This window comes from Cupressus sempervirens, chromosome 11 (assembly GCF_028749045.1).
Source record: "Cupressus sempervirens isolate cs-2001-9-10 chromosome 11, ASM2874904v1, whole genome shotgun sequence".
Lineage (NCBI taxonomy): Eukaryota > Viridiplantae > Streptophyta > Pinopsida > Cupressales > Cupressaceae > Cupressus > Cupressus sempervirens.
Genome location: NC_143128.1, coordinates 296142583 through 296214671, shown reverse-complemented (window position 1 = coordinate 296214671; position 72089 = coordinate 296142583). Strand labels below are relative to the sequence as shown.

Below are 72089 nucleotides of genomic sequence, written 5' to 3'. Positions count from 1 at the left end.
GGCATTAGTGACAAAAACACTTATCAATCATGTTGGTTCCCAAAATCATAGATTGGAAATCCAAGAGCCTGCCACTTCTTCGATAGGACTTCTCAATCAGTTCTAGCCAATGAATAGGAATACTTCTTGATTCTCCTACACTTTAGGCTCTGCTGCACCTAGGTGGGTACCTTCTCCTCAAACCTTATCACTTGGTTCAGAGCTTTTCTAAAATGAATTTAAGCTTTGGAGTTCTTTGACTAGCAAGGTCCTTGAACTCGATGAAATTGAAATTGGATGCTGAGTGTGAATTGAATGAATTGTATAAGGTTTTAATAACTGATTTGATGCTTGTAGAAGGAATATATAGATTTTTTGACTTCAATAATAGAAAGGCCAGTGCCTCTGCACATCCAGGCAATAGAGTCAACTTTAGTGAATTTTCACGTACAACTTTATAATGTTTTACACAATTTACTACCAACAATTAAATAATCAAGATGCAACAAATCAAAAATATATATGTGACCATAAATTAGTCCAGATTGAACTTTAACTCCTTTGGTAGGGAGACAAACTAGACACATATATGGAAACAATTAAATATTTCACAATATTTGTGATGATCAAGCCTAAGATGCTAAATGACCATGTCCACTTATCCGATCTTTAAATTGTATACAAAATTCCAAAAAGTAATTACAAAGGACGATTCATCTGTAGTTTTAAATCTCCATGCCATTTAAAAATAAACATTAGACACATTATTTTATTATAAAAATAAAATAATAGAATTCATATTACAAAGCCATATTGAGCCCTTATTCCTCCATACAAGTAGTTATTAAATTCTTCTTTAGAATATATGAATGTTTTCAAATATGTCTTCTTGTATTTATTTCTGAATCTCTTTTTATATCTTATAACTTAAAAGGATATGACTTTTCGAAAAGTCTATATCCTATTAAAAAAAAAAAGCACCTCCTTTTAATCCATAATCGAACCTATTCATAATTAAATCACCGATGGGTTAATTGTGTATTTCCAAAACTTTTAATAGCTTCAGAGTATTGTTTCATTATTAAAATGAAGGCTCTTCAACCATCATCTATCTTATTCTTGCATCCTATCCGCCATTGTGTATTTAGTTTTCTGGCTCTGAATACACTCATTTCTCCTAATCAATTTGATGTGAGGTATGACTTTTGGCTTCAGTCCCTCCCTTCAAATTCATCCTTCCATAATCTAAAACTCATTTTTGACTTTTATGGCACATGGTAGCTTTGGATACGCACATGATATTCGATTGTTTTAGGTATCTAACAATGCATATTCCAATCAAATTTTTGCCCCTACTTCTGTGAATTTGTGAATATCACCATCACACCTAGAGATGTGTATGTCCTTGATGTTTATTTCATTCCTTACTCCTTTGTTGTGAATCATCAATACTTGTTTTTGTATGTGCATATACTTATCACAGTCTTCAAAATTGCTTCAGATTAATTATTGATAAACCAATGGCACTTAATCTACACATTTGAAGCATGTGTGGCAACAACAATGAATTACTCATGTCCTACTGCAATAATCATTGTCCCAACCAAGTGAAGGACAAATTTTTCATGAACAATATAATTTTCAAATAATAAAAGACATAATGTTCATTGTAGAATTTTGTGAGATAAAGATTGCTGCTCAAAACTTCATCTGATTCACTTCTATAATTTGCCATCCTTTATGTAAAGGTAATGAGATTGTTTAGTCATTTTGCAGAGTGGAGTTCATAAACAAGCACACAAATGACTAATTGCAAAAGTACATACACACGCCCAATTCATTATCCATCATATGATTTTTCTGTCACATTGTGTTTTATCTGTATATCAAACTGAAGATGATTTCTTTCTAGCCAATTTAAAGAACTCATAATTTTATTGCTTGTTGGTAATCTTGAATAAGGTCAAACCATTCATAAATTCTTTACAACTCTTGTTTTTTTTTTATAACAACATAAATAGAGGCTCTAAATTTTGCGAAAATTTAGAGTTCCATCAGTGGCTCTCTCTAGGGATGTATGATCTTTATGAGCATAGTGAGATTCTAGCTATCTCTAGAGGAGCAGAATGAGCATCCATGCTTAAAATGATGCAAGGTGAAATTAAGTGGCCCTAGCCCCCCCAAAAATGAATGCTAATTTTGATTATGTAACTCCCTACTCCTTTTGACTATATGCTTTCCCTTCATCATTTCAGTCTATTGCCCAAACAAAAAACTAGTAAGAGGTGTGCCATCCTCATGAAGAATATTCATTGGATCCATTTCATCAATGAAATCTTTGGTATTCATCTTACTTGCCTTTGAGAGATCATGAGGCACAATGTGGTCTTTGCTGAATAGATCCCTATAGTCATGTATTTGATCAATTGTAGAAAAATCTTCTTCAATGCCCTTCTCTACACAATCTTCCCCTTCAAATATTTTTTCTCTTCACAACAAGGCTTTGAGAATAGCTTGTCTTCTAGAAATACATTTTCTCTTTCACCAAGAGTTTGATCAGCTAGGATACTTTGGAAATTTTGAGCACCATGCTTCAATGCAATCTCCTCTTCACACATATCTGATTTTGTATCTCCTTTACATATTTGAAACAACCCCTCATAGGATATTTGCTAAATACACCTCCTCATTCATATCTTGAGTTTCATCATCTTCAAAGTTGTCATCAGGCCTTCTATCTTTATCATGGTGCTGATGGATTTGGCTATGTGGAAAATCTTCCTCAAATAAAGGATTCAAGAACACAAAAAATTCAGACCTATCTTCTATTGCTTCTTATTTAAACAATGGGTTCAAGAATATAGAGAATTCAGCCATACTATCATGAGAGCTTTCATCCGGATCAAAAAATGTGTCATAAAAAAGACTAATGTCTTCATCAGCATTATCTTCTAAAGTTTCCTCTTGTTCATACACCATATGATGTTCTACTTCAACCTCAATATATGATTCCTCAGAATGATCATCTCTTTCATCCAATACCTCATGAGTGTGTACTGATCAATCATCTTGCTCACCATGGTGATTTGAGAAAACATTTGGACCATTTCTTTCAACATGTTTATGATATTCTAGATCTAACAAAGCTGAAATCTCCTCCACACTAAGAGAATTCTCTTCCTCATTATCAAATTCACTGTCATCTATCGGCATATCAGTATCGTCATGGGTTGATTCTCCTTCAGAAAGTTCAAAATTTTCATCTCTATTTGAATCTGAAACTTCATTTCACTCTTATATTACTTCAGTCTCACATTCATTTTCCTATGCAGCTAGTTCATTAGCCATGAGTTTGAGAAAGTTAAGAAACTAATGATCATACAAGAGACCTAGTTCTCACATTCTATTGAGAAGAGCACATGATGGAGGTATGTATTCTGAAGGTATTTCTTGATAAGCATTAAACATCCTCATAAAGAATTGTGTTGCAGATTCATCTTCTTGCTTTTCTAATTTCAAAAATGCATCCAAAGGAGATATATAACTAGGACTTTCATCCAATATTTGGAAGAGAAGCATCAAATCAGGATCTTTTGGCAAGATTCCTAACTCACAAAACTTTCTTATCAATTCCTTGCATGAAAGCATGACATTTGGAGGTACTTCCCAAAAAATATCAACCATCCTTATAAATAAGTGTGCCGATGTCTCACCTTCATACTTTTCTAAATTGAAAAACATGTCCAAGGGGTGTATGTCTACTTCCTCCATGGTGTAACATAGACCCACCTTCTAATCATAGTGCATATTCTCCATAGCACACAATCAAACCACTTCCTTCTAAGTCTTCTCCCTCAGTAGAGCTACCAACTGAAAATTGTATTGAATAAAGTCACCACCTCTTTCGAGGAATGTATTAATTTGTTGATCTTATAGGTTCTTACTTCCAATAGAGTATGCTTCTAAATAAACTAATATATATCCTTTCTAATTTTGTTCTTACAAAATCTAAAACATTAGGTAATTACACAACATTTCTTGCGAGAAACTCTCCATAGTAGAGTTGCCAATCTATTGGTAGACTTGGATGAGGTGAGTAAAAGTTCTCAAAATCTTTTGTAAATAAAAGTAGGTAAACTTCCAAACTATCTAATGGATAGTTCCCCAATAGAGTCACCAATCTGTTGGTTCCCAAAATCGTAGATTGGAAATACAAGAGCTTGCCACTTCTCTGATAGGACTTCTCAATCAGTTCTAGCCAATGAATGGGAATATTTCTCAATTCCCCTGCACTTTAGGCTCCACTACATCTAGGCCGGTAGACCTTCTCCTCGAACCTAATCACTTGGTTCAGAGCTTTTCTGAAGCAAATTTAAGCTTTGGAGTTCTCTGACTAGCAAGGTCCTTGAACTCGATGAAACTAAAACTGGATGCTGAGTGTGAATTGAGTGAATTGTATAAGGTTTTAATAATAGATTTGATGCTTCTAGAAGGAATATATAGAATTGATGACTTCAATAATAGAAAAGTTAGTGCTTCTTCTCATCCAAGCAATAGAGTCAACTTTAGTAAATTTTCATGTACAACTTTATAATATTTTACATAGTTTACTACCAACAATTAAATAATCAAGATGCAACAGATGAAATATATATGCAATCTTAAATTAGTCTAGATTGAAATTTAACTCGTCTGGTAGGGAGAAAAAATGGACACAAATATGGAAACAATTAAATATTTCATAATATCCATGATGATCAAGTCTAAGATGCTAAATGACCATGTCCACTTATCCGATCTTTAAATTGTATACAAATTTCCAAAAAATAATTACAAAGGATGATTCATCTACAGTTTTAAATCTCCATGCCATTTAAAAATAAACATAAGACACGTTATTTTATTATAACAATAAAATAATAGAATCCATATTACAAAGCCATATTGAGCCCTTATTCCTCCATACAAGTAGATATTAAATACTTCTTCAGAATATATGAATGTTTTTTAATATGCTTTCTTGTATTTATTTTTGAATCTCTTTTTATATCTTATAACTTAAAAGGATATGAATTTTTGAAAGGCCTATATCCTATTAAAAAATAAAAAAGCTCCTCCTTTTAATTCATAATCACACCTATTCATAATTTAATCATCAATGGGTTAATTGTGTATTTTAGAAACTTTCAATATCTTCATGGGTATGTGCAGGATCATGGTGTGCCAAAAAGTGGCGATGTGAAAAAAGTGGAGTTTGAAAATGTCTAAAAGTGTTTCAAAATCTTCTTTGACTTTTTTCCACCCATCTTAATACCAAGGCTAAAAAGTTAGGACCAAGCCTTTTCAGGTATCTGATCAGTATATAGATATCCAATTTCATATCGGATACCCAATATAATATCGAGTATCTAATATGAAATTAGATACCCAAAACTTGTAGCATAGATTTAAAAAAAAACTTGAGAGCTCTTTTTACATTGCATTTTTTGTGGTTTGAGTGTCGAGGTCGATTCAAGTATCAGATTTTGGAACGGGTATCAGATAAGGTAAATTTTTTTAATGGTTTGAATGAATATTATTATAAATTAGTTATTTTAAATTGAATTTTTTAAAAATTAGGTTCTTTGTGATGGAAATTGTTGAAATTTAGGTTGTTTTTAATAGAAATTATGTTTTGCAAATTAATAGGTATGACTGACCCAAATGATGATACTAAGGTAGGAAACAATGTTCCTTGTAACCCTCCACCAAACGATCCTGTACCCCCTCAAAACCATCCACCAAATGATCCCCTACCCCCTCAAACCCTCCTTGAATTGAAGATTTGATATTTGAAAATCTCGTCGAATTAAGGGTTTTGCAAACCACATATAACACTATACCCACATTGGCTCCCATATTATCCATGTTAAACACCATAGTGGATAATATTGAAACACTTACCAATGAACAAAATGCTACTCATCACTGTTGTGACCAAATGCATGCCATTTTTGATGTTGGTTTGGACTATGATGAGGTTGTGGCCCTAAATATAACTAAAGATGATATAGTTAGCCTTTTTGTGGATCCAAAAGCTAGTAAACAAGTAGAACACACAAAGGACAAACTATCAATTAAATGGTGCAAAAATGAGGCTATGCATGTGAACTTTTGGGATCATTGGTGGATGGTTTTTGACATCCATCCACACAAAAATTTAGAGGTGTAATTTTATTTCATTAGAAAATTGTATGTCGAATTTGTGTTGGGCCTCAAGGTGAACTATTGGAGCATGAGGCCTAACATGGGTGTAAGAGGCAGAGCTCCTTAGGATAGACCCTTTGCCTAGTAGAAGAAAGTTGACACTTTTGTCCCCCATACTAATGTCTCCCCCCTCCTCTAGTGTAGCATCCTGATATCATTGCAGAAGCTATCTCTCATACTATTAGAGTCATCCATAGATTGAGTAGCCTACTAATATCCCAGGCTAGGTCAGTGTTGCCTCCTCATGTTGATGATGCTAGCATGAGTTCATCATCAGTGAGCTCATTACATGTTTGTGTGCCCCATACTTGCATAACATGAAAGAATATTTGGTTGGGTCCCATAGGTGATCTTTCTAAGTATCAGTTTGTATTTTAAGAGGATACACTAGATGCCTATATGGAGGCTACACACCTTGACATGAGAGAGAAGGAGCATGTAGAGGCATGGAATCCTTCTGTGTTGATATATGTATACATTTTTTTGTTACACCATATGTGATTTAAAGTTAATCTTTATAATAGAGTAATTTTAATTTTAAACCCATACTGACATATACATGCATGTGATCTTCATTCATGTTTAGTTGATGACTGAGGAGGAGCTCAGGCAGGTTGATAATGTCACACTTTCAGCTATTTCATTTGGCCTTGAGATATCTACGGTATATTATGTTGTGTTCTCATTGTTTTTTCTATTTGATATTGGAGCATATATGGTTTATAATCTTTCTTTTATCTTGCAGTTATCACCCGTCAGTGGGGGGTAGAGTGCAGTAGATGAGGCACAACCCATTCATAAGGGAAAGGTAATTAGGTGCTTTTAAAGTGATTAAATATCGATGCATTCTTGTAAAATTTTTGTGGTAATGAAATTTAATTACATTCTTTATTGTATAGGGCATAGCTACTGGTGATGAGTTTAGGTAGATTCCACATCACAGATGCTTTGGGGTTTTCATTCGTAGTGAGAGTCCCATCGTATGTATAAGTACCATTTATTTTTTATTTTCCTTATTTTCATAATAATTTCAAAACTGATTTCCATGATATTAACAACTAGTATTTTGTATCTCATAGGAAACACCTAGTGCATAGGAGATTGGATGCTAGAGTTTTGTATCTTTGCTAATGCAGCCATTATATCCAGAGAAGGAGTCGAGATAGGTAAGTTGTAGTTTGAATTCTTGATTATATGTTATAAATTTAGGATGCTATGAATTATGATGTTATATTTTAATTTGTAGATTCATCTAACAAACATACTTGAACATACACAGGCCACAATCAATGAGGTTCAAGCATTGTCGAGGACATATGAGGACTCCTGATCGGTGCAAGAGGTTGATAAGAGAGGTATTTAAGATGAAAGTTTAATACTATAAATATTCATTAAAAAAATTTGATCATTATGCATTTGAGTAATTCAATGTTAGATACATAGAATCATATAAATTTAGTAGTCTAACTTTGGGTTTTCCTTTCTTGTCTATGTAGGAGGCATTAGATCCACCTTGTGCAGCAAAGAGGCTGCATTTTGATCATCCACTAGTAGCATAGGATAGTATAGTTTTCATAGGATGCATCATGAGACATTTTGAGATGGCATATGCCACATTGTATATAGAAACATTGATATTATACACATTCTGATGCCATGATCAGCCACATTTTGTATATGGATCTTTGTATTTTGATATATATTTGCATAATTTGTCTATGGATACATGAACTTTGATGTGTGTGTGTGTGTGTGTGTGTGTGTGTGTGTGTAATTTGTCTATGGATACATGTATTTTGATATATATTTTTGTCATTTATGTGCACAATGATATACATATTAATTTAGTATAGTATTGTTCAATTTATCGTTGATCATGTGTATTATTTATGTTTATGGAATATCATTCATTTTGATCATGTTAGTGAATAACATTCTAAAAACCTTTATTATCAAATTTTGATGCAATGTTTAATTTGAAATGCTATCATATATGTTTAATTGTGAAATAATCTCTGCAATCCCTTAAGATGTCACTATGGTTCACCCGCCCAAACACACTTAGAGCACCTTGGAAATGAGATAGGTTATTGTAGGCCTTAGCATGACCATCTCGTAGCATTCAATGTTTCATCAATAGCTCTCACAAGCTCTAAGTTATGACCCTCAAAAGATCAACCTCAAAATACACTTAGAGCACCTTGGAGACTCTTCGATACGAGGTGGCTGCGAATGATGGTGGCTCTCTATGGATGGAACAAGGGTGTCACTAGGGTTCATCCACCCATCTAAAGCTAATGGCATTGATGATTCAATTCCAAGATCAATAGTTTCAAAGTAACATTGTGATGCACCTATGAACTAAGGCACTCTGCAAGTTTTGGAATTGAGCAAGATCGTTGTGTCAAATCCAAATGAAATGTGATCTCTCAAAAATGAGATAGGTTATTTTAGTCCTCAGCATGAATGTCCTATAATATTCAATTTTTCATTGATAGCCCTCATGAGCTCTGAGTTATGATTCTTAGAAGATTGACCTTGACACGCACTTAGAGCACCTTGGAGACTCTTCGTTACGAGGTGGCCATAAATGATGGAGGCTCTTCATGACCAAAAAAAGAGTCTCACTAGAGTTTACTCACCCATATAAAGCTAATGTTGTTGACAATTCGATTCCAAGATCAATGATTTCAAAGTTACGCCGTGATGCACCTATGAACTGAGGCACACTATGAGTTTTGGCATCAAGTGAGATTGTTGTGCTGAATCCAAATGGAATGTGATCTCCAAAAAATGAGATAGGTTATTTTAGGCCTTGGCATGACTATCCTATAGCATTCAAAATTTCATTGATAGCCCTGACAAGCTCTAAGTTACGACCCTCAAAAATTTGACCTTGAAACACACTTAGAGCACCTTAGGGACTCCTTGGTATGGGGTGGCCTTGAACCATGGAGGCTCTCTATAGATGGAAAAATGGTTTCAATAGGGTTCATCCACCCATCTAGAGCTAATGGCAATGATAATTCAATTCCAACATCAATGGTTTCAAAGTTACATTGTGATGCACCTATGAACTGAGGTACACTGCGAGTTTTGGCATCAAGTGGGATTGCTGTGCTAAATCCAAATAGAATGTGATCTCTCAAATATGAGATAGGTTATTTTATTCCTCAGCATGATCATCCTTTAGTATTCAACATTTCATCAATAGCTCTCACGAGCTACGAGTTATGACCCTCGGAAGATCGACCTCAAAACACACTTAAAGCACCTTGGGGACTCCTCAATACATGGTGGTTGTGAATGATGGAGGCTCTTTGTGACTAGAACAAGGGTGTCATTATGGTTCACCAACCCATTCAAAGCTAATGGCACTGTTGATTCGATTCCAAGATCAACGGTTTCAAAGTTACGCTATGATGCACCTATGAATTGAGGCACACTGCGAGTTTTGGCATCGAGTGAGATCACTGTACCAAATCCAAAAAAATGTGATCTCTCAAAAATGAGATAGGTTTTTTAATTCCTTGACATGACCATCCTATAGCATTTGACATTTCATATATAGCCCTCATGAGCTCTGAGTTACGACCCTTGGAAGATCGACCTCAAAATGCACTTAGAGCACCTCAGGGACTCCTCAGTACGGGGTGGTCGTGAATGATGAATTCTCTCCATGAAAAAAACAAGGATTTCAGTAGGGTTCACCCACCCATCTAGAGCTAATGACATTGACAATTTGATTCCAAGATTAGTGGTTTCAAAGTTACACTGTGATGCATCTATGAACTGAGGCACATTGCGAATTTTGGCATCGAGCGAGATCGTTGTGCCGAATCAAAATGGAATGTGATATCTCAAAACTGAGATAGATTATTTTATTCATCAGCATGAGCATCCTATAGCATTTTAAATTTCATCAATAGCCCTCACGAGCTCCAAGTTACAACCCTCAGAAGATCAACCTTAAAGCACACTTAGAGCACCTTGAGGACTCCTCGGTATGGGGTGGCTGCAAGCGATGGAGGCTCTCTGTGGCCAGAGAGAAGGTGTCACTAGGGTTCACCCACCCATCCAGAGCTAATGGTGCTGATGATTCAATGCTAAGATCAACGGTTTCAAAGTTACGCTGTGATGCACCTATGAACTGAGGCACACTGTGAGTTTTGGCATTGAGTGAGATCACTGTGCTGAATCCAAACAGAATGTGATCTCTCAAAAATGAGAAAGGTTGTTTTAGGCCCTAGCATGGCCATCCTATAGCATTCAAAATTTCATTGATAGCCCTCACGAGGTCTGAGTTATGACCCTCAAAAGATTGACCTTAAAATGCACTTAGAGCACCTTGGGGACTCCTCTGTATGGGGTGATCGTGAACGATGGAGACTCTCTTCAGCTAGAAAAAGGGTGTGTCTAGGGTTCACCTACCAATCTAGAGCTAATGGCGCTAATGATTCAATTCCAAGATCAATGGTTTTAAAGTTACGCTATAATGCACCTATAAACTGAGGCATACTACAAGTTTTGGCATCGAGTGAGATCACTGTGCCGAATCCAAAAGGAATATGATCTCTTGAAAATGAGATAGGTTATTTTATTCCTTGGCATGAACATCTTGTATCATTCAACATTTCATCAATAGCTCTCATGAGCTCTAAGTTACAACCCTCAAAAGATCAACCTCAAAATATACTTAGAGCACCTTGGGGACTCCTCGATATGGGGTGGTTGTGAACACTAGAGGCTCTCTGTGACTAGAAAAAGGGTGTCACTAGGGTTAGTATTAAGTAAACAAATTATTTTTTACCTCTCTCAAGTTTTTGGCTTTGGGAACAGTGCAAGTTTGGTGTTAGTATGTATTAAAATCATCATTTTTTAGGTCCCTCCACATAAATTGCATTGAGTAAATCATCTTTATTTCTTACATTAAATCAACAAGTTTATATTTACAATATCTCAATTGTTTCATCATTATTGCATCAATACACAACTATCAAAAATAGTAGTGTAAAAAATCGTAGTGTCAAAAAAAGTAGTGTAAAAAATCATAGTGTCAAAAATAGAATAGATTTTTCTTCATTCTACTCCTTATTTAGTTTTTTATCTTCATGCATGCCTACTCTTCATGATGTACCTATATTTCAATATCATAAAATATATTAGTAACTTATTGTATTAAACAAGATAATCATTGGTTCACTAAATCATTATGAACAAAATAACATAAGAAGTAAATATGCCTAGCCGAGTGTTCTAGTAGGGTCCTCTCTCTGTTTTAGGGTCTCCAATAGGGTTTCATGATTAACATTAGTAATAGTAAAAAGTTCTTTTACTTTTGGTCTTCCTTCATGCTTCAACAATTTCAGATTTGTTGCTATAATAAGATGCAAATATATGAGAATTGTTTTGTGCTTTTGATAGTCTTTGAATGTAGGAATTCCATTCCTTCTAAGCATGTATGTCCACAACCATGTTCTGGAAAAAACCACTGAACTAGTAGGATATGTGAATCCATCATCATTTGTGATCAGTTGTGCAAGCTTTTGTTTACCTCTTACACAATGTGCTAATCGATAATCTAATTTTTCATCATTCCATTGTGGTGCAACCAATTCAAAGACATGTCCTGGCTGAAGAAGATCTGATAGATGGTTATGCTCAAGTGAACTTTACATGTCATCATTTCTGATAGAGGGTTTGGTAGACAATGTAGTAAGATAATGTGGAGCCAATGTGTCCACCCACTTATTTGACTCACAGTGATCCCAATCACACTAAAAATAACTAGGACAAAAGCAAGCTAGTTGCCATGTCCAAATGGTCCATGGACTAGAATCATAGCTCCAGAATGAATATATTTTTGATGAGTCTCTCGCTATAACACAATTTGATCTATCACCTATGGACCCTTTCTCAACCAACCAAAAGAACCTATGTACTACTGAATCAAGAGTCCCCCTATGATGATGCTAAACTACACCAATAAATAATGCTATGAGCATCAAGAAGCTCTGCTCCTGAAATCTTCAATTGCTCCTTAACTAGTGTTCTCTTCACACATGCCTTTGCTCCATCATGTTCCCCTTTCCCATGGCCAGACTCAATAAAACATCAACTATGAGGCGCCCCCCTCTCTATGTGCATCCTACACAACTAATAAAACATGTAAGCATTCTTAGATTGAACTGTGCAATTATTTGACCAAATGATATGTCTATCCATAGCAATGCCATGCTCTTGTAAGAAATCAAAATAATTCTTGAAACAATGTTTCACAAACTCGTGAGAGTGAGATCTATCATCACTCATATAAAAATGGTACTCTCTAATAATCTTCCGATTATCTTCCACACTATCAGGAGCATGTCTATATGTTATGTGGACAAAAATAAAAATATGAATGGAGTTGTAATACTAATCTTTTGTCTCATTTTGAGGCTACAATGTGTAGTTCTTAGCAAATTCAACAACTGATATAATACTGCCAATGAGAAAAGTCTCTTTGCACATTCTAAATTGTTGATCCAACCATTGAGACCTGTGACTATGTCTTGCATACATGTGAAAAAGATTTGTCTTGAAATCTGAAATAAAACTAGCCACACTGATTTCTTTTGCAACCAATTCACATCTAGAACCCTCACCCCCACTCTTCAGTGTGTATTTCACTATTTCATATACCATTTTTTTTACTATTGTTTTCCCAAGATCTTGTTCACACCCCTCATGGAAACATGTGTCAAACTTGGATAAGTCACCACATTTTGAATGCTTCTCATTTAAGCAAGCATTTCTATAAAAGAAACAACCATCAAATCTACGACATAAAAATTGATCTAACAAGTCTCTTGATGATTTGGAGCCCACTAGCACCACAATTCTCCAACATTTCTTTACTATGCAAAGTAGAACGAATGGAGTGTAATAGTTCATGGTGGATAAAAAACTTGACATGATATTTGCAACAACATGTATTCCAAATTTTAAGTGGCACATAATAAAATGGCTTCAAAGATTCAAAAGCCTTTGTGATTATATGCAATCTTGGATGACTCTATCTAAATTCTTTGAACAACATAGTTTGACTTACCCCCAAATAATGTTTAGGATGTGGCGTGCTATCTTTGATGCCAATTCTCAACTTTAACATGTCTTTAGCATTGGGTGATACTCTTGAGTTGGAGTGCCAAAATTGTGTAATTTCTTCCTTCACATCATCAAATAGCTTATTATCAAAATGTGGAAGTCTCTCACGAAAATCCCATGTTTCATCTTGAAGAGGATCATCAATTCTCTCTCATCTACTAAGTGCTCTTCTCAAAGTAGTACGATTTAGGTTCAAGTCAATACAAGTTTGTCTCATATATCTATCTACCCTTTCTCAAATGATGACTTACCAAAGAGGTTGCAGTAACCCTTCGAGCAACTCTCTTATCCTTCTCCAAGGTATTTTTCCCAATGCTATTGAAAGCACTAAAAAGATTCTTTACAATAATGACATTTCTTTCCAAATTTTTATTAACATGAATCGTCAATTCAAAAAGCATAGGTCTCATCTTTTGCATCTTTAATAAGTACATAAAAAGTTTAGATTGCTCCACCACTGTCTTGTTGTAAAAAAACATCTTATATAGTCTTGAAGCCCATAATTGAATGGTTCTTTGTGATTTTTTCCCTGCCAAATTGGTAATAATCATTTCATCAATTTCAATTATGCATTTTGGTGTTCTAGAACCTTCATGTCAATTATAATTAGGAGATTTGTAATGTGCTTGTGCATTGTCATTTTCGACATGGTCAATCATGCAATTTTTGTTATGAACTGGTAAATTTTCATTCTCTAAATTTTCAATCCCAGCATTATCATTATCAAATGGTACATTTTCATTCCCAACTATACATATTCATTATCTGACTCTATGGTTTCACCTTCAGTCAATACATCATCAACTTGACTCACATTTAACATACCAAGTCTCTTCCTTCGATGATTTACCTTGTCCCTTTCCCTATATGTTGTAATGTCTTCATTCGATACCTTCCTTTTGTGCTTAGCTTTTCGATGACTACTGCTCCCCATTCAGAAAACAATATTGGACACCTAATCATACATTATAGAACCTTTCTCAATTGTGTGGGCCCCAAGAGATCATTTTTTCTCCAAATCTGTGAAAATGGCCCCCAAAAAGTGTAATTGTTAGGTCTGTAGTGACAGAATATTTTGAAAAAAGTATGCCAATATTTTGGGTACCTGATCCCATATCAAGTATCTAATCTGGATATGGGATCAAGTATCCAAAATGGACACCTAAATTTTGGAGGGAAATCAAAATTTGGAAAGTGTGGGCAATGTGAACAAATTTGTAGAAATGTCATTATTGTTGTTATGATTATTATTATTATTATTATTATTATTATGATTTTTAATATTATTATTTATATTATTATTGATATTATTATTATTATTATGACCTATAAATATAATATATTAATATATATGATTATTATATTATATTATTATGATTTTTTCTATTATTATTAAATACAATACAGTAATATATATATAATATTAATATTATTATTATCATGACAACATATGTCCCTAAGGGCCCTAGGACCCCTAGGGACTGATTTGGTTGATTCAAATGCATCAAAAGGGGTCATACTTTAATCTATGACCCCTTTCGATGCATTTTGTGACAACATATGTCCCCAGGGGCCCTAGGACCCCTAGGGACTGATTTGGTTGGTTCGAATGAGTCGAAAGGGGTTAGAGGTTAACTTATGACCCCTTTTGATGTATTTTATGACAACATATGTCCCTAAGAGCCAAACCCTAGGGACCAATTTGGTTGGTTCGAATGCATCGAAAGGGGTCATAGGTCCTTTCAACGCATTTTGTGACAAAATATGTCCCTAAGGACCTATTTGGTTGTTCAAATGCATCGAAGGGGTCAGAGGTTAACCTATGACTCCTTTTGACACATTTCATGACAACATATGTCCCTAGGGGTCCTAGAACCCCTAAGGACCAATTTGGTTAGCTTGAATGCATCGAAAAGGGTCATAGGTTAACCTATGACCTCTTTTGATGTATTTCATTACAACATATGTCCCTAGGGGCACTAGGACCCCTAGGGACAATTTGGTTGGTTCGAATGTGTCAAAAGCCCTTTTGACGCATTTCATGACTGATTTGGTTGCTTTGAATGTGTCAAAAGGGGTCATACATTAACCTATGACCCCTTTCGATGCATTTCATGACAACATATGTCCCTAGGGGCCCTAGGACTACTAAGGATTGATTTGGTTGGTTCAAATACGTTGAAAGGACCTATGATCCCTTTTGACACATTTCTTGACAAAATATGTCCGTAGGGGTCCTAGGACCCTTAGGACTAATTTACTTGGTTCAAATGCATCGAAAGGGGCCATAGGTTAACCTATTACCCCTTTCGATGCATCTCGAGGCAACATATGTCCCTAGGGGTCCTAAGACCCCTAGGGACCAATTTGGTTGGTTCAAATGCATCAAAAGGGGTAATAGGTTAACCTATGACCCCTTTAGATGCATTTTGTGACATGTCCCTAGGGGACTTAGCACCACTAGGGATCAATTTGGTTGGTTCAAATGCATTAGCATTCGAAAGGGGTCATACGTCAACCTATGACCCCTTTCGATGAATTTTGTGACAACATATGACCCTAGGGGCCCTAGGAGCCTTAGGGACTAATTTGGTTGGTTCGAATGAGTTGAAAGGGGTTAGAGGTTAACTTATGACCCCTTATGACGCATTTCATGACAACATATGTCCCTAGGGGCCCTAGGACCTCTAGGGATCAATTTGGTTGGTTGAAATGCATTGAAAGGGGTTAGAGGTTAACTTATGACCCCTTTTAACACATTTCATGACCACATATGTCCCTAGGGGCCCTAAGACCCCTAAGGACCAATTTGGTTGGTTCGAATGTGTCAAAAGGAGTCAAAGGTTATCCTATGACCACTTTTGATGCATTTCATGACAACATATATCCCTAGGGGCCCTAGGACCCCTAAGGACCAATTTGGTTGGTTTGAATGTGTCGAAAAGGGTCAGAGGTTAACCTATGACACATTACATGATAACATGTGTCCCTAGGGGCCCTAGGACCCCTAGGGACTAATTTGGTTGGTTCAAATGTGTTGAAAGGGGTTATATGTTAACCTATGACCCCTTTTGATACATTTTTTGATAACATATGTCCCTAGGGGCCCTAACCTATGACCCCTTTTGACACATTTCATGACAACATATGTCCCTAGGGGACCTAGGACCCTTAAGGATGGATTTAGTTGGTTTGAATGTGTCCCTTTTGATGCATTTTGTAACAACATATATCCCTTAGGACCCTAGGGCCCCTAGGGACTGATTTTTTTTAATGCATTTCATGACAACATATATCCCTAGTAGCCCTAGGACCCCTAGGGACCGATTGGTTGGTTGAAATGTGTCGAAAGGGGTCATACATTAACCTATGAACTTTTTTGATGCATTTCGTGACAACATATGTCCTTTGGGGCCCTAGGACCCCTAAGGACCAATTTAGTTGGTTTGAATGCATCAAAAGGGGTCAGAGATTAACCTATGATCCTTTTGATGCATTTCATGACAACATATGTCCCTAGGGGCCCTAGGACCCTTAGTGACCAATTTGGTTGGTTCAAATGCATTAAAATGGGTCATAGGTTAACCTATGACCCCTTTTGATATATATCATGATGATATATGTCCTTAGGGGCCCTAGGACCCCTAGGGACTGATTTGGTTGGTTCAAATGCGTCAAAAGGAGTTAGAAGTTAACCTATGACCCCTTTCGACACATTTTGTGATGACATATGTCCCTAGGGGCCCTAGGACCCCTAGGGATAGATTTGATCAGTTTGAATGTGTCAAAAGGAGTCAGAGGTTAAACTATGACCCCTTTCAATGCATTTGATGACAACATATGTCCCTAGGGGCCTAGGGACCAATTTGGTTGTTTCAAATGTGTCAAAAGAGGTCATACATTAACCTATGACCGCTTTCAATGCATTTCATGACAAAAAATGTTCCTAGGGGCCCTAGGACCCCTAGGGACCAATTTGGTTAGTTTAAATGCATCAAAAGGGGTCATACATAAATCTATGACCCCTTTCGATGCAATTAATTACAACATATGTGCCTATGGGACCTAGGACCCTTATGGACCAATTTGGTTGGTTTGAATGTGTTGAAAGGGGTGATACGTTAACCTATGACCCCTTTTGATGCAATTCATGACAACATATGTCCCTAGGGGCCTTAGGACCCCTAGCGACTGATTTGGTTAGTTTTAATGCGTTGAAATAGGTCATACATTAACCTATGACCCCTTTCAACGCAATTTGTGACAACATGTCCCTAGGGGCCCTAGGACCTTAGGGATTGGGTTGGTTGGTTTGAATGCATCAAATGGGGTCATATGTTAACCTATAACCCCTTTCGACGCATTTCGTGACAACATAAGTCCCTAAGACCCCTAAGGACCAATTTGGTTGGTTCAAATGTATCAAAAGGGGTCAAACGTTAACCTATGACCCCTTTTGACGTATTTTGTGACAACATATGTCCCTAGGGACCTTAGAATTCCTAGAGACCGATTTGTTTGGTTCAAATGCATCGAAAGGGGTCATAGGTTAACCTATGATCCCTTTTGATGCATTTCATGATAACATATATCCTTAGGGGCCCTAGGACCCCTAAGGACCAATTTGGTTAGTTTGAATGCATTGGAAGGGGTCATATGTTAACCTAGGGACCGATTTGGTTGGTTTGAATGCATTGAAAGGGGTCATATGTTAACCTAGGGACCGATTTGGTTGGTTCGAATGCGTCAAAAGGGGTCATATTTTAACCTATGACCCCTTTCGCGACATTTTGTGACAACATATGTGCCTAGGGGCTCTAGGACCCCTAGGGACTGATTTTGTTGGTTCAAATATGTTGAAAGGGGTCAGAGGTTAACCTATGACCCCTTTCAATGCATTTCATGACAACATATGTCCTTAGGGCCCCTAGGACCCCTAGGGACTAATTTGGTTGGTTTGAATGTGTCGAAAGGGGTCATAGGTTAACCTATGACCCCTTTCAATGCACTTCATGATAACATATGTCCCTAGGGGGCCTAGAACCCCTAGGGACCCATTTGGTTGGTTTGAATGCATTAAAAGGGGTCATACATTAACCTATGACCCCTTTTGACTTATTTCATGACAATATTATATTTAATAATAATAATCATATATATTACTATATTATATCTAGTTATAATAATAATAATATTTATTACTATATTATATTTAATAATAATAATCATAATAATCATAATAATTACTATATATCATAATAATAATAATATAATATTACAATATATAATAATAATAATAATCATAATCATATATAATAATAATAGTTTATACTAATAATAATCATATTCATATATAATAATAATAATAGTTAATAATAATAATAATCATAATCATATATAATAATAGTTAATAAAAATAATGCCCATACCACCCAAATTTTGGTTTCCCTCCAAAATTTGGGTGGTTTCCCTCCAAAATTAAAATTTCCAAGGCCGCCACTTTTTGGGTACCCGATTTCATATCGGTTACCCAATCACGCTTGGTATTTACCAAACCTATTTGGTCAACTCAAAAAACGTGTTTCGGAAAGGTTTCACTAACATTCAGACTTCGAGTAGCCATTTGACAATATTATTTTCATCGAAATTCAATGAAACAAAAAGGGGTTTTTATAACACTCTCAAGATTCCATCGATATAATTGTTGTCAAATTTTGAGTTCAATAAGTATTTATAATTTAAATTAAGATGTCTGTAAAGTGTTGATTGACATATTGATTGAAAAATAACTATAACTTTCAAATGGTGTAACATTTTTGAAATCCAAAAATTGCGTCACATTTTATGGTTGGCCTTATATAAGGAAAATAATAATAATAATAATTTGGTAAAGTTTTCAATTAGTGATGGTGGTCAGACATAGGAGTTTTTTAATTTTGGAAAAGTTATAGTAGAAAATTCATATTTAATTATTTATTTGGAATAAAAATACCCAAAAATATGTGTTACATCCGAGCATGAGTCAACTTTTTATATCTATAATTATATTAAAAAATATTATCATTTGATTTTGATTAAGGTGGTCAGATGTACACCTACTTTTTATTTTTTCCATGAAATTTTTGTAGTATTGCATTAAAATCCAAAATTTTGACCAATCAAATAATTTTTTTTCTCCAGATAAGGCCTAGTAGTTTAGAAACTGCATTCAATTTCCTAGAGATTATTTTCTTACAACTTTTTGATATAAAGTCCAGAACCACTTCAAAATTATGTGTCAAGTTGACATAACCCTGATTTGTAGGTTTTTCACTGCCACTTAAGGCCATAGTTTGGTTGACCATGATCCTGCACATACCCTCATAGAATTTTTGCTTTATTAAAATGAAGGCTCTCAAAACATCATCTATCTTTTTTTTGTATCCTATCTGCCATTGTGTATTTAGTTTTCTGGCTCTGAATACACTCATTTCTCCTAATCTATTTGACATGAGGTATGACTTTTGGCTTTGGTCCCTCCCTTCAAATTCATGCTTCCATAATTTGAAACATGTTTCTAACTTTTACGGCACATGGTAGCTTTGGATACACAAAGATATAATTTGATTGTTTTAGGTATCTAGCAGCATGTATTCCAATCAAATTTTTGCCCCAACTTCTACAAATTTTTGGATATCACCATTACACCTAGAGATGTGTATATCCATGTTGTTTATTTCATTCCTTACTCCTTTTTTTTTGAATCATCAATGCTTGTTTTTGTACGTGCATATACTTATCATAGTCTTCAATGCTGCTTCAGATTAATTGTTCATAAACCAATGGCACTTAATCTGCACATCTGAAGCATGTGTGGCAAAAATAATGAATTACTCACATCCTACTACAATAATCATTGTCCCAACCAAGTGAAGGAAATTTTTTTCATGAATAATAGAATTTTCAAATAATAAGTGATATAATGTTCATTGTAGAATTTTGTGAGATAAAGACTGCTGCTCAAAACTTCATCTGATTCACCTCTGTAATTTACCATCTTTATGTAAAGGTAATGAGATTCTTTACTCATTTTGTAGAGTGAAGTTCATAAACAAGCACACAAATGACTAACTGCAGAAGTGCATACACACACACACAATTCATTATCCATCATATGATTTTTCTGTCACAATGTGTTTTATCTATATATCAAACTGAAGATGATTTCTTTCTAGCCAATTTTAAAAACTCATAATTTTATTGCTTTTTGGTAATCTTGAATAAGGTCAAACCATTCATAGAATCTGTATAACTCTTGTTTTTTTATTATAACAATGTAGTAATGTTCTTGTTCACACATTCTTACTAAATATCAATGATAATACTTTGTCAATTTTCCAACATCATAAATAGAAGCTCTGAATTTTGCCAAAATTTAGAGTTCCATCAAATCCAAAATTGAATACTCAAAATTTCAAGTCCAAAACATTCTTTTATCTCCATTCTATGTCTACAACTCGGTAACATACTCCATTTTTGAGATTTTTCAAAATTACTTTTGTAAAAGATGTTTTATGATTATCTGTACATGTATTTGTATAATACTATGCTGCTTCCCCATACATATATCTCATATTATACTTCTCCACAATATTCTTCATATATACATTCATCTTATATTATACTTCTCCCCCTTTTTGACATAAATATAACAGGTGTATATTACATGGTGATACCAAAATATGACAAGAAATTAGAATGTACCTTCAAAATCAATGTCATTATCTTGTCCCAGTTTTCCTGTAATACCTTGCTTTCATGCAATGCAATCTACACTTCTACTAATAACTCTATCATGTGATCAATAATGGAGAAGTTATTGTCATGGATGAGTGTCTTGGCATGTGCAATGTACTTTTGCAATGCATCCATGTTTGGAAGAATCATTCCTTGGATGTCTACAAGTGTGGCCCTGATCTTGGCTTCTTCCCTTAATAATTTTGCTAGCAAATTTGCTAGATATCTGATCTTTGAATAGTGAACATAACTATAGCTTGGGTCAAGTGACAACTAGTGTGCACTTGCCTTCAAGTCTTCATCTATCTTAGATAATTTTTCTTTGATTCCTTGGGTGAAGATAGATGTATCACACAAATTATTAAATAATGACGTTACATTATTTGTAGATGTCTCCATTGAACTAAGAATAGTAGACAATTTTACTTGGTTTATTGCAATTTTCAATGCTACTTGTTCCAATACCTTGTTCTCAAATTTTTTTCTGCTCTTAGTAGAAATTTATCTTATGTTGGTGTTTGAAAACGTTACTAGTTTCCAATTACCCTGATGAGAACAAAACAAATCTAGGGGAAACTAACTCCCATTTTCAACATGCCCATTCAGACACCAGGCCAACTATAAGGCATGACCCTTCTTCTTCTTTAGGCTCTGCAAAACCTAGGCAGGTAGACCTATACATTCTTTATATGGTACCAATTATCAAAGCATACATTGAATCTAATGTAAATCAGATTTTACCCTTATTTCTCCTAATAACTCATGAAATAACATCAATCTATAGTAGCTAAATGCAGATCTAGGAATCTCATAAGCTGAGTGAGGGCATTCTATTATAGCTCTTCAACATGAAAGGGGAAAAGTGTTTGATTGATTAATAATGTTGATTTTGAACAAATCCTCAAACATGCAACAATATAACAAGTGATCCTATAACTGATCAGTGCCTAATCCATTGGGAAATCCCATGAATCCAAAACATACATCTGTGACATCAGGACATATTTTGTATACCCAGACATCAGATCTATCTAATCACCTTGTGATTCAAACATCGGTGTTCATTCATATCTCATTCTCACAAAATATTGTTCTCAAATAACCAATAACCTTATTAGAATACATCAAGCATTTACTTGGCACTTTGTCCCAACAACAAAATATATCAGACATACAACCTGAAGGGGAAGCAAATGGATCTTAGCTCTTTGTTCCAAGACCACATAAGACTACAGATTACTGAGACAGGAGATGAGAACCAAAATGAAACTAATGAAATGCTTGCTCATATGTATTCATTTCCTTGAAACAATACAATCAAATGCATGAAATTAAAACATGAAACAACCTAACATATCAGAACTATCTGTATTATCTGCACTACTGCTGTTCATATGAGAGAAATTTGCTAAATAATGTAGGTGGAATCACAGTTCTAGATCTAAAGAAGTGGTCTCACAAAATGACTGAAGATTTCCAACCCACAATGGTCTCCCAATAACAAAAAATTGGAACCATTACAATGGAAGAAAGAAAGAAAGATATAGAAGAGAAAGAATTCCCGGATTTATTCTGAAGATGACAAGTGTCCATTTGAAATTCAATCTTGTGCAACAATGTAACCTCTTTCTTCTTTCATCCCATTTGATCTAATTTTTTGTTTCATCATTACCTGCAACTAATTGGAAAATAACTCTGTCTAAATGATGAAAGCCTTTTGATTCACTAAAATATTTGATTTGCCTCATGAAATGCTAGTAAAATTTGAGATTTTACTGAGTGAAAACTATCAAAATTTGACCCAAACTGCATTTCAACTGCCCTTTAACCATATTTAAGTCATCACCTTGTTAGAAATCAGTTCTGAGCTTTTATACTTGAATTCGGTTGCACAATAGGAATTTGGAAGAAAACCTCCTGAAGCTCAAACAGACTACTACCTGTGCAAAAATTGACACCGAAATAAGAAAGTTCATCTTCTCTCAATTTCAGCGATATATAATATCGCCTATTTTTCTTACCGGAAACCCCTCAAAAATTGGTTTGAAAAAGACTCCTCTGCTAGAAAAGCTCAGGTTTGCACATGCTTTAGATTTTAAATTTTTGAAATTTTTTTAATGTCCTAAGGTCGAAACTATATAAAATGACCCCTTTTTGAATTTAAAACTTGACGTCAGTTTGAAAAGAAATGAATAAAAAATAAAATTTTCATTATTTCTAATTTCTCTTCACCCCTCAAAAAAATTAGGGTCAAACTAGTTTGACTGAGTGACACGTATCACTCATTTATTCATCCACCTCTGCTTCATCTGCCACATCACCATCTACCTTGGGCCCAATGACACATGGCAAAATCCTACTTTCTCACATTTTTAAACTAACGCGCAACTTCTTTTTGTGGGAATGTGGGCACCACAGGATCTGCCATGTGGCAACATCTTGTGTCTTTGCCTAAACCTACACGTCACTCGCCACTTCACCATCGGTTCAGGCCCTGCTGCCATGTGGTGATAGCTCGCTTTCCTAGATTATTTATCTAGTGCGCAACTTCATTTTGCGGGTATGCAAGATTTGTTCGATCTGTCGCGTGTCTTCATCTCCTCGCATCTGGGCATCTTCGCCACATTAGCATCTGTATGCAAGATTTTCCATGTGGCAGCATCCTGTGCCTTTGTCTAAACCTGCACGTCACTCGCCACTTCACCACTGATTCGGGCCATGCTATCACGTGGCAATCGCCCACTTTCCTGAATTATTTATCTAGTGCACAACTTCATTTTGTGGGTATGAGAGATTTGTTTGATCCGCCGCATGTCTTCATCTCCTCGCATTTGGGCATCTTCGCCACATCAGCATCTGCATGCATTTGATTAAAATTTTGCTTTGACTTGGATCTGGGTGATGTCATCATGCAATTATCTAAGCCACGGGGTCCACTTCAAATTTTGCTCTTTTGCCTTTGAAAAGGTGCTCACCATAACAAACTATGGCTTATGTTTGGAATTCTATTTAAAATACAGAAAAACCTTTCCAACAATGCATGTGGGACTATAGGGTTTCGAAAAACCTTTACTCCTGCATTTTTCATAGTGTCTACAGGTTCCTCCTCGATGCATGGCGTCTTATTTTTCAAAGTTTCAAACATCCTTCTCCATGTTGGCGGCTTCCCTTGTAAGGCGTGTGGTTCTTCCTTGTCAATACAACGAGTTTGCTTTGACCTGCGTTATTCCTTTGAGACTGGTGGCTTCATTATCAAAACTACATATAGCTTATGGCAAAGGCTTTCCTCCTTGTCTTTATCTCCCTACGGTTTGCTTGGGTTCTGATGCATCCTGTTGCCAACGTGGGGCTTTCTCAAACATTAGCGGATTTCCTTTTCTGTTTGGTTTCTCCTTCAAATGCATGGTTTTCCATATGTGGGCAACGTATTTCATTACTGCAGGGTGTGTCTTTTATGATGTGTGGACTTTATTTGCTTTGGTGTCTTTAAAACTCACGGCTTCCCTTTATTGTTTGGCGGTTCACTTCATGTTTCAGCTACTTAGGAACTCCTCAGGCATGGATCGAGTCTTGCTGACTCTTGTGGCACGGGCAATTTCCTTCCATTATCCTTAAAATACTAGCTCTGTCCTGTTGTTGGCATGAGACTCCTGTTGACTACTCGGCATCTTTGCATGGGCCGTAGACTCCTTGCTATGTGCTTTGTAGCTTCTACTTATGATGCGTGAGGCTGGGTCCTTTGTTCTTTCAAATAATTGTTGGTCGCTCACTTCATTTTGGCATGAAGACCGTTCTTTAATTGAGAAGATTCTTTTGACTGTCTTTGACCGTGGGCTCCCTTTTACAAGGCGTGAGACTTCCCTTAAAATGCTTTCTTTTTAGAGATATTCCTGGAAACATCTCATCCATGTGAGATGAACTTGTAGAATCCCCCAAGACACTATCATCCTTGATTTCAATGTAAATTAAAATAGATGAAGTAGGTTGTATTGACAATGCCTTTACTTCCTTGGATTGAAGGTCATCAAAAATATTTGGTTCAAAGCCTGTTGCAAAGCACACCCTACCATTTCTCACTCGCACAGAAACGTGTGATAAAACATCTGGCATGTCAAGAGTCAAAAGAGCAACTACACCATCGAGAATTTCTTCCTCTCCCTTCACTCCTTTTGCTACTAAGATTGTTTTTTTATAAACCTTAGCTTCATTATTTTCATTCTTTGACTCATTCTGCCTGATGGAATCAGTCAGACCCCAAAGTGGGTCTGACTAAAAAAAATTTCATTTTCAAATGACTGAACCATCAAACTAATCCACTAGACATCTCAAACTAATTTGAATCAAGTTTGATCACTAATTAATCAATCGGAAATCCATTCTACCACTAATTTACAAACTGTGAATTTCATGTCAGGAGGTCCATTGACTGACCTTAAATATTGACCCGAACAATTGACCAGGCTCTGAAACTTAGGATCTCTCTTCTCTTTGACATGTTCAATAGGACTGCTAGATCTTGTTGCATGATGACATCAACATTAAAAAATATTGACCTCCAATGTTGCCAACTTAAATTCACCTGCAGATAAACATGTTAGAAAACTAGAAAGTGCGTTTGGAAATGGCTTAGAAATCTGGACAAACAGGCACATGAGTTAATGAAAACTGGGGAACTGGTAGATTGTCATGAGAAGAGTATGATTATACGATTTAGGCTCATGATGAATCACAGGGAAAAATTGGCGAGGGCGCAAAGTTGGCTAACTGAATTTGCAGGATAGAGGACATCAATAAAATATCATTTTTTGTGAATGGAATGACCCTGGTAAAGTGTGAAGACGGATTCGTCAAGTTCTAAAAACTAGCACACTTGTAGCATTTTTAGTGGACAATATAAGGGAACAAACCATTTAGTCCTACCAATCACAGGTCAGGAGATATAACATCCTGAACAAGGGTACCAAACAATCTGCATTTGTTGACACCAGTAAAAAGTTACAAATTGCGTTTGGAATCGCATTTGAAAACTAATCAAACAGATTCGTTATAAGCTAAAACTTGAAACATAACAAGTCGCTGATGTCTACAATGCAATGAAAAAGAAATTTTAGCATTTGGGTTAACTGGGTCAGAGTTATAGCATGTCAAATAGGGCTTCCCAAAATTGTGAACAACTACACAAATGTACAAAACAGTAAATGACCAAATTAGAGGGGTTCAAAACTTAATCAAACAAACTCAAAATGACTCAAAATCTGAAACATAGGTTCTTGAGTATGGACACTAGATATTCCCAAAGTGGCAAATCACGAAACATTTCTAGGTGCAAGATATTCAAATGCAAACAAGGCTTCCTGTCGCTGTTTGACACAGGTGAAAATGCAGATCTGACATTTGCTTCAAAACAATGCTTCGCCAAATGACTCGGGATGTCAATTTAACTTCATGGAATAGGTAGACGCATTGAGTGGAAGGTGTTAGAAACATTAAACACCATTTATGCATTATCTCAACAGTGGGGTACAAACTGACAGCCATGTACAAAGTCATTTTAAAGTGTTTATAGGGCTTAATTTTTCAATAGTGCTCAAAATTCGGACTACAATTTTGATCGCCAACATCTTCTCCATTCATATCTTCATTGAATTTCAGGACAACTTCTGCTAACTAATTCAAAGTAGGTCATGAACTATCAACCTCAATACATAGTGCATCTACAAATATATTCTTTACATATTGAAGCACTTGGTTTTCCCTGCTCTTCTCTTCTCTAAGATTCCATTGCTTAGCTCTCTTTTACAATAATTCTCCCATGATGTTCATTTGATCAAGATTAAGGGTAGAGATATCCCAATTCGAGATAACTATATCCTCATCTAGATAAATATCTTCTTCTTTACCCTTAACCTTATTTGAAACTTTAGTACTTAGTTGAGACTTGTTCTCAACTATCCTTGTACTTGCTATATGTGGAATATAAACAACAGTAGAAATATAGGGGCTAGCAACAAAAGCAGATATTGCATTGACAATAGAAACACCTTGTTGTAGTATAGCCAAATCTGATGATGGAGGCACTTTCTGCTTGGTAGATGAAGTACTGATCACTTCAGTCAATACGGTACTCAGTTGAATAAGTGCAAAGATTGGTTGGGTACTTGGTGTCATTAGTAAATTTAGCCCCAAATTTTGATGAGAAAAGGTCAAAATTTTGACCACAACTGGTCAAATAGACAACTAAAACTATTGTCAATCTTTTTTCATCAATTTTTTGTCACAGTCATTATTCGTCAAAATTTTGACTTTAAAAAGGTCGACTTACCAACGAGAGGTTCATCAATTTTCTAAGTCTAGCCTAAACTCTTATTTCCTCATTTGCATCTATTGTTGGTCAAAATTTTGACCAATACCCCTTGAATTTTTTAACGGTGAAGCCAAACCTTCGATGGAAAAAATGACCAACTATCATTGAAATTTGTGAAATTTTTTGCTAGGCATTGGTCAAAATTTTGACTGATGCTTGGTCAAATTTTTTTTGAGGCTATAGCTTATGTTCATTGCCCAATTTGTGCATATCCAACAACCATGGCTTTTGATGACCACACTACGTTCAGGCATCCTGTCAAACAGTTCACATGACTTGTCTATGATTCCATTTTGCAAGCATGTCTCCCAAGGCAAATGCTACTACTTCATCTACACCATATGAAAAAATCCTTTATGCTTTGATGGATGCCTATAGCTTATCCCAAAGCATAAAGGATTTTGTCAGATGGTGTAGATGAAGTAGTAGCATTTGCCTTGGGAGACATGCTTGCAAAATGGAAGCATAGATAAGTCATGTGAATTGTTTGATAGGATGCCTGAATGTAATGTGGTCATCAAAAGCCATGGTTGCTGGATATGCACAAACTGGGCAATGAACATAAGCTGTAGCACATATTATATACTCCATAAAAAAAAACTTGCGTTTAGTTAGAACTCTTATTTTGGCCCTCTATAACAAGATAGAGACTGTTATTTTACTTTATAATCATAATACATCTATCTCTCTTTTGTCATATAAAACTAATTGCCTTATTCTGTCTTCTTTTCTATAACAGATACATTGACAGTGATCTAAAATACTCCCTAAAAAATCTAGAAATGAAAATGAAAAGAAGAAAGCTTAAATCAATTATTGTGTTTTTTTTTAAATCTATATTGACATAAAAAAATCAATTTTTTTCAGAGAATAAAAATCCCTGCAACTATAATGAAATATGAATCTTAATACTTGTGCAGCTACTGGGAGGTGGAGCTTAGCCAATTGTCTACAACTTTCATAATACAAAGATTATATTCAACAAAAATAGATATGTCTTGAGAAACTTTATCAAGAGCATCTTTGAAAATATGCTTTGATTCAACATCTATAGATGAAGTGGTCTCAGATTAGGGACCTTCAATAGGTAGCCAATTCAAACAACTTCTTTTTACAAACCATTCAATTTAAAATAGTGGATAGGCTTTTTATTGACAAAGCTTATCTCTATTTTCTAATAGATGAGATAATTAACACATAACTTAAAATTTAAACTATCTCTGTAGCATAACTAACTCGAAATTACATATATATTAGAAAAAAAAATTAACAAAGACTTTGATTTCAGCTACCTCGGTAGAAACATCAGAATCTTTTCCTCAAAGGGTTTGCAAAGCTTCTCTAAACTCTTTCTCTTGTCCAACCTTTGCCTATAAGTGAATTATATAATCAATTGGGATTGTAAAATGGATTGTCTAAACTAAAACCACTAAGCAGAATTGTGCTTTGGAATCATGGATTGAGTTTCTCATAGCTTCACTCACTCTATTAACTACCTACATAAATCTAGTATGGTGTTGCCAACTAATAAGCATGTAACATGTAACCAGGGATAAGCTATAAAAAATAAAAATCTAACTCTAAAAGTACTAACAATTCACATAAATCACTGACCATGAGGAAATTATTAGGAAAAAGGGCTATTTAATAACCACTTGGGGGACTCTAGAATAAAGAAGAGACCTTCTTGCAAATATCATTCATGACACATATAATTGGACCAATGTCGAGTTTCCTAAAATGCAAAATAACAATCTCAATGCTGTGATTTTTACCAAATGTCAACCTGGATGGAGACCATTTACTGTTTATTGCAATATTTTATTTGATGGAAACATGTAAAACACATTACCTATAATAGCAAGTTTGCATCATGATACCAACATTCCAAGAAGATATGCTCTTAGTATCCCAATGGTTATTGAAAACTGTAGAGGAGTCAAGTAACAATGAATCTCATATTTACATATAGTATTACTTACTTTTAAGTACAATGATGTTGCTTCTAGCATTTAACTAATATAATTATGCTATTAAGATCATTTTCATATCTAAGGATGAAAATAGCTATTCAATATTTATGATGTTGTGGTATATATGATTAAAGACACTAACCCAATTTGTATTTGAGCACTCCTTTAATTCTTTAGATGGACTTCACCAATGTAGATAGGAACATAACCAGGAATTGAAAATAAAAGGAATAAAAACAATTGCAAAAATAAGCATAATCCAAATTCAAAATGCAACACACATCATAAATAAGTCAAGGTTAGCTATACTATACAAATAAAGATGTTGACTCACCCATTTTAATTATAATTCCATCTGTTAGCATAGTCATTCATAACTATAAAAGAATCGACAAGCATGGCATCCTTCAAGCCTTCTGTAGATCGATTGTTACTTGGTAGCTCTCCATGCTAAAGCCTAAAAATAGAAGTGATTTCCAAGACAAAAAAGAAGAAAAGACAATTCAACGTAATGTGGTCATCAAAAGCCATGGTTGTTGGATATGCACAAAATAGATATATGCCTAAACGTAATGTGGTCATCAAAAGATTGACACTACCCTATAGTCTAATTTCAAATTTATCAACTGCCAGAATAATCAAAGGTCCATTTCATGGCTACTATGAAAGAGACTACATTAATATTCTATAAACCTAAATCTCCAGGAAAGGAAATTTTAATCCTACAACATCGAGATGTTGAACCAAACTGTAACAAGAATTGACCCCATAGCTTAACCTACCAACATACATAAAGGTAAGTTTGTTGAAAAATTAGGTAGTTGAAACATCTCAAGATCTGTTAGTGACATCATCTATAAGATATTATGTATTTGAATTGATGTTCTCAAATATGCTATTAGTTATTATATATTGATCTTTTCATAAGACATCAACAAAAGAGTGGTAGGCCATGGAAAGAAAAACATAATCTACATGAAACAAGTTCAATCAACTAGTCCACATTTTATCTACCATGTGAGGGATGATTAAGATTTTATACATTCCAAGGATATTCAACAATACATAGGTTAATAAACCATTATATGGTAACAACATACATATGCATTTGATATAAGCAAAAGGTAAGAAATATTAGATGTCTCACCTAAATTGGTGTCATCAATTCTAAAAACTTCTCCCAACTAGATTGTCTTGTCCTTTTATTGTAATAGTATATACATGAAAAGTGGTACTTGAACATTAGAGAAAAGGCATAAGATAGTCATAGCTAAAGCAATGAATCAGTAAAGTATGTTGAACCAAGAGAAATAAAAAAAACTTTTCTTTTAAACAACATGCACCATGTATTTCCAAGGGTGCAGAGCTCTCACAATCTAGCTGCATGTAGTCAATGGATTATAGTCTCACTGGGCTTGTAGTTTTGTTTGTAATAAGTCCTCTTTGGCATAGAATGCATTGCTGTGAATGTTATTGGCACCAGGTTCTTCAACTTCAACATTCACCTCTACAATCTACATACATACATTGGCACTTTTTTCTCAGTTCACCAGTGTTCCTATTAATTACATGTATTAAATACCATTTTACCTTTTGCAATTAGATTATATCATTACAAAGTTAATATGGTAGCATCCTCCATGAATAAAGGTTGATTGCATCACATGATCAAAAGATAAGTACATTTCTAGCTAGTTCATTTTAGCTCTCACGAGATGATTATGTTGCTTTTCTTGTCTATTATGAAAACCTCACATTTTAGTTTGAAAACTTCACATTTTAGTTCTCCAAAGGCAATTAGATTGATCCTCCTTCTTCTAAACTAGTTCACTTTCTAGTTCCACTCATTGCTCTGTATCATCTTCTATTGTAATACTTTGTTTCTTGTTCAAATTATATGAATACAAGCTAGGCAAAATTGCCACGTCTTCATTCTTGTAATCTAGTATTTCTTGTTGAAATATACTCTCGACTCCAATGCCTTTTGCTAAATATTGGCAGCCTTACTGCTCATGTTACTATGAAGTTTTCCTCCAAATGAGCACTACATATTGGTTCCAAAATTGTTGGACGGGGGTGCAATTGAAGTCTGCTTTGAAACCCAACATATAGCCTTCTACATTTTGGTCTATGCTATTCATGTAAGAGGTTTGACAGAAATGTCAGTATGAGATAATTATAGTATTCTCTGATGCCAGTATATAGAACAAGTGAATTTTTTAATGAAAGTATGTGAAAATGCCCATGTATATTTGATCAAATTCATAGAAAATAAAGTATGACTGGGTGTTGATCATTGTTGATCTGAGGAAATAAATTCACTGAATATTTCATTATAAATCCACTCTTATGGAGCATATTCACTTATTGTGGTCTCACGGGCTTTTACCCTCATTGGATGTCCAAAACAAATCTAGCTTAATTCTTCCCATGTATAGCTAGGAAACAATGCCACATTCATTTATTTTGATCTTTCCAAACTACAAAGGAAATAAATGCAAAACCTACTATACTTAGAAATGGAACATTCAACATGTCATGAATATGTCTCTTTGAGAAAAAAAAATAGAGATATACAAGCTCGATGAGGTATCACTGAGACAGTCTTGCAACAAAATTTAGTAAATGCATCATGTAGTGTGCTACATTTCAAATAGAAATATTGGTTAAATGTGTTTAAAGAGTGAACTAAATGAAATTATTGATCTTTATGTTCAAACTTTAAATACTATAACCCCTTTCCAAGGTAGTAAATGACATCTGAAGTGAAAACTCTTATTTTTTTCCATAATGTGATATGGCTAATCCCACTAACCAATAAGTTAAGAGCACATGTTTTGAGAGTTCAAAATAGATGTGTCTTAGTTAGACCACCAACAATTTGAGATAACTAAATATTGCAAATAAATCATGTTCCAAGCATTTAAAAAATCAAAAGTTACTCTCCAACATGGAATGGAGATATATGGTGTCATGGTGAAAACAAATACAAAAGACAGTTATGAGTGCATAGATCATTTAGCTGAAAAGATACAATCAGGTCGGTGAGATCACAGTCATAAGATATTATCCATAGTAGTCTGTAGTTAAGAGTGCTTGAGTTGGAGTAGTACCGAGATGGGTGACATCCCAACAAGTCCCGGTGCTTCACCTCTCTGAACATAAACTAGATGTAATGAGTGTTAAGTGTTCCATTCATTCTCATCATAGATGGATTCTTGTAAAATCCCACTCATAAAATATGGGTTGATGAGTTTTTCTTAAGATTACACACTTGAATCCTGATAGCAATATCACAAGAAGAAGAGCAGTCAAGAGATCCTAGGCTCCATTTGAAAGTATCTGAGCTTTAAGGTATAAGATGTAGTTGTATACTAAAGATGGTCATGGTGTTGGCAGTGAACTAAAGAGGATAAATGTTTACAAGTAGATAAATGATAGCAACATAGTGCATGAAAATAGTCTCATAATACAAGGACAGTCTGAGATGCCAAGGATTAAAACAATGGTATTCACTATCAACACAAAGACACCAATGAACAAAAGGCATTACAAATGGTGATGTGTTTGTAGTCATGAAAATGACATGAAGCTAATGAACAATCATCAAGGACATCAATCAGAGAGAAAATATTAAGAGAGCGGATATGAAGAAGTACATTGGATTTCAATGCACCATGACAGAGTGAGATTGACTGTCACAATGAGCATAGTTTTGCTTTCAGGAAGGGAAAATTAGTATCCAAGGAGCTAAAATCCATAATTAGGAGCATGGAGACATATTACATGATAATAGTCAAAATCTCTTCAACAGGGATTATTCATAGATAGATATGGCTTCTCTTGAGAAGATCCATGCAATTCCTTTGAAAAGGAGTCTCATGATTGTCAATCAAAATTTTCTATTGTATTAAAAAGTTCTCTTCATTGTTCTAACCATGTTGGGGTAGACGAATGCAGCCAATATGGGGAAGGGCTTGATAGTAGAAGGAATCAATGAAGAATAAAGGGTACTTCATAGTAGTTATGATAGCTAAAGCAAGTAAAAAAGTTGCAATTGTTAACAATAGCAACATATATTTTGTCAGAGTATAGTCATTTGACTTCTTGGTGCAAAATTGAGCAAGGAATGAGACTTTGAAGGACACACAAGTACACACCTAGTCATAATATCCCAAGTTGTAGTTTTCTCTACTTTTTAAAAAGCTTTTTGGGATTTTTAGATCTTACTACATCAGTCTCTAGACTAGCCACACCCTTTGGGATAGAAATCGAATCAATCTATATTGTTGTGTTCCTTTTTTGGGCCATTTCTAAGTATAAAAACTTGTGAGGTTAGCCTATAATCTAATTATTTTGTAAAATCTTCCTTATAGCTGAGCATTCAAAGATTTTGCATATCACTATTGCAAGGTATCATATTTATTTGTTCCCATGAGCCCTTCCCTTATCACATCCCATCCTTAATTTTAGTTAGTTCATGATGTTATACTGTCCAATACAATTATTTCAAGCTTGATGATGAAGATATGGAAGCAATGGAGCACACTTTTATAACATTATCTAGGAATTGCAACTGTTTGCAGCCCAGGAGATAGTTACTATAATAAATGATGTGATGAGGGGATGGTTAGCATCATAAAGAACATGACGAGAAAAGAAAATATTTCCCACCAAATGTGGAGGAGATAAAAGGTCATAAAGCACAGTTAAACATATGACTAAATGGAAGGTGAAAGGGAACCATCCAGTAATGGTTTAAGTTTCTCCACAAGAATGAAATGGAGCCATATATCAGCTATGCTTAGATATCTTAGATCTATAATAGTCAAGATAAGAAATCAACGTAAATAATGTTTTTCTATCAATAAATTAAGGATTCTATTTGGGCCCGCATCAACAATATAAAAGAAAAATTTACAATAAAAAATTGGTTATCCCAAAAACCCATGCAAAGTTTTCAATGCTAACAATTTGTCAATTACCAATACAAAATCTTATTCCAACACTACAAGGTAAAATTACTGCAAAACCAACCTACTTTAGACAAGAAAGTTAAAACTATAATGCCAGTGAATCCTTCCACTTTAGGAACCCATGCACACATGCAACCAAATATAGTCAGCATAACTAAAAAACTATAGAAATCTGAAGGACTACGCTCTGCATGCACAACTGCAGCACCGTTGTAACTATACTCCAACCTGCTCTAGACACCTGGCTCCATTAAGGTCTAGTTCTCAGAATGGGTAACCCTATTCCTGGAGGAAGCTGACAAGTTGAAAAGGCTCCCCACTTCCAAGAATCCCTTCCTCAAGATACTCTTTAAACTCTCAAGGTGTTAATATTCTTGGCTAGATCATGGAAATAGAGTCAAGCTCCTCATTTTGGGAGCATATGATTGAAACTCCCTGCACAGAGTTGCCAACCTCAAACTAGGACTTCAATTGCACCCACTAAAGCTTCCTCATACTGAACAGGAAGGAACACATTTTCCACTCCCAACAGTACCCCAATTACAGTTTTGAATACACTCATTCACATTTGCATCTAGAACCATAGCCTCCAATTGGGTAGAAGCTCTAGTCTAGCACAATCCCACACTACCATATCCATCTTGTCCAAGGACTAGGTTAACCAAATCTATGAGTGTGCTAATTGGGGATGAAAAAAGTATTCATAGATGGTGATTGCAAACTGGACATCCATTATGTGAGGATCAACATTCTGAAAGGGCCAAATCATCAAAGCACAAAAATGTAACTCAAACATTCTAGAGCAAGAGACAAGCCTCACCTTCAAAAAAGCCACTCACATGGTCCAAGTTGGAGTAGCCACCTATCACACACACTAAAGGAACTTTAATATAAATGTGACACAAGAAACAAAGCCATTCAAAAACTCTGTAGTAATTATAAAATCCTCCAACCTGCCCAAAAGAATTTTTGTATCATTGTAAATTATTGGTGGATGAATATGAGAGAGGAGCAAAAATTAGGGGTACAATTTTTGACATGGGGTAAATAATTTGCTAAGAGATTGGAAGAGAGGAAATCTCATTCCTTCAAATTATCAGTGATCCTTGTGGAGTTGATCCTCGTGGAAAAGGGAAACAAGGTAATTTGCATATTTGCCAAATGATTTACTGCTTTATTAGACTCCCAATTCTAGTGAAGAGAAGCAATTTCTTCAAAACATTTACCCACAAGACAAGCCTCAGACATGATACCATGTAACTTCCAATCTTATAGCCTAACTATGTTTCCATCTTAAGAACCTCTAACACCACCCATAGCTCCCCTTCATTGTTGGACCTAGTCCCAAGCAAGAAAGAATTGCCTTTGGCATACTGCATTTAGCACAATAAAAGAAAAGCTCTATCCAAACAAATAATGGTTTTTCTGCATCAAAATTCAACTTTAGTAACTCTCCAAAGATAGCCTCCAAGATGTCCCTAATCATTTAATTCAATGTTTGAATACCTAATCATTTAATTCAATGTTTGAATACGTTATTAATGGGCTTAATGGGGTTACTTGGATTAGTAAAGGTTATAGGATGATAAAGATTATCATTAAAACCTTTAAAAGTCTTTTGTTTTGGCATTATATGTTTAGGTTGTCGAGTTGACAACTTAGTTGTCAACTTGACAACAAATCTCTAAGTATTTTATGTTAGTGCACAGTCAATTTTGACTATTGCATACAGTTAGGGGAGTTATTTAGAGGTTGGCATCAGTTTCTTGGAGTGTAGAGGTTGTTTTAGGAGTGATTTCATGTGAGTGAAGAGAGATGAAGGTTGATTTGTAATGGCAAAGAATACTCCTTATAAGTTTGCCAACCTTCCTTTGTTAGAAAATTTAAACTTAGAACAAAATTCTTGAATCAGAATAGATGATGAAGAAGCAGATAAGGAAACTTACCTGATCACCAGGATTTAGACTAGCTTTGTCTAAATCTTCATCATAAATGGTTTGCGGTAGATGAGAAGACCAGAAATTCCCCCAGTCAATATTGACAACTTTATCAACCAATACAATTCTCAGGAAAGCTCTACAAATTCAATAACTTGCAAAGTAAAGATAAAATTATGTACTGAACTTGAAACCTTCTTTTGCACTAACAATGAATAGATTCTTACCATTCCACCAGATTTTGTAAGTTGGCATTTAATTATTGCATCTACTCGTTCCACATAGCATGCATTTGTTCCAGTTCCAAGAATGACTGCAGCCATGACATCCTCATCATGATAGCATGCCCAAGAAAGTGTCCCAAAGGTGTCTACAAGGTTTTAGTTTCTGGTGGATGATTAAGTTTGTTGCTACAGGTGTAGGTTGATATCCTCTTTCAGATCTTGAGTGCCATAGTATTTCTTCTTTGCATCACTGACTTTTTGGAGTGTAAGGGTCAAATTTGTTTACTGATTTCTAATATTCGACTATGTATATTTTGGCTAGGTATTCCTTTTACTTGGTTTAGGGTAGTTGTAGATTAGGCTCTTCTCTTTTAGTGATCAATCCTTCCTTTTCTAGTTCTTCTCTTTGCTACTTTCTTCTGCCTTTGTGGCATTTTTTGTAAACTCTTATTTTAATATTAATATATATAGGCATTAGCGTTTTGTTTTAAAATTAAAATTGGTACAAACTTGCCTCATCTTACTTTTGTATAGTATAGATCAAATGGAAATCTATCTACAATAATGGATAAAAAAATATATGCAGAAAAGATCAACAAAAAATTAATTATGGTTTTTTTGCAAATGTATCTTCCTAGCTAGAAATTTATGGCACATTATTATCAAGTCCTCTTTGACTATGAGTGCTGCCCATATCTCTACACTTAGCATAAGTTCCTTAACTTATTATTGATACTCTATCATTGTGTATTAGATTTCAAGATATACTTTATAGTTATAATAGAAAATTTGTGAAACTAAGGGAACATTAATATTTCAAAGAAAATGAGGTTGTAAGGATTCGATAGCTAGTTCATGCAAGGAGCATTCCATAATTCAAACCATATCAATGAATTAAGCAAAGAAAATCCAAAGGAAGTGGAAGGTCATACCATGGATATGACTTGCTAGATTTTATGCACTCATATAACTTGATAAAATAAGTTTTTCATGCTCCCTTTGTCCCCAATAATAACCCCTCAAAGAAACTAGATTTGGATGCCTTATGTTTGCAAACTTCTTTGCTTCCCTGACAAATTCCTTTTTGTTCTTAGCCAAGCCCTCCTTCATCCACTTCACTCTCAAAACATGTCCATTGTCTAGGTGTCTTTATAAGAGGTACCATGATTGCTTCTCCCCAAAACCTCAATACATGCACGAGATAGCTCCTCAATTGTGAATGATAATGTATTATCCAGAAAGAAGAGATCCCTAGCCAATTGATTAGGCAATTGAACATTCAAGATAATAGGGTGCTCTGAGGAAGAAGAAATATCTGTGCTGCTAGTCTTCACAGATTCAATACCCTTGGCTTTAACATATGAAGTTTCTTGTACGATAGCCGTAGTGGTGAGTCCTTTGGGTTCAATAGCTATAAGCCTCTTATCAAGAGCTAGCAAATGATCAGCTAAAAATTTCAAGGGCACTGGAGGTGAAGGATCCACATCTTTATGAAATTCATAATACCTAGCATTAGATGGTTATCCTTTATTTTTGTCTTTTGTATTAACTTTCTCACAAAAGTCAACATATCTACTTAAGTGTTGTGTGGAAGAGTTTCTTCTATAGTACAAAAATAGAGCAAGACCAACAAGTAGGGTAGATCTAGCAGTACACATTCCAATTATTATTGCTTTAATATCTGCTCCAAGGCCCTTCTCATGTCTCCCCCTACCATTGGTTTTAGGTCTGCCACCAGGTAAGCTAGAAACCAATGGAAAAAACAAATGAACATTGCCTAGAAAAAGTGAGGAATAAGGGAACTTTCTCAAGTTTTTCAAAAAATAACCTGACAAGTCATTATAAGATAGATTCAATGCTTTTAGATTGGCACATATCTTTTTTGGTAATTTCCCTGTTAACTAGTTGCAACAAAGGTTAAGATTCGTCAAAGCATAAAGCTTACTAACTTCACTTGGTATCATACCAGAAAATTGATTTCTTGCCAAATTTAGTGACCTGAGACTGTGAATGGCACCAATTTCTTGGCCCGAATGAAACCATTTAGTTGGTTGTATGATAGATCCAGTGATTCCAAGGTTGAATATTGATTCACTGTTTGTAATGTGGCAGGACTAATTGGTTGAATATTCTGTAGAGGATTCTCCCTGTAAAGTTATTTCTAGACAAGTGTAAATGTGCCAAGGTCAGTGAAGGAAAAAGGTTTTTCAAAAGAGGCCCATTTAGTAGGTTGAAGCCAAAGTCAATAGTTCTAATCCTGGAATATGTCCCTAGCACAAGAGGAAGAGGACCCACTAAGGCATTGTGTGATAAATTCAAATGGATCAATCTCAAAAATGGAGAAGTATCATTGGGCAAGGACCCTGTAAATGAATTCTGACTCAGATCAATCATTTCCAAATCATTCCCCTAGGTTAGATACAAACTCCCAGATAAAATGTTATTGCTCAATTCCACAACTGCACAGCTACCAAATTTTTGTGGGAATACACCAAATAGTAGATTTGAGGAAAGATTAAGAATGCTAAGGGATTTTGATGTGATCATGCTCATGGAACCTACAACATTAACAAATCATAATGAATTAGGAAGCTATGGGAAAAATAATCTATAATATAAGACATCTAAAATCTCCTTTGTGTATCATATTAGTTAGTTAACCTAAAAATTAATATAACACATACTGTTCTAAAAAAGTCTAGCCATTGATCACATAAGAACTTTGCAATGTCAATGACAGAGACAATTGCTTTCCAATGTTTCCATTCACAAATTCCTTTGAGATTGGATTTATATGTAGGGCAGACACATAAAGGCATCAATAATACAAACCACACCATAAGAGAAATCACATCAAAAGCCTAAGTGTCTTATCAGTATGATCAATATGAGTGAGTAATTAATAGTACTCTAACCAAGAACCCAAGTGCTACTGGGTTTGACTCAACTCCTTATAAAAATAAGAAGAATTACACACTTACCTAGATATTGTGAATTTGCACACTAAGTATGAAACTGAAACTGAAACTAAAAATACAACTAAATTTGAAATGTTGGTACTTTAAGATGGCATTCAGTAAAATGTTTGAAAAGGCTTTCACTAATGGCTAAATTAAGGATTATGCCTTGATTTATTGGCAGTTCCACTGTCAATATCCTCCAATTATGCATAGGCTATGACCAACACAAACAACAACTATATTTTGTACTTAATGCATGAATTAGGGTTGGTATTTAGTAATCAAGAGAATCAAACTATTGATTAGAGACAATAATTCACAAAGCAACAACCAAAAACCATACCATTTAGCAAGCACGACTATCAGATATAGAAACAAAAATGGTAAACAATACATTTTGAAAATTTAAAACAAATAGAGCTACTTGCTTTTAATCATTTTTACCTGCACGCTTATTTTCAATGAAAATTATATAGCAATAACACTACTCACATGAATAATAAGACAATATGGAATAAAGAAATGATAGGAAAGTAAAGCTCCTAGTGATGAAGGTATAAATGCTTCTAGTGAAGACATTATGGAATAAAGAAATGAAGGCATGGGTTCACTGGCATTGAAAAATTCACCATTTGAATTTTCACTGAAGCTATGTGTTTATATGTAATTTGACTTCAAGAAAATTAAACAAAAGCATGTAGAGAGGAATATCTTGCAGATGAACAGACTCACAAAAGACATGCTGCTAAACTTACAAAGAATACAAGAAGCTATGTGAATGAATAAGAAAAATCTCCAAAAAGAAGAAGATATAGGATGGTCTCTAACAGTATCAAGGTAACTGTAGTTCTATGGAAGACCAAACCTCTGGTTGCCCACATCAAACATCTTGGTCATCTTTGCTTCACAATGCAGACTCTGTTTGAAAAACTTCAATGCTGACTATCACAATAGAATAGTTGCTAACTATGGTTTCCATGCTACTTTGCATCAAATTCAGTTATGCGATTCTATGCATAAGTGATATTATATTCTAAAATTTATTACATCATTACAATCACAAAAACTCCCAAACTTGGTAGAAATACAATATATCCTATGCTTTTCTGCAAACATTATACTACAATATAAATAAGTCTTAATTAATCAAATAAAAAGATTAGCTAAAAAATTATGTATTTCAAATTATTTCATTCCCTCAAAATACTTCAAAATAAATATATTAAAGATGTAGGTTGGTGTATTTAAAACTATGAAGCAACGCTTAGACTAACTAGGAAAAAAATCCTCCATACACTAAGCAATAAGTTAATTGTTCTTACTTGAAAGGTTGTTGTGGCTGAGATCCAGTTCATTTAAAGCCAAAGTATCCTGTACAAAAAGTGCATTTGGAAAATTACCATTTTTTTAACCTAATGTTGTTAGATACAATAGAGAAAACAAATGTTGATAAACCTAATGCATTCTAAATAGATGATCTTAGTGGCCATAAACTACAGGGTGGTTGATTCTTACCTCCTTTCTCCTCTCTTGTTGACCCTACGCCAAACTCCTGCCCATTGCAGTCGCACGCGCGAAAACAAAATGAACACTGCCTTGCCCTTTTTTATTATCTTTGTTAAACATAACAATGAAATAGGAAATTGTCCTTTTTCATTTTAACATTGTAAGCTCGTGTTGGTCGCAATTTTGACCAACATGGGCATGGATTTAAAAAAAAAGAAAGATATTTTTCCTTCCATATTCTAACCAATCTAAAACATTTTAATAGATGGTAAAAAAATTTGTTCAAAAATTGAGATCAAATGTACTAGTGTGTTGCAGTGGTTGCCACAACCAACTCGGCAAAAGCTTTCTTAGAGCTCAATGGTATAAAAGCTTTTCTTGGAGAATGAGGAAATGAGGCCATCATTTCTACTATAATCTTTTCTAGGTCAGTTTCCTCAATACTTTGTATTTTAGGGAGACTTTCTTCTATAGCTTCCTATTCTTCCTCCTCATCGTCCATATTTACATAATCTTTCATTTCCACATCTTCTTCATCATCATTTTCATCATCTTCCTTGTCATCTTCATCATCCTTGTCACTAACTTGAACAACAAGATCAGTCGGTTGATGAAGTTTGTAAATATTCTTCCATGTGGTTGTAGCTATCTTCACCACATATTCAATGTCATTAATCAATATCATACATGTGTTGAATTTAAGAGTGAGCTTTTCTTCATTTTTTTTCATAGATTCTTTCACCTCTTTGTCACTAAGACTTGGCATGAGTTACCTCAGAGTCTATTCAAATATATCTCTTGTAGTCTTCTTAGCATGTTTCCATCTAGGCTTGATTGCTTGCATAAGCTCATTGGGAATTTTCTGTACAAGTTGATCAAGAGAGTATTTCTATTTACCCAATTTTGTCATTATCATGTCTTCAACCTTCTTTTTCTCATCTGCATTCCTAGTTTCATATCTAAGAGATACAATTTTTTTCATTTCAGCTCCTCCTATTTCTTTTAATTTTTCCTGAAATGTAGGTGGAGGCCTTTTCAAAATAATTTCCTCGACATCCTCCTCACTTGACTTCATTTTCTTCCTAGATTTTGATGGCCTTCTTATGAATACTTTAGAGGATGACTTAGTAGGTTTGGTTATGATAACCTTACCTTTCTTCTTATAGGATCTTCTTCCTCAAACTTTGCTTCTTCTACTTCATCCTTTACTTCATCTTCTTCAACATCATCTCCCTTTCCTTCAGTCAATAGGAAAGTAGAACTTGCCTGCCTTAGGTTTTCTATCCTCTTCTTTCCTGTGTTAACTACTTGAGGAAGTTTAATTTCAAGTTCTATCCTCACCTTGGCTTCTTCATAAGTACCAAAATATGTAGCCTTGGGATCCACAAGTTCATTAGTAGTGCCTCAATTATATCTTTGGTGTCATCAATGTTAACCTCATAGTTTAGAGGCTTAACCCACACCACTCTAGGTCTGACTGCTTGAATGTACATTTTGTCACAGTCTACCATGAAAAAAATATCATCCTTGTAGTCTTCTACAAGTTTCTTTGGTATTCTATATCTATTATTCATCTTTTCCTTGAGAATCAAAATAGTTGTCTATGATACTAAATTTTTTTTCACCCATCTCTACTACATATTCATTAATCTAATATAAGAATAGTACATCTTTTCTCCATTTGACTGAGCCTTTAAAAGGAAAGAATTTTTGCACATAGAAGAATAAAAAAATTAAGAGTGAACCAAACTTACACAAATTGTTTTTTGAAGTTCTGATGCTCTCCATGTTCTTGTTGAATTAATTCAACATTAAATCAACAAGGTCAAAGGGTATGTTGTTCTTCATTGCCTTTAGAACTATATCAACTACCTCACATGATACACTATTGAGATGACTAGAGCTATAGATTTTATGAGCGATCACATGAATTCCAAATTTTAGTTCCATGTCAATTAAATTGCTGATCTTCATTCCTCTTCCATCCCACTCAGCAAGAGTCTTGTTTTCCAGTTCTACCTAACATAGGGTTTTGGTAGTCTTGGCTTTGTTCAACATTGGGAGCCCTATGATTATATGAATCATTTTCTTTATGATTTAAATAGGCTGCTCCAACCATAAGTTCCCATTGTGTACTCAGCTAAGGATAAACCTTATCCATTTTATTTGAAAGTCTTGGGGCATATGTGGAATGTGTGTTAAACCCTTGGTCTCAAAATTTTGATGCTTGGGTTTCAACACACGATTCACACATAAATTTTCCAGAGTCTCATCCATCTCTAGGGTTCCAAGTTCTTGTATCAAACAATGAAAATATGAGTGGATATCATGAATAAGTAATACCATGGGTAGAATCTATGTTTGAGTTCCAGTTGGGTCAAGTTTTTTTTGTAATTGTTAGACTCAAATTGAAGTCTGGTACCTTCCAATCGATTCCTCAAACCAACATCTCAGATCCTTTCCAGGTTTTTCTATTGGAAGATGCCATGCTCGATAGGGTTTTTGAAAACATGAAAAATCTTCAACAACAAACACACATATTTCTTGGAAGCACAAAAGTTTCTCTTTGCAAATAGCTCTCAAAAATTCATGGTGAAAAATGAATTCAATTTCCTTCCTTTTAACAAATTTTCACTTCTCAAATGCCATAAATGTTTAGTATGTTTGCTTATTCAATGATAGACTATTTTCCACTTGATTCAACCTTAATGCTCAATAGAGTCATTCATAACTCGGTGGTCTCATCATTACTTGGTGTCCACATAATATTTTGGTGTATCCCAACCTTTCTTGGCAAGGTCTTGCAACCTGACCTAACTCATTAAGGTCTTAAATTTTTGAAATCACTTTGTGATCCTTTTGCATCTTGAATGTTGATATGGATCTATTCTTCTTGCTGGCTAGAACTGATGTAAGATGTCTACTTTAGAATCTCAGTTCTAGTTATCCTCGTAGGGAATTCATGTCAAGATGCTTGAGTCACCCAACTCTTGAGTGACATCTACTTCATGACTCAAACTTGCATTCTTAGAAGATTTTGGAATCCATTGCTACTTTGTTTGTTTTTTGATATTGTCATCTCTACCTTTCTTTTCATTTTAAATTCTTGCAGTATTCATACAGTTCTTGACAAGATTTCCAAGTTCTATACAAATAAACCATCTTCTAATTGTGTCTCTTTTCCTCATGTGATGTTTCACACAATTTACTCCAATGTGCCCAAATTCTGCAGAGTAGTAGAATCTATGCCATGTGTTGTAGTCCCATCCAAATATAGTTTTTACAATTTGTTCTACTAGATTTAGTATCTTGATTTTACATTCAGAATATTTGTGTCCTTGTTTCTTGCACTTATGACACTTACCTTCAAACTTAGGTTTCTCCTTGCATTCACTTGCTCTATGACCATGCTTATTGTAGTTGTAACACTTTCCATTGAATTTTTCTTTATCATTATTCCAATATTCATTTTATGTATGACCTATCTAACCATAATATTATAAGTAAGTATTTGAATCTTTTGAGCCCCTTGCTTGGATGATTCACTTTCTTCTGTGTATCCTATTCCTACTTTGCCTTTGTGTCTATATTGACTTTGCACATTCAACTGATTCATGTCTTCTTGAGATTCCAACTTTCTTTAATTGGTTTGATTTTTAGTATTTAGATTATTCTGTAGTCTTTCATTCTCAGTTCTTAGATTCATGAGTTCTTCATTTACATTAGTGAGTTGATCAATGAAGTCTGCTTGCTAAAGGGATAGATGTTGAATTTCAATGTTCTTTTCTTCTATCTCTTCTTTGGCTTTGTCTTTTTCTCTCATGACTTCACATAATCTTACTAACTAGATTTTTTTTTTCTCCTTTTAGCTTTCTGACTTCTTCTTGAAGATTGGAATTCTTTTCTAATAGGTCTTTGATTGCTTCATCAAATTTATCTGAATTTATTTCTAGACAGATATCTTCAATTCTTTCTTTAGTATAGAGATTGTCATTCATTTTTACTGCAAGATTTTTCCTTCTTTTCAATGATTGAGAGAATTTCTCCTTTTCTTTCTTTATTTGACCAATGGATAATTCCAAATCCAACTTTTCATTTTCAATAGCCTTATCTATCCTATATACCTCCATTGCTTGTGATCTTTGCTCAAGTTGCTTAACTTCTTCTTTGAGAACCACATTGCTTTGATACCAATTGTTGGAAATATGAGGTAGACAAGGTTATTGAGAGGAGGGTGGGGGGGGGGGGTGGGGGGATGTAATCAGGAACCAATAAAACTTCAACTTATTTCATCAATTAATCCTTCATATAATATTATGATCTAATTGCATGCAAAAAGAATGGAAGTAGCAAAACATTCATAACACTTTGACACAAGATATTATGACACAAAAACCTTCCAAATAGTAAGTAAAATTAGGGTGGGATGATAACCACAAGATTTAGTACTACAATTTAAAGTTGGCCAGTTAAGGCTTACAATTGATCACTTCTGATGATATGCTCTATTAGGAGAAATAAAAACTACTAGGTCCACCTTGTGAAAGGATTTAAAAAATATACAATAAAGTATGGACTTGGTAAAGAGACTTGACAAATACTGTTAAGTCTACCCTATTAAAGGATTTACCTAATACACCTGTCAGGATGAACTAGTGGTTGATCTTTGATCTACAACTCTAATTTGTTGGTTGAGATTCTTTTGAAATGTGAAGATCACCTTGTTGTGATAGATAAATCTTTGTTCTCCCTTATATTGCTTTTAGCCTTTTCAACTCACACTTCTACTCTTTATATATGCTCCATCCTTCCTTTCTAATTTCTTTGGATATGATACAATTCATTACATATATACCAATCCAAATCATAATTCATTAAAGTTGGCTACAACATAGATTTCCCTTAAGATCACAAAGTTGGCCCAACTACTAGCACTTAGGTTCTAAAGAAAAACTTGGTAGTGTTCTGATGCTTGACAACCATTGTCAACACTTGACATCATCATGCACTTGGTAAATGTAGAAGCTCGATTCATATTAATCACTTCTGAGTAGCTTGAACTTGGTCAACATTTGTGTGACTTGATGAACATTGCAAAACTTGACATATAAACTGAATCACTTGGTTGACACTTTATGGCTTGGTCAACACTAACACTATGAGCTCGGTATAAATTGAATCACTTGGTTGACACTTCTTGGCTTGGTCAACACTAGATTCACATCACTGACACTGTGAGCTTGATAGACACTGGAGAACATGGTTGACATTGTGCAACTTGATTAATATTGTGAAGCTTGGTTAGCACTGTCACTAACCAGCTCAGTAGATACTACTCAGTGTGAACTGAATGTACATTCTGAAACTTGGTAGTAACTTTAGCACACGGTAACAACTATATTACTCAGTAGTAATTGTATATAGACTGCTTGGCTTGGTAGTAGCTTAACCAATTAACTAAGTGTGAGTCACTAATAAACAAACTTGACCTTAATTTCAATATTCTTTCCCTCCTTATGACTATTTAACATTTGCATATGTATCCATAATCTCATATAATAAAATTATAGTAAACATATCTAATATATTTCATCATGATTACATAAACACATCATCAAAGAAAAATATTTGACACAATGATTTGGTATCACAAAAACACTTAGAGGGAGCACTGTGGTTGGGACGACAAACACAAATCCTCACTATTGCTCTATAAAGGTTCCTTGTTAGGGAATACAATGATGTCACTTCTAGTGACTTTCTCTATTAGGAGTAGCACAAAATAACCTGTTGAATTCTACCTTTTACAAGGATTTTTCAACACTCTTTATGTGTGCATTCTATAAAGAGATTTATAATAAAGAACCATCAAGCCCACTTAGTTAGGATATTTTTCTACTACAATGGTGAGAAAGTAAAAGTAATAACTTAATTGAAATGCATCTTACTTTTCTTATTCAGATCTCCTATATGTGAGAAAGTAACAATAGTGACCTTTTATGACTGTTGTCTTGAATTTTTCCTTTTCCATGGCTTGGTACTTCTACTTTGTAGTAGATTATTTCCTCTATCATTCCATCAGCTTAACCATGATTCTTAACCTATCTCCACAACTCAACATAAAACCTTAATCTAGTTAGGATGTGTCCTTATATAGGAATATTTTTTCTCCATAATGTATAACGTAATTAGGATCTATTAACTTCTAGAGTTCACATTTGATTAAGATCTGTGATTCATATTCATCCTCATCATCATACTCATCATTCTTAAATTTTATTGGTTTACATTTGGCATTGGGATCATCAATAATCAAATCTCTATTCCCAGTAAATCTCTTCAAATCTTATCCTCAATCTTGGTAACATGTTTTATTGCACAGTAGGATCCAAATGCATTGATTTTAGTGAATTCACAAACATTTATGTCTGTCCTATGCAACTTGCTAACACCTTATACTATTGCTCGGTTATGATGATATCCTTAAGTAATAAAATTTATTAGTTACCATTCTTGGTTTTCTTATATAAACCTTCACTTGGTTAATATGTATATTCTCAATTACTATATCATTTAGTAGCAACTGCACTCAGTTATCATTCTTTTTAACAATCATACTTTTCTCAATTCCTTCTTATACTCATACTTTTCTTTGTTTCATCCTGTACTCGATAACTATATCGTTTAGTAAGAACTACACTCAATTATCATTATTTTCAATGTGTACAATTTATTCTCATAAGAGATGGATTCATGTTGAATCACTTCTCATGAAACATGGGTCAATGAGTTTGACTTAGAACTACACAATTAAATCTTGATAGCAATGTCATAATTTGACTTGCTATGCAAATTATCTCCTACTTATCAATTGATGAGATTAAGGGGATTTCTAATGAATGGTTCATAAGGAACCACACTTGGTGAAGGTTTTGTAGATGGGGTTGTAAGAAAAGTGGGTTTAACCATGGAGGAAACTCTGTAGTCAAGTGCACTCAACATAGAGTAGGACTTGGATGGGTAACCTCCCGAGAAGTCCCAATGCTTCACCTCTTTGAGCATCACCTAGATCCAATGAGTGCTAAGTGATCCATTTATTCTCATGAGAGATGGATTCATGTTGAATCACTACTCATGAAACATGGGTCAATGAGTTTGACTCAAAACTATATAGTTAAATCTTGATAGTGTTAAGTTTTGGAGGATTGATGTTGCAAATGTAATGACATTGCCTATTCAAGGTATGTGTTTTTCAAATGCAACTTCCTCTCACATTTATATTGAGCATAGGACATGAATAGACATGTCTATTCAATAATTAGATACTTAATATTAATCACAATATATTAATTTATTCATTTATATATGTATGTTTATATCTCTATATATATAGTATTAATTTCTCTCAAATAATAATAAACTTACATATATAAATTATATCTAATATATGATGAATAGACATATATAAAGGATAAAGGCATTCGAATTGACTAAAACTTTAACATTCCCTCTTAGTAAAGAAGGATAAATATATTTTCATAATCAAAGGTAAAGGACAGTTAATATTTTGAATAACCCAAAGATGATCAATAAGGTGACATCTAAGCTCTTAGTTACTAAAATATCTAGTATGCATTTATACAAACAACCTAAATATAATCAAAATGATGATTTTTAAGCTCTTAGATGTTAGTCTCACAAAATGCATACTTACCTCATACCCAATATGCATCTATGGAAACAAATCAAAGACAATCAATTTAATGATATCTAAGCACTCAGTTGTAAGTCTCACAAGATGCATATTCTCATGGTTTTAGTATAACACTTACACAAAATGTATAACATGGAGTTTAGCTAACTAAAGCTACCACACATCAACAATCCCTCTAGGATGGTGATCTGATTAGGATCTAGGACTATTACAGAGGAAAGCTTAACATTATTACATAAAGTAAAATTTCAAAGCGTTAATTAGAAGATTAGCACAACTTAAATGCTTAAATGAACAAAGCATAAAAAGGTAATGACTGAAAGAAAGTGAGTAGAGAGACATAAGACAAAACACAATTGATAACGGAGTTCGTCCGCGGGTCGGACTACATCTCCGGGTCCTGCTCCAATAGAGGGATCGATCCAATTTACTTAGAAAGAAGGTGAGGGTATAGTTCCCTCACTTTACCAATCTCCATCCATCTTGCCTTGCTTGGATGCATCCCCTTCACTCCCACTCGGAGGTATTCAAATGGTCCTCTTCATGAAGTTCTGACATTCCTATCAAGGATGACATCTTGTGGCAATTCTGACATGTACTTCGGTGAAAGGTCATCAACTGACAGAACTTGAACACTAACGTCTTCATCCAAGATCATTGGAGGCTCATACAACTTCAGATTCTCAACATTGGAAACTGAGTAAATTTGCATGTATGGAGGAAGATTAAGGCGAAAAGCATTGGTACCAATCTTTTCCAAGATCTCAAAAGGACCATACCTGATAGGCTTGAGCTTCCTTCCTTCACCTTGCATTCTTTCCTTGCTGATATGTAACCAAACTCTGTCACCAACTTGGAATTGGTGATCAATGTGATGCTTATCATGGCAAGCCTTATATTTTGCTTGGCTTTGCCCCAACTGTGCTTCTACTACCTGATGGATTGCTTGGACCTTCTGGATGAACTTTAAAGCCTTTTCTACATCATGGCGTCCATCTACAACATCGTCCTTCCCAAAAGCAAAATCTATTGGTGTCTTAGGCAAGTAACGGAAGCAAGTCTCAAAAGGAGACCTCTTTGTAGAAGAGTGTGTCGCATGGTTGTAAGCATGCTGCACATAGTGAATACTTTCATCCCACAACTTAGGATGCTTGTTGTAGTAACCTCTAAGTAGATGCACAACTGTCCTGTTCACTACAACTGTCTTGTTCACTACCTATGTCTGTCCATCGGTTTGTGGATGGAAGGCTGTACTCTTCTTCAGCTTAGTGTCCATGAGTCCCCACAAAGATGACCAAAATTCCCCTAAGAATCGAGAATCTTGATCTGATACAATATAAGTGGGTAACCCAAAATGAACTCATACATTTTGAAAGGACAAATGAGCAGTCAGTTCAGTAATAACTTTCTTTTTACAAGGCATTAAAATACACATTTTGCTGAATCGATCAACTACTACATACAAATAATCATGACCCTTCCTAGACATAGGTAAACCTCCCACAAAGTCCATAGACACTTTCCCATTGACGGGATGGTATAGGTAATGGTGTGTACAAACCTAATTTCCTATTACTTGGTTTGCTGGTTGCACACATTACACATCCTTTTATATACTTAGTGACAGTTTCCTACATATGAGGCCAATAACAATATTTTTGCAATTGAGCTAATGTCTTACTTACCCCAAAATGTCCTGCAATCAAAGAGGTGTTTGCTTCACGGATTACATGTGCCTGCTCATCTTTAGGAATGCATAGTTTTCTCAAGTGCTACAACAAATTATCCTGTACATACTAATCTTTCTCTTCTACATGTTTACCCTAGATTAAAGCTGCATAGATATCCTTAAAGTTTGCATCATTAGTATATTGTTCTTGAAAACTTTCATGAGCCATACAACTATTTTGAAGGATTATCAAAGCATTCTGAACAGGAGGTCTAGATAGCATATCTGCTACTTTGTTATGGGAACCCTTCTTATACTTAATTACCAAATGAAATTGTTGTAGAAAACCCATCCACCTAAAGTGCCTACTTTGTTGCAACTTAGATTGTGAGTGCAAATATTGTAGTGGCTGGTGATCGGTGTGGATTACAGTTTCTTTTCCCATTAAGTAATGTTTCCATTTTTTAACACTCTGAACTAAAGCATAAAGTTCTTTATCATACGTAGGATAGTTACTTACTACTCCTGAAAAAGTTTCACAGTGGTAGCAAACTGGTTTACCTCCTTGCATGTGTACAACTCCCATGGCAAACCCACTTGCATCTGTCTCAATCTCAAATGGTTGATGTAGATTAGGTAGAGATAACACTGGTGTAGTGCTCAAATTTTCCTTTAAAGTGTCAAAAGCCTTTTGTTGTGGACCTCCCCACTGAAAAGTTGCCTTGGTACTGGTCAATGCGTGCAATGATGATGCAATAAAAGAGAAGTTTGCAATGAACTTCCTCCAGTACTGAACTGCACCTAAGAAACTCCTAACTTCTGTAACTATACTTGGTTTAGGCCATTTTACAATGCATTCAACCTTCGCAGGGTCTACTTTCAATTGACCATTCCCTATGACATAGCCTAAGTACACTAAAGATGTCTTTGCAAATTCGCATTTTGACATCTTTACATAGAGTTTTTCTTTTCTCAGTATATCAAATACTTTCTTTACATGAATTACATGATCATCCCAAGACTTACTCAATACAAGAATATCATCTAAATAGACTATGACAAAATCATCAATAAAGGGACAAAAGACATCATTCATGAATCTCATGAATGTAGTTGGTGCATTACAAAGCTCGAATGGCATAACCAACCACTCATAAAGTCCTTGTTTTGTCTTAAAAGCAGTTTTCCAAATATCACTTTCTGCAATTCTTATTTGATGATATCCACTATGTAAGTCTAGCTTAGTGAAATAAATTGCATGTTTCAACTGATCAAGAAAATCATCAATTCTAGGAAGAGGGTACCTGTTCTTTACCGTTATCTTATTCAGAGCCCTGTAGTCAATACACATTCTCCAAGTCCCATCTTTCTTTGGAACCAACACAATAGGAGAACCACAAGAAAAAGTACTAGGACGGATAAGTCCCTTCTCAACGAGCTCCTGAACTTTCTTTTTGATTTATTCATTCTGCAAGACTGATAAATGGTACATGCTGATATTAGGAAGTGGTGCATCTTGCTGCAACTGAATCTCATGTTGTATCTCTCTCTTAGGAGGCAATCCTTTTGGTTCCTGAAACAAGTCATCATAAGTGGAAACAATTTTGACCATTTCAGCCTTATGTTTTGGATCACATCCCTTAAATGCCTCAGATGTTTCATCTTCTTTGGCTTTTACAGGCATTAACACAAAGTTCTTACTAGAGTTGACTAACCTTTTCATTTGACCATCATTGACTAATGCTAGATTAGTCTTAACCTTATGTGCCCATATAATGTATTCAATATTGTCTTTAAACAAATGATACTTATTTTCCCCCCTATAGAAGATAGCCTGTCAATCATACAAATAGGGACTCCCATGTACAAGACCACAAATATCTAAAGGGACTACATCAGCTTCTACCTCATCCACAAAGTTTGTAGTGATAGCAAATCTTAACTTGCATTGTTTAGTTACTTGTAACTGTGCATCATCGCAAACCCATCCAAGAGGATATGGTTTTGGATGAGGTGTTGTAGTCAAGTTAAGCTTTTTAACAACTTCCTCAGATATCAAATTAACTTGAGAATCGGTATCAAATAATGTATCAACCTTAGTATGCTTGATAACAACACAGATGTGAAATAATTCATTCCTTTGCTTATCATTCTTAGGAGAAGATTCTTTACTTGTACTTGCACTTATATTAGAAGAATTTGTAGCTGATGAAAGAGATATACCTTTTCCTTTACCTTGAATCCCGGTAGCAACAATCTTTGTCTCATCTCCGGAGTCAGATCCAAGATCTTGTTGAGTTATAGCAGTAGTCTTTTGTTTGCCTTTGTTTCCACCATATCACTTTGGCCTCTTTTTAGGATGCAGCTTCTAGCACTTAGAATCATCATGCCCTTCTTTCTTGCAATGTGAGCATGTGGGTTTCTCACCCTCTTTCTTTACTGTTGCTATCTTTTTACCCTTTCCTTTGCCTTTGGACTTTTCCTCAGACTTAGATGGTTTTTTATCAAACTTATCAATGAAAGTGCCCTTACCCCTTGATTCTAAATGTGTTGCTTGGACACATACTTCATCCAAATTACAAGGATTTAGGACGAGAATAGAATGCCTTAGGTAAGAATGAAGACCACCTATGTACTTGAGTAAAGTGTCCTGGGTATATAATGGGACATTTAATGAAATAGCCTTTTTTACGAAATTCATGGGTGTAATCCTAGACAGACTGACCTTTCCCTTGCCTAAAATGTTGCCAGTTCATCATTAACTGCTACATATGGCCTAGAGGGTAGAATTGCTTCTTTAAAGTAGTAAAAAATTCTGACCAAGAAAAATTAAACTTACCATGCTGTGAAGTTTCATCCCGAGACCTACTCTCCCACCAAGTTAAGGCTACACCACCTAACCAAAGAGTGGCTAACTGAATTCTATCAACATCATCTACAAGGTTTTGAACTCTACAGTAGACTTCTACTTGTTGAATCCAGTTATCTAGTTTTTCGGCATTTAACTCCCCACAATATTTTGGCAAGTCAAACTTTACATCCAACTTGATTCGAGGCTTATGTCCACCCTTAAAAATATTAGAAGACTCAGAATGGGTAGAAGAAGGAGAAGAGGGGGGAGAAGGAGATGAGGGAGAAGGAGAAGATGGAGGTGTCTTTGGTGGATCATGATCATCGCCTTTCTTTTTCCCTTTGTCCTTTCGAGCTGCACGTCTTCGCATCTTCTCTTCTCTTTCTTGTACCAAAACTTCTACCATTGTCTACAAATTCTGAAGAGTCTTCTGAATACTCTTATCTTGAAAAGCTTGTCCACCACCTTCATCTACCATATGTGATGATGGTTTAGTCCTTCATTTTCCAATCTCAGGATTGTATTCCTCAAGCTTTCCTTTGGCTTTCTCAATCCTGGATCTTCTTAGCATTCAAATCTGCAATACTAGTCCAACAAAAGCTCTAATACCAAATTTGATTTGATTAGGATCTAGGACTATTACAGAGGAATGCTTAACATTATTACATAAAGTAAAATTTCAAAGCGTTAATTAGCAAATTAGCACAACTTAAATGCTTAAATGAACAAAGCATAAAAAGGTAATGACTGAAATAAAGTGAGTAGAGAGACATAAGAGAAAACACAATTGATAACAAAATTCATCCGTGGGTCGGACTACATCTCTGGGTCCTACTCCAATAGAGGGACGGATCCAATTTGCTCCAAAATCAATTACAAGTGTTCAAGATCTTCCCTTCAAGCACAATTGCAACATTACTCTCCAATGTGCAGGAATAATCATCAAGTCTCCAAGATCATAATCTCCTTCTCATCACCTAGATGCCTTTCCAAAGCCTACTACCCCCATTTTATACATCAAATTTAGCCAAAAATGGGCTAAAACAATTAACCAACAAAATCCCCCATTTTGGTTACATATTTCGAATTTACCCCTTTTACCATTATTTTGTTATGATTTGACACCAAAATTAAGGGTTTGTTTTCAACAAATACCCTTAATTAAATAAGCTTGGGCGGATTTGTTGTGAATAGATAACAACTCTTCCCTTAATATTACATATGCCATAAATAGCCCATTGGTTGGCCTTAATTTTAGGAGGCCAATGGTCAGGAGTTCAACTCCCATTATCTCATTCCTTTAATTCGAATTAAATAGCTATTGTAATCCAAATTTGAATGTTTTCCCTCTCTTTATGATTTCATGATGTCATGCTGACATCATCAACATCCATACTTTTGCTTGAATTTGAAACCATCATAACTTTTATATCCGATCTCCGTTCTTGATGAAACGAATGCCATTGGAAAGCTTTTGACAAGCTCTTTCATTTAGAATCCATTGTCAAATACTTTTGAGATGATTATTTTTTCACCCTTTTATGGCCTCTAGTCCTAGTTTGACCAAACTTTGACCAGTCATACTTTTTGCACTTGAACTCCAATTTTGCTCGTTCGAGTTATGTTGGAGTCAAAATTGTGAACACTTTGTAATGATGTTGATTCTTGGAGCATTGGGGACATTTTACTTTTCAGTAATTTTTATCCCCTGGATCAGAAGGATAGACACAAGATATTACACCATTGGTAATATTAGGAAGTTACACAAAACAAAGAAATCTTTGATCAGAAGACTTCCATAAAATGATATCACATGGGTATTGGCCTACTAGAATATTAACACATGACATTCACCAAATGCACTTTTGATATTATATTAGACAACATGAGCATTGGAATATCTGAACATCAATCAAATGATATTCACTAAGTACTCAGATGTAGGTTTGATATCACATAATATAAGTTATTGTAAGATCATCACCTTACAATAAATTTTGCAAATACAAGGGACATCATTTGGAAGTCATCACTTCCTTATGATGTACACAAGAGGTAAGCCCATTAAATCACATAGTCACAAGATATATTCATGAGTTACAACCCTCTTGACTACTCCAATTTATTGATCACTTGGAGAATCCATCTCATCATGGTTTACTCCCACTAAATATATATGATCAATATCACCAAATGTTGACTAAATCAAATCCTCTATCTCACTCCCTCTCTTTCAAGGTTTCCCTTAATGAAATGTCAAGCTCCCTCTAAATTTCAATCTCCCTCTTTTTGCAATAATATTCTCAGAGTTATAGATCAAGGATCATAGCTTTCATAGTAAAATAAAATAAAATAAGAGAGAAACTACTATAATACTCAAGAAAAATAATTTTGCATCAATCCAATATAAGATAGACAATTATCTATTTTAAATATATATCCCCCTAAAGAATATAAATCACCAATATTCATTATTCTTTACAAATATCATATATTTATATATGAGAGTTATAGTCTATATAGATATATATTAAATTAATCATTTAATTATCAACGAGGAACACCTTTATTAGTTCTCATATATAATAATTGATCAATTTAAAACATCTATGTTCATTGGTAAATATATAAAATTATCCTCCAACCTTGGGCCATTTGAACTCGCGGGGTGATCTTGTACCCCCCGACCCCTTTTTTGTGAATATGCATCTTTAAATTTTGATTAATGGAAAAGATCTATTCATTGAAAAATCTATTAAATTATATTTAAAGACATATGTTTCACACCTTATAAGTTTGGGTGGGTCCATCTCGATTTAATGTTGATCTATGCCTTATAGTAATTTACCAAGGATATGAAATGTGGAATATGGGCCCTACCTTACTCCTATTCACTTTATTCCATTTATATATGACATCAAAAATACTGAACACCTTTTACAATTTTGGAGTACTCCACATGGCTATAAGTGATCACTGACATTTTAGACTTCTCCAATGATACAACATATACTATCATTTCTAATGTTTTCTCTTTGTAGCAATCATTACCCATTCTTCCATGGATACATTCTTATCTTTCCTTCCATTAATGTTGATGTCATCATGTGGATATGTCTTGGTCATGCTTTCAGTTCTTCTCTTTTATCATTATTTTGCACCTTACGTATCTTTTGATGTCAAGGACTTTCAATGCCACTTGCTAGTCATTAACGAGATATACTTTCTATTTATCTTCTTTTTGTGAGTTTCTTTGTTGCATTTTCTTCTTTCTAACATGTGCTTTGATATTGGTATTGGGTGAAAGTATGGATCTGTGTCACCTTTGGGGCTAACTTTGAAGTTTCGGCTAGACTTGATCTGGCCGAATTGGTTCTAGGGGGACCGAACTGGTCAAAACCATGTCGTGTCGACTATGCACCAAGTGGCATGTACAATTTGGCATGGGTTTGACTGAAAGGGATATGATCGGACCTGATCCAGCTAGAAGGGATCTAGTCGAAAACCCATAAATTATATAACCCACAAAAAGACAAATTTGCCTATCATTTTCATCATATCAGCTTCCAGGAGTTACAGAGCAGGAAGAGCTATAGGAGACATTCAGCTGGATCAGGCATGTCAACAATTCTCCCTAATGTTTTAAGTTTTATTTTATGTTTTCTTAGGTAGAAATATGGTTTTTAATGTGTATTTTTAATGTAGATTGTTTTAAAGAATTCAATTTTTTTTATTTATTATATGTTTATATTTCTAAGTACTCTAATATTAGATGAGGTTTATAAAATGTATTAAAATTTAGTAAAACTTATAAATTATTAGAGAAATTGTAAAATATTATTTATAGAAAATAGTAGAAAATTATATAGAAAGTTTAGATTCAATTAGTTTATAACAATTAGAAAAGTTTAAAACTTTATAAAATATTAGAAAATATTAGAACTTTTTGAAAATATTAGAAAATTTAGAAAATACTACAACAATTAGAAGCTTTTGAAACTTTAGAAAACAATAGAATTTTTTTTATTAAATATATAGAAAATTAGTTAGATTTAAATTAGAGAATTTAAATATTTTTATTTTGTTTTTATTACAAATCATTAGAAATTATTATAAAGGTAAAGGTTTAGAAACAACTGTAAATTGGTAACTAAAACCATCATATTGAACTAAATTAGACTTTACCTCTTACCATGAACACAAATAAATTCTAATTGAAACCTTAAGAAAAAGAAAATCTTAACATTAAATGTAATTAAATCACAACATTAAACCTAATCAAATTCAAACTGAAACTCTCACATTGAATCAGATTAGACTCTAACTCCTATATTGAACTTTAAATCCAAATATGTTGACCTAAACTACTCTCTAAACCCTAAATTGCTCTCTAAACCCTAAACCACTCTCTAACCATATAATCTAAAAACCTCTCTCTCTAATCTTCTCTCTAAACCCCATAATTTGTAACATAGCTTTATCTCTCCCACTCCTAAACCCCATCTCTCTAAATCCTAAACCACTCTCTAACCCCTAAACCCCATCTCTCTAAATAATAAATTGCTCTATAACTCCTAAACCTCATCTTTGTAAACCCTAAACCACTCTCTAACTCCTAAACCACATTTCTCTAAACCCTAAACTGCTCTCTAACCCCTAAACCCCATCTCTCTAAATACTAAATCACTCTGTAACTCCTAAACCTCATCTTTGTAAACCCTAAACCACTCTCTAACTCCTAAACCCCATCTCTCTAAACCTTAAACTGCTCTCCAACCCCATTTAATGCCTAACATAACTTCATCTCTCCCACCTCATCTATCTCTCTCTCTTACATAACTTCCTATCTATCTCTCTCTCTCATTACCTCATCTATCCCAACCCTAACCCATAATCCCTAACATAACTTCATCTCTCCCCTCTATCTCTCTCTAACTCCTAAAACCCATCTTTGTAAACCCTAAACCACTATCTAACTTGTAAACCCCATCTCTCTAAACCCTACATTGCTCTCTAACCCCATTGTATCCATAAAATAACTTCATTGAGCTCCCATCTCATCTCTCTCTCTCTCTCTCTCTCTCTCTCTCTCTCTCTCTCTCTCACTCTCATAACCTCATCTATCCCAACCCTAACCCATAATCCCTAACATAAGTTCATCTCTACCCTCTATCTCTCTCTAACTCCTAAACCCCATCTCTCTAAATCCTCAATTTCATCATTCTAAACCCTAAACCACTCACTAACTCATAAATCCCATCTTTGTAAACCCTAACTTCATATATATTTCTCTCTATCATAAGGTCTCATCTATCCCAACCCTAACCCATTATCCCTAACATAACTTCATCTCTCCCCTCTATCTCTCTCTAACTCCTAAACCCCATTGCTCTAAACCCTAAACCACTTTCTAACACCTAAACTCCATCACTCTTAACTCTAAACCACTCACTAAATCCTAAACCCCATCTTTGTAAACCCTAACTTCATATATATATATATATATATCATAACCTCATCTATCCCAACCCTAAATCGCTCTCTAACTCCTGAAAAAATGTAATTTAGTTAACATTTCTTTATATGTTGTACAATAGGTTTGTTTAGAAAGATTCATTTAATGTGTTTTGATTCAATTATTTTATATAATAATATGTGTATATATGTATATGTATGCATGTGCAGATCTGTATTAACATCTATCTAGTTTTGTTTTTTTATATCTTTCATCATTATGACAATGGGGGGTACTAATTCTGGAGAGGCCAATGTACATGGTTGTCCTCATAATGGTTCATCCCATAGATCGACTACTAGTACCCAAGACAAGGAGACATTATTTAGTGATATTATTCAATGCGTACAGAGCACACTTGGTACTATTGATTAGAGTCTACAGGCTTCACCTACCCTACAACATAAGGATAAGGTGATTGTGAATAGAGATGAGCTTATTAGCATGATGCACAATATTGAGGGTTTTAATCCTTATGATAGTGTTAGTTTGGACACATTTTATAGTGCTCTATCCCATTCTATTGGTGGTGGTTTGTGATGGAGGGAGATAGATGAGATGGTCTCAATGGAGAGTGTAAAGAACATGTTCCCATATTATCAACCTTTGAAAAAGGTCAGAGGGTACCATGCTATGAGGTGTACTGATCCATTGGTGGCACTTTTCATGTATCCTCATTGGTTGGCCGCACATCACATGTGGCCCCAAAAGGATGAGTTCCCCTTATATTTCTACAAATAATTGTTTGCAAAATTTCATCTTCATTGAGAGGTTGATTACACTGATATCCCTGGGCATGCTGGGTAGGGTTAGGGTAGGTTCTCAGATAAATTTACACACCTAGATGCTCATGCGCTCGTTAATAAACAAACATTGATTGGTCCAAACTTTTTGGAAATGCCAAAATGTTTGGAGTTAGCTGCAGATAGAGATAGAGTGGCAGATGATATGTGTAGAGATGTGTATGAGAGTATTGCCACTATTGCTACCTGAGTGCATGAGATGTCTTCTGACTGAGTGCATAGATACATGACATAGTCACGATCTGCATCTACAGGTGGTTACATTGCTGTATCATCTTTAGGTGATGATATGTATCATGAGGTTGACATCCCATCGCCAGTAGATGTGTCTATGGAGTCTTCAGTGGACTACTTGAGGGCTATGAGTACATGTTTGTCCAGTGATCTACTTTTAGCCTATCGAGCTACATAGTTGTTGATTGGATAACCACTTAGTACAGTGCCATCTTATGTGGCTGGTATCATCAGAGGTACGTCAAAGGCACATGGTGGTCAGGGGTAGGAGGACATATATGTTGCAGCTATAGTTCCACTATAGACCATAGTTGAGGAGGATGCAACCCCCCCTACTGAGGTAGGTTCTCACCCACCACAACATTCATTTTTCACAAATATGCTCATAGATCCTACACTTGACATCGAAGATGTGACCTTTAGTGATATAGACTTGAGTGAGATAGGTAGGCATATATTTGCAACGCCGATGGCATATGGGGACTTTTAGACACCTATGCATCCTCTGTAGCACTAGACATAGGTAAAATTTTATGAACATGTCTATTTAATTGGACCTATCGATCTTATATTTAAAATTTTAGTAAAGTATAACTTGTGACACATTTGTTTCTTCTATTACGTACAGACTACATCTACAACATGTGAGGGTGGAGATGGAGAGAGTTGTCCCCCTTGTCATCCTGAGTCCCAGGTAAATTCAATTGTACTTATGTTATTATTTAAATTGAATTTATACACATGCTCATGACACATTTTTTCTTATATTGGACACAGGGTTTGCGATCTCATCTTAGTCGATCACATCGTGGAGCATGATGTGGCCATGTTTGATATTCATATATGTCATATACATGATGTTTGATATTGATTTATGATGATATGATTTCTAGATTTATAGCTATGGGACATTTTACATATACAACACGCTCATATTTGACATATTTCATATTAGCCTGAGTTATCTAACCATTTGCATTTATAATAGGCATATATGACATTTTGATGAGTTATGTGACCATTTACATTTATAGTTGACATATTTGATATTTTCATGAGTTATGTGAACGTTTATATTTATAGTTGACATATATGATTTTTTCATGAGTTATGTGACCATGTTTATATGTAGTTGATATATTTGATATTTATATTTATGGAATATGTTTTACGTAAATTTGGAAACATATATTTTTAAATATCTCCTACATTTTATTTAGAAAATTGTTAATGTGTAATAAATTTATGTGTTGTATAAATTAACAAAAATATGTGTTACATAATTTTGTAGGTGTGTTGTAAAATGTATAGCAAATGTACATATAAATTTTGAAATAAATACATTATTTTTTAGATAATTGTCAATGTGTAATAAATTTATGTGTTGTATAAATTAATGAAAATATGTGTTACATAATTTTGTAGGTGTGTTGTAAAATGTATAGCAAATGTACATATAAATTTTGAAATAAATACATTATTTTTTAGATAATTTTCAATGTGTAATAAATTTATGTGTTGTATAAATTAATGAAAATATGTGTTACATAATTTTTTAGGTGTGTTGTAAAAGTGTATAGAAAATGTACATGTAAATTTAGAAATTAATACATTTCTTTTAGATAATTGTTAAAGTGTAATAAATTTATGTGTTCTATAAATTAATGAAAATATGTGTTTCATTATTTTCTAGTGGGTATGTGCACCAAGTTGTGGTGCCAAAAACATGACACCTAATGTTTTATTTCTAATTTTACAAAGTGCATACACGCTATAGTGTGCGCGCGCTTTGAAAAATCAAAAACTTTTATAAATGGGTTGTAAACCTGTGGCCCATTTTATCATTTCATTTGGCTATTGCATTTCTCCCAAACAACACACATGCGGATTGAAGAAGTTGAAGAATTTTGTCACTCGACTCCTCAAAATGCCTCCTCATCGCCGACGTTCAAGATTAGGATTGTGTAGTATGCTTTCTACTATTGTTTTTGCATTGTTTTATATATTTTTTCATTGTTTTGTAAGTTTTTACATTGTTTTGTAGGTTTTTTCAATTTTTCTTTAAATATTTTTATTTATTTAGATTGTAATTGGTTTCTTATTAGGAAATGTAAATAATCAACCACTAAATCCCCAACTGAATCAACAAAATCAAAATAAAAACCCTCCACGAGATCCTAATCAAAACCCTCCACAACAAGAGCAAGAAATTTCACAACTTGCACTGATTGGAAGGCCTCCTCCTAGCACCCAAGACAACATTATGAATGAAATAGAAAGAGAGAAAAATGAATTAGAAGCAATCATTGGTAGGTTGAAAGCTTGTGGACAAACCAATCCGATGAGAACACAATTGACATCCTCCCTCGAGTCCATTATGATCTATGTAGCTTCTATTAGTGGTCAGTTGGATCTTTGGCATGTTAAGAGGGATGCACAAAGAAGATATTATGCAAACAAATTATCATATCAAGATGTGAAAAAAAAAAATTCCAAAAGGTAGCATTTGTGCATTGTTTAAAAAGCCTGGTGAACAAAATATTGTTAGACATACAACTAAAAGGTTCCCCATCCATTGGTGCATACATGATGGTATTAGAAATAACTTTTGGGATAGATTATGGATGGTCTTTAATGCCCCTCCCTACAATAGTCATGAGGTTCCAATATATTTCTTAAAGAAATTGTATTATTAATTTTTCCTTAGGGAGATCCCTAATTATTTTAATATATTAGAATCTGAGGGTAGAGGTGGGGGGTCATCATTTGAGAGGTCAGCGACACGTCATGACCCTAATGTAGTTAGGGCACCTATTGTCAAGCCACAGAGTGAGCATGTGATTATTCCTTTAGTTGTGAAGGAACATGTAGAGACTAGCACTCTAGGGACTATTAATGCTTTGACATAGAATCTCATTCATTGCACAAGTTCATTATTTTAGGAGGAGCCTTCTATGTGTCATGGTCACATGTGCACATCATGTGGATCCTTAAGAAAATTTGACAGTCATGCTGGAGATAGTATGGATGATGGGTTAGTCACTGATCAGTTCCTGAGTTAGACATTTGGCATTGACACACAGGTAAATTACAATTATAATAAAATAATTTGATCACATTTTGTATGTATAGTAAATGACTAATTAATTAGCATGTATTGACATTGTTCAAAATTTAGGGTCCCCCGGCCCCGTTTTTCATCCCATCGATGAGTCAAGAGGTATGTATCTATTTAATCATTTAATTAATACATATAATTATTAAGTAATCATATGAAGGATTGATAAAAAAATTTATGCATGTGCATCGGTTCTCTATTGGACCATCGACATTTACAAGGGACTCCAAGCCTAGGCGTGATACAAGCTTCGTAGAGGTAGATTTGTTTCATGTTAATATAATTCATTTGATTATATTTTTTTCATGTTTCATGTTACATGTAAATTGTATTATATGACATGCATCTGTTGACATCTAAGACTCATCTTCACCAGTCCATCAATTGTGGAGTTGCTGTAGCGATGGCTAGTTCAGAGCCGTTGACCAAGGTATGAAAGATTTTTTTGGGTTTTAGTTGTTGTTTATAATAGTTAGTATCAAAATTTCTAATGTTATTTATAAGTGATTATATTTATTGAATTGTTGTAGGGCCTTGCTACACTCGATCTTTCGCAAACCTTTAAGGTGGATGTACAAAGTGACTATTTGATGGTGATAAGAAAATAATTAATTGTGCACGTACATATATTTGATTTCAATGTATAATAATTATTGATTCATATCTTCTTTGTCTGTATCAGCTTGAGTTAGAGAAGAGCCTAAACAAGAGGATGAGTGAGCATGTGAGGAAGACCTCATCATCCCCATCATCTTCCTCCACATGATGACTGAAGACCTCTAGGGATTTTTTTCCTTCCCCTCATGGGAAGGAGAAGATATAGTTGATAGACAGACATGTATAGGCATTATTGGACATATATGTTGGATTTTATGTTAGTGGACATATTCAATATACATTTGATGTATATATGACATTTTATATTTGATGTATGACATATATTTGATGCATGAAATTATTAGACTTATGACATTATTGGTTAATATATAATATGTTTGTTCATGTATGACATTATTGGTTATCATAATATATTATGTGTTTGTTAACGAATGAAATTATTGGTTATCATTCTATATTATATGTTTGTTCATGTATGACATTATTGGTTATCATAATATATTATATGTTCATTCATGTATTACATTATTGGTTATCATAATATATTATATGTTCATTCATGTATGACATTATTGGTTATCATAATATATTATATGTCTATTCATGTATGACATTATTGGTTATCATAATATATATCTTTTTTTTATTGTTTACATTTTAAGTACATTCATGCATTTCATTTTAATGTAAATTGCATCCAAAATAATGCAGAGTGCTCACACCAAAAGCTAGTGGATTTCCAACAAGAACACTTTTAAGGAAAACTACCTTTCTCACCTTCATAAGTGTCTTCAAAGACTCTTTCCAAATTACTTACAACATTGAAAAATCTTCTGCCCAACTTCACAAAACTACTTGATCACTTTCCCTATTCAAGACTTTGGAAGCAATAAGGAAAAAATGAGCAAATTTGAGAAATGGATTATAATCAACTTCTTGCTTCAAACTAACATGTTAGACACTTCAAGGAACACCTAATAATCATCTCACAAACTTCAGTCTATCATCTACTCCATCCTTCTAAGAGATTTTTCAACATCCTATGAGTGAAAGCAATCTTCGAACATCCTATGATTGTATTTTCTTTGCAACATGTAATTAGCTGATTTTCAGACAACTCTTCACAAAGAGAAGTGATTATGTTTCAAACCCATGAAATGACTATTAAGAAAACCAAGAAGATCCTTAACATCTTACACTAACTCCATTCAATGATAACATGCAGCTATATAAGGTGTAATGAATCTCAAAACACTTATTGAGTCAACTTATTAACAAAAACAACAAAAAAAGAAAATTTGTTAGGACTAAGGCAACTTGGGTTTATAGGTGACCTCAAGTTCCTTGACCTTATGAATAAGGATTACAATATTACCATATAAAAATAACATGTTCAAAATGATGTGTATGATCAGCCCTTTACCTTCTACCACGAGTCTCCATAATTAGATGAGATGACATATCCAGTTGCTACAGTCAAAGATCACTTCCTTATGGCATTTAGTGACTCTTACGGATGATTCAATTTGGCATTCCTGAGAATTTTTGAGAACTCAACAGGATGGGAGGAGCTTAGGGCTAGTGTTTACCTAGCCACCTAGAGCTAACAAAATAGACAGTTCGATCGCATGATAAAAGGTGAGAGAGATTTGGCAGTTGACAATTTTGTACTAGACAACACTGCAAGTTTCAACATCACCCGCGATGGCATTGCAAAATCAAAATAGAATAAGATCTCCAAAAAGAGAGAGAATTTATTGTAGGTCTCCACAACATGGTCCTATAGCACCTAGAATCACATCTATATCTCACATGAGCTCCGAGATATGCTCCATCAAAGATTGTTGCCCTATGGAATTTAGTGACTCTTAGGGATGTTTTGGTTTGGCATGCCCAAGAATGTTTGAGCACTCAACAGGATGGGAAAAGCTTTGGGCTAGGGTTTACCTAGCCATCTAGAGCTAAGGGAATAGACAGTTCGATCCCATGACAAATGGTGAGGGAGATTTGGCATTTGACAACTTTGTATTGGCCAACACTACAAGTTTCAGCATCACCCGAGATGGTGCCATAAATCAAAATAGAGTAAGATATCCAAAGAGTGAGAGAGGTTATTATAAGTATCCACAACATGGTCCTATAACACCTAAAATTGCATCCATAACTCACACAAGCTTTGAGATATGCCCCATCAAAGATTTCTACCCTATGGCATTTAGTGACTCTTAGGGATATTTCAATTCGACATGACCAATAATGTTCAAGTGCTCAATCAGATAGGAGGAGCTTGGGGCTAGTGTTTACCCAGCCACCTAGAGCTAACAGAATAGGCAGTTTGATCCCATGACGAAAGGTGAGAGAGATTTGGCAGTTGGCAATTTTGTACTAACCAACACTACAAGTTTTAGCATCACCTGAGATGGCATCGCAAAATAAAAACATAATAAGATCTTCAAAAAGTGAGAGAGGTTATTGTAGATCTCTAAAACATGATCCTATAACACCTAAAATTGTATCCATACCTCACACAAGCTCTGAGATATGTCTCATCAAAGATCATTGCCCTATGGCCTTTAATGACTCTTAGGGATGTTTTGGTTTAGCATGCCAGAGAACATTTGAGCACTCTATAGGATGGGATGAGATTGGGGCTAGGGTTTACCCAGCCACTTGGAGCTAACAAAATAAACAGTTTGATCCCACGACAAAAGGTGACAGAGATTTGGCAATTGACAATTTTGTACTGGCCAACACTACAAGTTTTAGCATCACTCGAGATGACACCAAAAAATCAAATTAGAATAAGATCTCCAAAAATTAGAGGGGTTATTTTAGGTCTCCATGACATGGTCCTATAGCACCTAGAATCACATCCATACCTTGCACTAGCTATGAGATATGCCCTATCAAAGATCACTGCCCTATGGAATTTAGTGACTCTTAGGGACATTTTGGTTTGGTGTGCCCAAGAATGTTCGAGCGCTCAATGGGATGAGACAAGCTTCAGGCTAGGGTTTACCTAGCCAACCATAGATAAGGGAATAGACAGTTTGATCCCAAGTCGAATAGTGAGGGAGATTTGGTAGTTGGCAACTTTGTACTGGCCAACACTACAAGTTTCAGCATCACTCGAGATGGCACCGCAAAATCATAACGAAGTAAGATCTCTAAAAAAGTTAGAGAGGTTATCATAGGCCACCAAAACATGGTCCTATAGTAGCTAGAATCACATCCATACCTAGCACAAGCTTTGAGATATGCCCCGTCAAAGATTGCTACCTTATGGCATTTAGTGATTCTTAGGGACATTTCAGTTCGGTGTGCCCAAGAACGTTCAAGCCCTTAACAGGACAGGATGATCTTGGAGCTAGGGTTTACCTAGCCACTCAAAGCTAATGGAATAGATAGTTTGATCCCACGATGAATGGTGAGGGAGATTTGGTAGTTGGCAATTTTGTACTGGTCAACACTACAAGTTTCAGCATCACCCGAGATGGCACCGCAAAATCAAAATGGAATAAGATATTCAAAAATTGAGAGAGGTTATTGTAGGTATCCACAACACAGTCCTATAGCACCTAGAATCACATCCATACCTCACACAAGCTCTAAGATATGCCATGTCAAATATCATTTCCCTATGGCATTTAGTGACTCTTAGGGACGTTTCGATTCGGCATGCTTGAGAATGTTTGAGTGCTCAACAAGATGGGACAAGCTTGGGGCTAGAGTTTAACTAGCCACCCAGAGTTAACAAAATAAACAATTTGATCCCATGAAAAGTGGTGAGAGAAATTTGACAGTTGGAAACTCTGTACTAGCCAACACTACAAGTTTCAACATCACTCAAGATGGCACCACAAAATCAAAATAGAGTAAGATTTCCAAAAAGTGAGAGAGGTTATGGTAGGTCTCTAAAACATGGTCCTATAGCACCTAGAATCATATACATACCTCATATGAGCTTTGAGATATGCCCTGTCAAAGATTGTTGCCCTATGGCATTTAGTGACTCTTAGGGATGTTTCAGTTCAGCGTGGCTGAGAACGTTCAAGTGCTGAATAGGATAGGACAATCTTGGGGCTAGGGTTTACCTAGCCACCTAGAGCTAATAGAATAGATAGTTTAATCCCATGAAGAATGGTGAGGGAGGTTTGGCAGTTGACAAATTTGTATTGGCCAACACTACAAGTTTCAACATCACCCGAGATGGCACCACAAAATCCAAATAGAGTAAGATCTTAGAAAAGAGAGAGAGTTTATTGTAGGTCTCTACAACATGGTCATGTAGTAGCCAAAATTGCATCCATACCTCACACAAGCTCCGAGATATGCCTCGTCAAAGATCATTGCCCTGTGGCATTTAGTGACTCCTAGGGATGTTTTAGTTTGGTGTGCTCAAGAATGCTTGAGAGCTCAACAGGATGGGATGAGCTTGGGGCTAGGGTTTACCCAGCCACCCAAAGCTAATAGAATAGATAGTTCAATCCCATGACAAACAGTGAGAGAGATATGAGCAAGATATATAAGCCTAGGACACTTTGTGCCAGATATGAGCAAAAGTTGCTAATTAGGAAAAATTGGATCTTTTTGAGTTTTTGGTCAAGATAGCCTAAGATTAGGTCTTTTTAGTTATATTTTAATAGTTTGGAACCTTTTCCAAGTCCTAGAAATGAAATCTAGTGAATTTTGCAAAAGTTGCACTTTTTCTGCAAAATTGCAAAAGTTGTAGAAGTTGCTTAAAAATGAAAATCTGACTGGAAACCTTGTAACCTTTGAAAAAATGTTTCCCATGCTCATATACCTGAGCATGGATAGTTACAACTTCCCAAACTTCCATTTGCAACTTTTTTGCAAAAATTGCCAAAGTTGCTCAAGAAACTTTTTGAGCAACATTGCAATTTTTGAGCAATTTTTGCTCTTTACATATTTAGGCCAAATGGGTCCATCTAGGACTATTCTAGGACCCTAGTTAAGATTTATAAGACCTATTAGGTAACCAAATACCTTAGTTTCACATGAGTATTGAAAGGAAATGAATAAGCAATTGGCTACCAACTACAAAATTTTTAGATAGAGAAGTAACAAGTGCTATAAAATTGTCCATAGAGTAATATGAAGTGGAGCCTCAAATTGGCTCATTAGTAGGCAAAGAATCTGGTCACACACTTCATTCTAGCACCATATATGTTTCAATTAGAAATGCATATTCATCAATGGCCTTGCATTTACAAGACTTGGGAAGCTAGGATACTCAAGTTGGGCATGATCCCTCAAAGTTCTCATTGAAATATATTAATGATCTTAATAGAATAGCAAAAAGCTTATTGCCACCTTTAAATAGAGACTTGAGTTTAAATGGATATTTTCAGTTCCCAAACATGTCCCAATCAAGTAGATGATTGGTGCAGAAGCACCCATTCTAGACTCATCAAAGAAGGTACCTAAGGATCCTGCAGCAGCGCACAGTGGAAGCTTCTAAAAGGCAAGCCACTAGGCAATTAGACAATGTTGGAATCCTTCAAATTTCCCAAAAAGAGGGTTTAGTGCTGGGACACTTATCACAAGTGTTAATAATGAACTTATCATAGGTTATGAAAACCTAAACAAGGCAAGAAACCTAATCACTAGGTTTTCCTAAGTTCAAAAGCACCAAAACATAAGGATTCTCCAAAAGCCTAATAAGGGAACTGATGTAGAGAGCACAACTAAGAAGCTTCAAACGGGCTTCCCACTCTTGAAATCAACCAACTGGCTATCAAATCTTTAACCTTATTACAAGGTTTCAGCACACTCCAATCCTCTAATGGATCAAAGAAACATGCTCTCCAACTTCACCAAGAATCCAAGGACAAAGAACCAAACTTGCCCACTTTATGGGTTTTGCACCAATCTCCCACCTCTAGGTTAATACTAGGAAAACACCTTAGAAGTTTTTCCCAAGGGTTATAAGAGATTAAATGATATTAGGGCACCTATTTACCATATAATACACCACTATTTTGAATCATATAGTTGCACAAAGCCTCAAACCCCAATTTGGCCTAGTAACCTTGTGAGTTCCTTGTAGCCCTCCTGAAATGGTTTTTGAGATCTAACTTCACAAATTTTCAAACAAGATCCCAAAAAAAATTAGGTTTTTGAATACCCTTTTCAAATCTACTTCAAACCCCAAAGTATCAAGTTCTAGCCCCACTCCAACATTCCCTTTCCTTCATAAAGCAACATAGACCTAAGTGATCAAGTTAGGCTTGGTTTACAAAGAAACTAGTAGGAAACAGGGTTGTGGAAATGAAATCACTGCTCAAAAAGGTTTAGAAACACTAAAATAACTTTTTTCCAAATGCTCAACCCTTCACTAATTCTTAAACTCCTACCATTCACAAATCAACACGCTACAAGAGGTCAAATCCTTCATGAAACTTGACCTAGGGCTTGATTGGAAAAATCACAAAACACATCCCCTAGTCTTGAAACCATGGAATATTTAAAAGGACCCTACTAACTAAAATTTCACAAATGGCCATGAAATTTCAACCAAGGAAATTGTAGTTAGAGGCCCATATTCGTTGTGTGCACCAAAATGTTGTCCTAAAAACCTAGTTTAACTAAAAATGCAATAACTTGAGTTAGAAAAGACGTAGAATGATGAGACCAAAATAAAAAGAAATATAATTCAAATATATATCTCAAAAATCCATCACATCTACTCTAAAAGTATATACAGTTCATACAACATGCAAACAACAGTAAAAATGACTCCAAAACTGAATTTCTTTCTTTGCAACTTCTTCCATTCTGTCCATTAATGCCCTCCATACCTCATGAATGAGGTATATATATCTCCTATGTCTATTTTAAAGGTTACAACCATTATTTTAATAGTTATAAACCTTTTCCCACTAAGTTGCAAATTTGAGCAACTTTTACAACTTTCAACAATGCAACTTTGCACAAAAAGTACAATTTTTACATTTTTCACTTGATTCCACTTCAAGGACTTGGAAAAGGTTCCAACATACCTAAAACCAACTAAAAAAAACTAATCCTAGGATTCCTTGACCAAAAAAATTTAAAATCCCAAATTTTCCTAATGAGAAACTTTTGCTTATAAATTGCAAAAGTGCCTTAAGCATACAAAATGGTGTCTTTCTTTGACAACCATAAACTTCTCATCCAAGGTTTGTTTATTCTACCCTAAGTAGGTAAAAAAAAACATGAAAACTAAAATATAAACCAAGTGCCTTGGTGATTTGCACTAGGAACATACTCCCAAACATGAATGAAAAGAGAAAAATGACCATGGAATAGAATAGAAACACACCTTAGACCTATTAAGGTCTATATACATCAGATAAAGTGATTCTTTTGTGTCCAAACAACACTGATATATTGTTACAATAGTTTTCCATTGAAAAAGACTAGTAGCCCTTCAAACTATAAATTGAACATAATAAGGAAAAACCCCACATGAAGACACATTTTAAAGTGAGATTCAAACACCCTTTTAGGACATATAAATTATATGTAAACCTCACAAACTGGAAGAGACTAGAAGCCACTACTGCAACAACATTTGGAAAGTGTTGATAGGCCTAATTAGGCTGCAGTTACACTACAGGTACCCTTTCATACATGCCCCTAGGTGAAACCTTTGGTTTAAGGCTGATTTCTAGACACCTTCAACAAAACTTAAATAACTTGCAAAGTACAAAGGATCGAAACATGAAACCAAATGAAAATGAAAGGTAACTCACCCCTCTAACTCCTGGGGTCACTAGCACATGTCCCAATGTCTGTACTAGTCTATACCTCTCTCTCTCTCTCTCTCTCTCTCTCTCTCTCTCTCTCTCCCAACTGGATCTGCTCTGCATTTTAATGTCTCAAGTATTGCCTCATGGTCTAACTTGTGAACTTTATAAAGAGTCTTATTATGTGGTTTTCCACCATATTTTATCAAGTGGATATTTTATGTGACAAAAATATTCAAATAATGAAGAATCTTTCTCTCTATTTTCCAATCCTCGAATAACCACAAGTTAGAGTTTTTCATAGAATATCGTCTAAGCCATGTGCCAGTTACAACCATCGTACCAATATGGTATTCTAAACATTCACCATCTATAACTGAGTGATCCAATTTTTATTGGCTTGGACACAACAACAAAAATAATAATCTATGCCTTCTTCATTGTCTTCAAGTGCAATAGTTCAACAAAAACATGGCCTGCAGTGATAAATGTACAAAATGCAGTCATTAATTCAGAAAATACTTATGTAAAAGTTATAAAGTTACATATTGAAATTACAAAGATATATAAATATATATATTACCAAGTTGCACTAGATCAAAAAAGTAGTCAAATTCAATGGACGAATCCATCTCTACCATTTCCAGTGCTTCTGGGGGACAATAGGTGTCAATTGGGTCTAAAACTTGTATATCCCATTTGTCCACCCATTGAATTGACTCACAA

The 72089-nt window shown here is 34.8% G+C and overlaps 1 pseudogene; it reads right to left on the bottom strand.

The window, feature by feature from the left end:
• Positions 1 to 24945: 24945 nt before the first annotated feature.
• Positions 24946 to 40988, bottom strand: LOC149529292 (uncharacterized; annotated as a pseudogene).
• Positions 40989 to 72089: the final 31101 nt, after the last annotated feature.